Source organism: Gouania willdenowi, assembly GCF_900634775.1.
Source record: "Gouania willdenowi chromosome 24 unlocalized genomic scaffold, fGouWil2.1 scaffold_320_arrow_ctg1, whole genome shotgun sequence".
Taxonomy (NCBI): domain Eukaryota; kingdom Metazoa; phylum Chordata; class Actinopteri; order Blenniiformes; family Gobiesocidae; genus Gouania; species Gouania willdenowi.
This window is the reverse complement of record NW_021144848.1, coordinates 1,599,405-1,661,469: the sequence shown is the minus strand read 5'-3', so window position 1 is coordinate 1,661,469 and position 62,065 is coordinate 1,599,405. Positions and strand designations below refer to the sequence as shown.

Genomic DNA, 62,065 nt, shown 5'->3' with positions numbered 1-62,065 from the left:
AGTAAAATTAAACAAAAAACTAAGAAAAGTAAAATTATATATATATATATATTCCGGCCAGGGAAAAAAACAAATAATAATAATAATAATAATACAATATTAAGTCACAATTATGAGTTACTAAGAATACTGAAAATTAAATTAAAATGATTAGCTACTTAATCATAATTATGAGATACTATTTCATAATTATTAAATATCCTAGGACAGAGAAAACAAAAATGAAATTATGTTAAATGTTAAACACCAAGAGCTACTGGTTTCCCATGTCTGCTGGAAACTCAAAATGATGAGATATTATCTTACTCTCAAAACATACATGTTGATCCCAGACAGTGTTTACCTGTTTTACATTTCCATTTTTTCCCTTTAGAAATCCTTAATATTGATTTATTATTAACAATAAAACTTAACTTAGTTCATATCATTGGGGCGCCAATTGTAAAGTTGTGCATGGTTTAATAAACTTAAAACAGCAACTTTTAAAATATGCATGTCAATTTTTACGTTACTTTTGACCAGATTTACAAAAAAAAAATCTAACTTTTAATAACTTTTAATGATTAAATCAAATTGCTAAATCTAAATGTATATGTTACATTTACATCTATATGTTAAATCTAAATGTAAATGTTAAATCTTAACCTAAATGTTACATTTAAATCTAAATTTTAAATTTCAATCTAAATGTTATATTGAAACATTAAATGTTACATTCAATATTAAATGTTACATTTAAATATTAAATGTTACATTTAAATATTAAATGTTAAATTTAAAATCCAAATGTTAAATCTAAATGTTTAGCTAATATGGAAAAAAATAACCAGAAATACCAAAATAAAAACTCATTGATGCAAACATTTGATCAGAGTTAACATTTAGATTTAGTTTCAGTATTTTACATTTTGATTTTTTATTTAACATTGACATTATATTTTTTAAGAGAAAAGTAAATATAACAAATTTCACAGATATTGCTGTAAACCTGGTCAAAAGTAACATAAAAAAATTCACATACCTTTTTTAAATGTAATTTGTTGCTTAATGTTGCAAAAGGTTAATATTTATTCAACCATTTGCAACTTTACAATCGGCCCCCCACACACATCGTGTAATTTGTTTATATAATATAGTGGTCAAAACCCTTGATCTGAAGCTCAACTTAAATTTAGTGCTTATAGTAAATGTATGGCTAAAAGTTACAGTATATTCTTGCAAACTAAATTTCTATCAAAAAACTAAATTTCAAAGTTATATAAAGCAATGTAAATTTTAAATCTTGATGACCTGTTAAAGTAATCATAATGTCAGATTTTAGGCCAAACCCTGATGAATGTGATCATATTTTGCACAGAAAAGTGTATTTTCAAGTATTTTTATTGAATTATATGAGCATATTTAAGAAAAGAAGACAAAGCATACAACTGTGAATAACTGGCATCATGGCTTACAATTATAGAGTAAAAAGAAGTTAAAACATGTTCTAGTACCAGAGAAAACAATAATAAAATGATGTTTAATGTAAAACACTAAGAGCCACTGGTTTCCCATGTCTGCTGGAAACTAAAGAACAAAACAATCTAAAATGTTTATTTCACAGAGAATCAGAGCAGTGACTATCAGTGAGAACACAAGTTTAAGCAGTATTGGCACTGACAGTAGGTGAAGTGTTGCCTTCACATTCACACGTTCTTCTTCACTTCTTAACCGTTGCATAAGTCACTTCTTCTTCACCTTCCTCTGGTTCTCTGACCTAAAGGAGACAATGGAGGAGTTTTGAGGTGATTGTGTATATTTAAAGAGAGACTAAAGCCCTGCTTTCTGCTGACCTGCCACTAGGGGGGAAATTTAGTTGCGGAAACCCGGTGGCCGGGAAGTGTCAGGTGAATGCATTTAAAGAAATGAACACAAATGCAAACAGGTCACAACACCAATGCAAAATGGCCACAACGGAAGTATTTCCGACGGACCGGTATTACAGATGGACACGTTTCTGGCAGATGTTTTTAACCCACCAGAACAGTTAAGAAGAAGAAGAAGACATCGAAACGCGTATGAAAGTAAGTGAAAGTTGATTAGGATACTCTTATATTTTTCACATCAGGCTATGATATCATAATACCCGTCCGACTGTCCGACTGTAATACCGGTCCGTCGGAAACACTTCCGTTGTGACCTGTTTGCATTCGTGTTGTGACCTGTTTGCATTTGTGTCAGATTCTGTAAATGCATTCACCTGACACTTCCCAGCCACCGTACTTTTCCCACATGAAGATCATTAAGTCCAAGTACCGTTCCACCATGACTGATGAACATTTGGAAGTGTACTTGAGGCTGGCTGTCAGCAGCTACTGTCCGGACTATGCATCCCTCGCTGATTCAGTTCAGTGCAAGTCATCAAAGTAAACTTGGGTAATTACAAAAAATGTTCATGTTGTGTTGTGCAAAATTAGCTCATGCGGTTATGCAAGGTACATCAACATACATTGTACATGTAAAGAATCCTCAATATATGTGAAAATAAGCATATGTGAAATATATGTTTTGCATTTTTGTGGTGGGTAGATCTGGGGTAGATCATTGTGACTTGGTAATTTTATAAGTAGCTCGCATGCTAAAAAAGTGTGAGCACCCCTGCTCTAGAACGTATTACTTTACGGCAGTCACGTGACCACAGGCTCAGATATACTCATGGAGCAAAGGCTTTTGCAAGTATTTTAACGCCTGTTCGACTCCTGGTCATGACCGAGGCAAGCAAAAAGTTTAAAACTGCTAAGTCCCGGCCCCCTCAGCCGACCCGCCTTCCCACCGCCGCACGTTGGGCCTTCAGCTGCGGTGGCTGCTCCTCCAGTCGCGGCGCGAGCCCAGCCCCGCTTCGCACCCCAGTCCGACCAACCCAGCCCTTAGAGCCAATCCTTAACCCGAAGTTACAGGTCAACTACTGTCTGCATACACAATCAAAAGACAAGGGAGGCTGGCCCGACTGTTTGTTTGTTGATTTTTGATTATTTGACCAAAAGCTAAAAAAGACCAGATAATCAATTCCATGATTAAATTCAGGATCGGGATGTTGATAGAGGCTCAAACAAGACAAAACAAGACAACAGAGCAGCAAGCAGGGAAATGAGGGAGAGGGAAAAATAGCATCCTTCTCCTCTGAGAGCAAGCAGGAAAAACTAGAAGCGTTTGTAGCCACTAGGGGTGCTTGACGTGAAAGTTACATGTCTAGCACCCCATAGTGGCCAAAAGATACACAGTGTGCCTTTAAGTAACTATACTTTTTCTTCAGTATTGACGACTAGTCCTTTTGCCACCTCTGATTACACATCACCTAATGATGTTGTGTGTGTGTGTCCAGTTGTTTGGTTTCTTGTGCTTTAGCGACTCTGCTAAAGTGGGAGCAATGGTTTGGCGTACGGAGTCACTTACCTCTGAGCTGGGCAAGGCCTCTTGGTTTCGGTTTCTGTAGCTGACGGTGACATAAGTCACACTGCTCTCCTCCTCATCCTGAGGTCAAACAAAGGAACAAATCACTTCCTCAGCAGGATTTATTGCATCAGCAGTTTAAATGTCTTTAGCTCAAGCCTGTCAAACTCTTTGCATTACTTCTGTTTATTTATGTCTCAGGAACCTTTATCTCATGTTAAGTATAATAGTTCGGTTTACTACATTTAGATTTTAAATTTTATTGGATTTTTAAATATGAAAACTATACATTTTTGGAAACCTTATTTTATAAGCAATCAGAAAATCAATGTTTCCATTTGCCCCAAGTCTTGAATTTTACAAAATGGCTGCAGTGAAAAGCATTTTCATAAATATCTCAGCTTCTAAATAACCTGGAGCTTTTATTTTACCAGCTAATCTATCATTTTCAGAGCCAAGAAATGAATGCTCTTAGCATGTGCTGGACATAATGGAAGAAAGAGCCAATTTGCATGATGGCAACTATGTTGAGGTCCAAAGAAGACTGCAAAACTGTACAAAAAACACACTCCCTACGCATCAGACAGTCTACCATCGTAGTTGCCATGAAAACACAACTAACAAAGCCCACATCCAACGTGCCTGAGACCGTCACGCACACGCATTAGCTATTGGCCGCCACACTGCCAAGAAACGTGGACAGAAAATTTAGGAGGTCCCATACAAGTCCACTGGCTAAAGAAAGATGTTTCTTCTGTCAGAAAGATGATGATGAGCATCTCTATCAGGTGAGGACAGTCACCGCTGAAAAATCTCTTTAAAAACTGTTTGGGCGAAAAGTAGAATATCTTATATTTTTTGTTTCATGGGTGACCTCATATAATCAGGGGTTGTAAATTGTCTCATGGTCCCCCGATTCCGAATATGTGCTTGGTTTTTGGGTAGGGTCCGAATTGCGCCGGCTAAAGCTGAAACAGGTTTTATTCCTCTGAGTCCAAATATGTGCTCGGTTTTCAGATAGAGTCCAAAATGGCCCCGCTGGAGGCCCCGGAATGTTGGTGTTTTCCTCTGTCACCCTGGATTTCCACTGGATGCGTATCTGCACCGAAATTACTCCGCTGCGTAACTTCAATGCAATATGCAGTCCAGCAATCCCACCGCCTCCGGTTTTGCTGTGCATCTGTTGCAGTAAGTAGTCAGGATATCCCGCTAATTCACGTGTAATCGCGCGATATATGTATGTGATACAACCATGGATAAATGCAATATTCATATGTAAAATACGGTTTTAAAAGTGGTTGGATTGGGCCAAACATGGTATCAACGGAAAGGTCTGGTCCCCTCAAATACGAATATGTGCTTGTTTTTCCGGTAGAGTCCGAAATGGGTCCGCTGGAGGCCCCGGAATGTCAGTGTAATTCCAAGTAGGGGTAATTTCAGTCAATGGATGGAATTATGATCCGCTCTGCACAGAGTATTATATTTTTTTAAATTATCCAGATATTTTATTCTGTGTCGATGCACTACTTCCTGTTCCACACAGGCTTATTTTTGTTAAATTGCTGCAGCACAGCTCCAGCGTCCAGCAGAAATAGAAGTGCTGCGTAATTGCAGCAGAGGGAAGCATCATGCTGCAGCAGTTACGGTGCTGTTCTGGTGCAGATTAGAATATGGTGGAAATTGACACATGGACTTGAATGGAAACCAATCAGTTGCTTTGCAGTTACAGAGCAGTTACAGATGCGGTGGAAATTGGGGGTAAACATGATAAGCAGCTTCATGTGATGCTACATGCTTACTGAACAAGTCGTTCATGCATTTTTTAGCATTGTTTATTCATGTACCAGAGGACAGCCTCCATTCACCTCCTCAGCATCCATTTGTGCATCTTTCTCGCGGTAATCCAAACACATTTGTTGTGTTAGGTTCCTTTACAAATAAAGACCACTGTTTTGGGTGAACACAAAGCCTTTTTATTATGATGGCTGCCACGCACAAGCCCTTCTTCTCTGGTGTCCTTTCATTGCAGTACGTAGACACCCTCTATGCATGGTCTGTGGCAACAGCACAAAATCATCTGACCGTTCATTTACTGTGCAGTATCTGAGCCGAGACCAACCAGAGTCTGTGTTAAAAAGGTAGAAATTAAGCCCGACACTGGGTTCAGGCAAATATTTAAAGCTCTAAGTAGGAGTGCAGTACTGTGATTGTGGTCAGAATGAAATACGTCTCCACTGATCCAAGTGATGATGAAGTAAATCAACACTATGTTGGAGAAGTTCAGGTAAATTCCTCTGGAGCCCGTTTTTAAAAACTTCAGTTTCAAACACCAAAATGCTGTTGCCGTGTAAACGGACAAGATGCAAAAAAACGTTTGCATTTGCTGCCGTGTCTTGAGATATATCTTGTTGGGAGAGTATGGAGGCTATATTGAATAATTGTTTATGTTTCTTTAATGGTGTTTATGATGTTGATTTTGTTAGATGGGTAAACACTTGTTCATGTGGATCTTGTTGGGTTTTTTCTTTCTTATTATGAATTTTATATTTTGATAAGCACATTGAGATGACTTTGTTGTAAATTGCTTTATACAAATCAAATCGAATTGAATTGAATTGAATTAACACTTGCCAGCAGAAACATATGAAATTGTCATTGATGATCTCGATTTGCAACGTGCCTCCAACCCTAGTGGTCACGGCACGTCACTGGACATCACTGACCATTGTGTTATTGTCAGAATAGCAAAGATTCCTCAGCTCAAGCCTCAAATTGTTTTGAGACGAAATCTGAAGCAATTTGTGGAGCATTAGAGTAGAATTCAGCTAATTCCTGATATTTAAAGTGCATAGACATTCTCCTATGCCGAGTTGGGGTCAATTACGTTTTTCAGTTACAATTACCCATGTTCAAATACAATTAAATTACGACTACAGTGGCCAGAAATTTTGCTGATTACAATTAAATTACAATGATTTTTTATCCTTAGAAAGTCAATTACAATTATGTTCTCATTGACTAAACTTCAATTACAAATAATCAAATTTACTGAGCCTGAAATAAATAACCTAATACAAGTTAACCTTCCTCTTGTGTTTGCTTTCTGTTAGCATCTCTAATGATAAGTCTTCCTAAATCAGCTGTAAAATACACTCAAAACGAATATCTACAGTATATCATCTAATTTATTTCCTATCTATTGGTTACATTGTTATGCTTCATAATCAATGAAAATATAGGTTTTAATATTTTTGGTGTGGGTGCTTTTTTGTGCCAGTGTACCCCTAGATCTTTTTTTTTTTAATGGTAAAATGTGTGTAGAACTGTACATAGAACTGTAATATGGTTCTACAGTTTTGTGTCAAAATATAATTGTCGTTTTTTTTTTTTTATTCTCATGGCAAATACAATTACAAAGTCAATTATCTGAACTCAATTACAAATTAATTAAAAAAATACGACAGCAACATTTTTAAAAATTACAATTACAATTATAGTTACACCATAATTGTAATTAATTATCAATTATGCAATTACAATTATAGTTGACCCCAACCCTTCTCCTATGATTCCCTGATTGTGAAAAATCAGACGCCATAAATAAGCTTTATAAAGTCAAACCCTTTGTGTATTTGACACACTTTTCAAACACTGAAACTAAAACTACGCACGCTCGCACACGCGCGCGCGCGCGCACGCACACACACACACACACACACACACACACACACACACACACACACACACACACACACACACACACACACACACACACACACACACACACACACACACAAACACACACACACACACACACACACACACACACACACACACACACCTTCTGCTGCTGCTCCAGTTTTCCTCCTGGATTTGATGAAAACAGTCAGACCAACTATGACCAGGATGGTCAACAGTCCGACTGAGGCTCCGATGATGATGAAGATGATCTTGTTTGGAGTCGAATCAGACGTTAAATCAACTGGAGATGAAAACAATGAAGAACATATAAAGACAGTGTTTACATGTTAAAGGTGAGATTTGATTGGTCGTCCTACCTGTAGACACAAGTGTGTAGTCAGCAGAAATCTTCACTTCATTGTTTTTAACAAACTGGCAGGTGTATCTTCTGCTGTGGTTAATCTGATGTGTTATTATCAGATGAGAAACACAGTTCATCTGTCTACTATAATAGACTTTATCATCATCTTGCTTCAGTTCATCTCTCTCCTCATCCAGCCATCTCAGGCTGCCTTCTTCACAATTGCTGTATGTGTACCTCCACAGAGTGCACGTCAGTGTGACTCCTCCCACTGGATCAGTGCTTTGATTTGCTGAGACTGAGGAAAATGTGAAAGTATGCAAATAATTAAATGAACAGTGAGATTTGTGGTCAAGGTTGGGGTCAATTACATTTTTCAGTTAGACTTAATGTAAGTTTTCAATTACCCATGTTCAATTACAATTCATTTACAATTACAGTGACAAGCATTTTTCCCATTACAATGCAATTATGTTTTATCCTCAGAAATTCAATTACAATTACGTTCACAATGACTAAAGTTCAATTACAATTAATCACAATTCCTGAGCCTGAATTGAGTAACCTAATAAAAGTTAACCTTCCTCTTGTGTTAGCTTTCTGTTAGCATCTCTAATGATGACGGGTCCTAAATCAGCTGTAAAATACACTAAAAACAAATATCTATCATCCAATTTCTTTCTTTCCCAGTTTTGTGTTAAATTATAATTGATAATTGTTTTTTTATTATCTGAACTCATTTACAATTGAATTACAATTACGACAGCAACATTTTTTACAATTACAATTATGCCATGATTGTAATTAATTATCAATTATGCAATTACAATTCAATTGACCCCAACCTTGGTCAGTACTGATGGTCTTTAAAGCTGCAGTGTGTAAGTTTTTCTCTTTTTTTTGGCATCATTTTGTCAATAATCCATAATCACTCTTTGAGGATATTGTAATCTAAAGTGTTATGAGTGGACAGTGAATCTCTGCTCATTCTCCTGGCTGTAAATGACGTTAAGAAATACAGGAGCGTGATGCTGGATTTCAGCCAATCAGAGATCTTTCTACCAAACAGGGCGATTTATGAGCTGTTTTGGGCGTTAATATTTGTTTCTTGTGCTGCTCGTCAAAAGTCTAAGCGCGTTCACGATCTGAGAGTAGGGAAAATGCAAAGGCAGATGTTCCAGCAGAAGGTGGAGAAGCAACAGTAAAAAGTCACAAACATGCTCAGGAGGAACAGAGTCTGCAGAGGTTACTCTGACTCGGGATGTGAAACCGATCCGCTTTCAGAGGAGGCGCGGTTTCTTCAGCTCAGTGCTGCGTCAAATTCGTCATCGAAGTGGGAACGCGTCATCATATTGGAGCGAGGTGTTTGGGCTCGCACTGCAGTAAGAAAGGAGCAAATCACCCTCTAACTAACAATTGAGGGAATAATTGAAAAAAAAAACTTGTTTTGTGTGTGATGTGTATGAAGTCCTTTTATGTTTACAGCACAGAAAAATTGTTTACAGCACAAAAAAGTCGATTACAGCACAGAAAAGTCGATTTTGCTTAGCATGGGCTCATCTCCTCTCAAATCGCCTACAGTGCAGGGCTGGAATGAATTGTGACTAAGTCGGCCAATCACGTCTTGAACCAGCTTCACTCTTTGTTCGGGGTCCATCTCAGCAGCTCAAGAAGAAAAATGTAGGACTCTTTAATGTCTGGACACAATTCCTTCTGCTACGCCACCTGTGTGTACAGGGCCAGCCCAGCCCCCAACCTGGCAACCCCACTTGCATGTTACTGGTACTGCTGTTAGGGTTGCCACCTTTCAGAAAAGAAAATAAGGGACACCCACAGAACCATAAACAAAATCCTCAAAAATAGAAACATTTTGACATAGAAGAATTATTGCCCCATGTACCCCTTAGCTTATGTTATACATTATATATTCCTGTCTGCAGGCTCGTCTAAACTCTTTCCTGTGTCTCGTCCAACATAAACCTTGAATTTAGGCCTTTTTGTTCATTTATTTCTGATGTTTTGGTCATTTTAGAATTTGAACTTCACTTTTGGTGTATTTTAAAGAGTTGTGCAACAAATTATGATTGATGGATGAACAAAAGAAGTCTGTGCACATGTAAAAAAAAATCTATAATGTTGAAAAATAAACTGAAATGTTTGTGTACCTCCTGAAAGGTGTACACCTAGGGCGGCGGTCTGCAACCATTATTCTCAAAGGAGCCATTTTTACTCCTCTCACCTGGATTAAAATTCTTCCAAAGTAAAAAAAAAAAAAAAAAAAAACCTTCTCAATGAAGACAATATAGTGTATACAATTCTATAAGTAGTTACAATTATGTTGAACAATATTATTAATAATAATGAATATCTTTTTTGTTGACGTATTTGTAGTAGGTATGCACCAAATATTCGGTAACCGAATATATTCGGCCAAATATTGCAAAAAAAGCAACATTTAGTGAGTGAAAAGCTAGGCTGAATAGTAGCATGTGACGCAATGACTCAATCAAAAAACGCGCAGTGATTTTGAGTCGGAAAAGTGTGTGCGTGTTGCTGCAGAACCAGCAGCAGCAGTTCCTCCTTTCTGCACACAAACACAGCCAGACTCTCTCCTTTCCGCTTACCGCTCTCCGTCGTCCATCACCACGTAAAAGTTAGAAGCCGTCCAATTCCACAACTGAGTCCGTTGTTAGCGCTGTGAGCCAAAAATCCGTAATTTTTTGAAAAGCAAAGGCTGCTGGAATATTTAAAAAATGTCAGAATATTCAATAAACATTTACTTTCTTTAAAAAAAACATGTCTAAAAATTTATTCTAGGCAATTTATGCACTATTTAAAAAATTGTGTAAAACTTTCAACCGCATTCAATATTCGATATTTGGTGTTCGGCCAAGCGTTTATATTTTATTCGGCTTCGGCCGCAAATTTTCATTTCGGTGCATCCCTAATTTGTAGTGCTACAAAAAATAACATGAATTTAATAACACATGATCATGTCGGTCAACACATACTAAAGACCTGTTAGTGCCCTATCGTCTGGGCAGAACACTCCACTCTCAGTTTGCTGGTCTCCTGGAAGCAACTAAAATGTCTCGAAATAGAACAGGAGGCAGAGCATTCAGCTACCAGGCTCCTCACCTATGGAACCAGCTTCCAGTCTTAGTACGGGAGGCTGCTACTCTCTCCACCTTTAAAAGTAAACTCAAACCTACTTATTTGCTAAAGCGTATACCGTAAAATAGCGTTAACCTGAAAAAAAACTTGGTCTTGTTGTTTTGGTCACAATCACAGACCATTACACACAATGGTCAGCACCTCAGACCATTGCGAGAGACGATAATTTAAAGCGGACAAGGTCCCTCCTGTAGTAATTGCTGAGATCATTACGTATGCCCAGTACAAGACGAAACCTCGTCTGCAGTGGTAGCATTTCAGAGCATGGCGGAAGCCGCAAGACGTTTAATATTAATATTAACCTCACCACTAGGAACGAGTGTATCATAGTGTATCATGTTTTTCCTGCAGTCTGTGCCTTCTCCTCGCCCTCCGAGGGCTCTCTTTTCTGTTTCAGGTGTCTTGATGCAGGAGCTGGTGGTTCCTGATCGGTGGTTTACAGCTCAACTAGTCTGGAACACTCAGATGGTCTGTCCTTCTATCCTATTCTGTTTGCCCTTCTGTTCACTAAACTCAACCAGTCAAAGCGGATGGCTGCCACCTCTAAACCTGGTTCCGCTGGAGATTTTTTCCTGTAAAAAACGAGTTTTTTCTTCCCACTGTCACTAAATGCATGTTCATGTGGATCTTGTTGGGTTCTTTCTTTTTACTCAGGACTTTATATTTTGTTCAGCGCTTTGAGATGACTTTGTTATTTGCAAGTTGAATTTAATTGGATTAATTACTATTTTCTTGCAACATATCAAGCATGCATATTAGTCTGGCACTATGGCAGTTAATTAAATATTTCCCCACACAAATAAAATCTCTATTTTCTTCCAGAATAGTCTTTTTGTTGGTTTAGGTATCTTACCAGTGATTTAAGACTTAAGGTTAACCACAGGTGTAAGGAAAGTTTCTGGTTGATGAGAGTTATTGCACAATGCGATTTATTTTTAGGTTGACAAATTATTGTGTCATGATTTTATTTGAAGTCATTGTCATTGATCATTAATAACCTATCTAAGAAACACCAATTCATTATTATAATATTTTCTTATAGCTATAGGGAGCCATTGCAAAAGGGTCAAAGAGCCACATGGGACTCCAGAGCCACAGGTTGCAGACCCCTGTCCTAGGGGTACGTATACCCCAGTTTGGGAACCTATAGAATAAGATAAATTTCAGAAAATGACAAGAGTGAGACTTTAGTGACCTGATGCGTTCCGGCAAAAAAAAAAAAGTCCTTTTTTAACATGGCTTTGGCCTGTTTTAGCATTGATTTCTACCTTCAGACTGATGCCCTCACCTCCATGCCAGTGGCTCTTCCTTAACTGTGGCCTCCTAATGCTAGTTTTAATCAACCAGAAATTTTGACAAAATACATTCATTTGTCAATTGTTCATTTCAACCAACTGTCCATCATTTATCTGGGGACATGTCTCATGTTGTAGGTGTTTGTCACAGATGTTGATGATGACAGAGGCAGGGGGCTCCCACTTAAAACACTGTGGCCCAAGGCAGTGCTACCTTTACCTCAGCTCTCCTTGTCTGCAACAGAAAGGAGGTCAATAAAAAGATCATCATGTAAAAAACATTAAAACATAAAGTCATTTTTGAATGAATGAATGTTTTAGCAGCAGATTCAAGGTCCATAGAAATACACTATTATATACAAAAATAAAATAAGAACAGTTTAAATGAACATTAGATTAGACAAGGCACTTGTTTACTATGTATTTATGCTGATGTAACCTACAAGTGTAATTCAGCTACTAACACTGCTAATAGCTGAATAAGAGTTTTAATTAATTGAAGTTAATGTCTAGCACAGACACAATAACAATAAAGCAAACTAATTCACTTACTTAAAATCATTGCCCTAAATGGAAAAAAGTAATAAAATATCATTTAAGACAAGTTAATTCTCAAATATTTTTTTTAAATTGTATGTAAGCAATTTATCAAACTGGTTCCAAGTACAATTAACATCCAACAAAAGGGCTGACATGTTCTTATAGTCATTCTTACTTTGTTTAACTAAAGTGGTGTAGCATTAGCATTAGCATCACTTGCTATAACAAGGCAGCATATCAGTCTAGTGATTTCTATTTGTTATTGAGGTTACACTCATTAATAAAATCCTACACTAAGCAGTGTTTGAACGCCTCATTTCACACAGTTTAGACAATCATATCCTTTACAAGATAAATCGTTACTGCTTTGGTTACATTAGGCCTGGGTGATATGGACCAATATTCATATCTCTATATTTTTCCTCAAAATGGCAATAGGTGATATAAACCATTTATTTTTTTATTAATAGTTTTACGAGAAAAACAATAATGGGTCAAAGTCAGTGGAGCCACAAAGACCCTTTTATTAATCACTAGCAGCACAATAACTACATTTTGTGTCACTTTTGACTTTTTCCTTCATTAAGGCTGAAATGTGATTCAATTATGTAGTGTTGCTTTTTTCAGGGCAGCTCTGAGTTGTTGAAAGTAGTTTATAAAGTAAATCACATTAAGGACACTGTCTCTTTAAGAATGTGAAAACAGCCCCATTAGCTTCAGCAGCAGCAGATCTCTGCTGAGGAGCGACAGAGAGTTAGTTATAGAAGAGAAACACATGCAGTGTTTCCTCAAACATCTCTCAGTGCTTCAACAATCAGAACTGATAGAGGTTCACAGACAGACAGACATCTGCACTGAGCCTCTGACAGACAGTTCCTAACACAGCTGACTATGTCTGTCCGTGCACTGGGTGGGGTTAGTTTTTTAGATGAGTAAACTAACACTATGACACACACACACACACACACACACACACGCCCGCACGCGCACACACACACACACACGCACACAGCAATACACACAGACAGTGAACAAAATTGGGTAGTTACATACCGTCTCAGAAGACGTCTGTCTACTAGAAACACTTTCTTTCTGAAAGCATGTCGATGATGTGCGTGTTGCGTGAGGTGTCATTAGAGAGTCTCATCAAGACCCGCCTTACGTTGCTTCTGATTGGTTTATTATTGTGTGAAGCCTGCCGTGGTTGGTCAGATTTAGGCACAAGGAGACATGGATTGGTCTGGGATTGATTATCTTGGTCAGTCAATCAGAGTAACTCGATTACTCAAATATAAGCGTGAGAAATGTCAAGTGTGGCGTGTGGTGTGAGAATGCGTCAAATTGCGTGGCTGTCACACTCAAAGCATGAGGCTTGGCAGCTCAAGGGATCCTATAGTTCCCACCACGATGATGTTGTTGGCCTTGACATTTCCTGCATTTTACATTGTGTGTGATGATCTGACGGGCATGTCTAGTGTTCTGGTCATTTAAGCAAATACGGAACACTGGAATCACCTACTACTCTTAAACATGTTCGTAAATGATTCCTTACCCCTTTAGCACCAAAAAAATATCTGTAACATTACGTGAATATCTGTAAAAGTCACATTTTTCCATTAGCTCTGTCTGCTAGCATAGCATCTCTTCTTCACGGCTAGAATAGCTGCATCCCAGTCACCACTGGGTTACCAGCGCCCTCTGCTGGTCGAAACAAATATCTGCCGTAAATACAGTACACTGACTACAATGGAATATCTATTATGAAATAACTAATAGCTTTCACGTTTTTCATGTTGTAGGTTTGTCAATCACTAAAGCTTCTGAGTTTCCTGGTTTTACCCCTTGGCCATGTTTGCACGTTTTTATTTATATTAATTTATTTTAAGTTGTTTTAAGATTTACGAGGATTTATCTCAAGTGAAAACAATTGACAGGGCTCGAGACGTCCCGTCCCACAGAGTGCATCTGTCGCCCTCTCTGCGCTGCAGGTGAGGAGACGATGCACGCTCACACAACTTGGTTGCGGGTAATGCAACCGTGAATGCACCGAGTATAAACACCACTGTGCTCATTTGGAGTGCGCGCGGTCCGCAAACGGAGCCAGGCATAAACGAGCCCTTCAGTGAGTGCGCGCTCACATTGAGGGCAGCAGAAAAAAGGAAGAAAGTACCGAGCTCAGCAATAGAGCGAACACGCTCATCAGAATCATCATGATGGGACCAGAACAGATGGACTATGATTCCAGGCCAGATGTTCAGCTGTGGTTCTCCCAAGGCAGGGGTCTGCAACCTGTGGCTCTGGAGCCTCATGTGGCCCTTTGACTCTTTTGCAATGGCTCCCTAGCTTTAAAAAAAAAACTATTGAACTGTAGTGACTGTAGGATCTGATTATCTCTGTGATGTCAGTGGAGCTGTAATTATTATTATTTTTATTATTATTTATGTATTTTTCTACTTGTCTGCACATGCTGTCAAAGGTCAACTCTACAAGAAGTGCAATCATTATGAGACAGTAATGTATGTTTTGTTATTGCAATGAAATAAATTGATTTATCTTATTGCTTAATTGTGACCATCACCAGCCCTCCATAAGGAAGGGTAAGAAATATTTTATTATAGGGAGGATATAAAAAGGGAGAGTAGTGTTACACCTAGGTGGAAGGGGGGGGGGGGGGGGGGGGGGGAGCAGAGGAGAGACTCAAGGAAATAGAAAGGGTGGGGAAGAACAGATTATTTTACAGTGAGGGCAAGATACTGTTTTATTTCTTGATGTCATTTTATTTTATTTTATTTTAAACTGTTTTTAAGTTGTCATATACATGGTCAATATAAATCAAATCAAACATTATTCTATATAACTTTAACTGTATATAGTGTAATACACTGTATTGTCTTCATTGAGAAGGTATTTTTTGGCTCCAGGAGGACTTTAATCCAGGTGAGATGAGGTTCAATGGTTCCTTGTAGAGTAAAGGTTACAGACCCCTGACCAGGGGAAGAGGGTTAGGAGACCCCACTATCAGAGCTGGACCCTCTCAATTTAATTCCATGCGGTGAAACAATGCAGATGCTAAGATGGTTATGCTACTGTTAAGCATTTCTGCATTTTTGCAAAATAAAAAAACAGAATACATGTAACCTGCTGTCATTAAAAAAAAAAAAAAAAGACCTGTTATTTCAGCCACTGCTTGTTGCAGAAAAACTTAATAAAAACATGAAAACATTTAGCAAATATAGAGTGTTGACCTTTGACCGCATGTGGAGACAAGGTAAAAAATAAAAATAATTTGGCAGAAAGTAGAGAAAAAAACCCTACCTAAATGCCATGAAAATTCTATAAAAATTATCAAATATAATTTAACACAAAACTGGGGAACCATGTTACAGTTCTATGTACAGTTCTACACATATGTAGCTAACAATATGTTTCATATCAAGCTTTAGCACATTTTACCATTTTAAAAAAGAGGTATAGTAACACAGAAAAGTCTCAGACGCCCACACCAAAAATAATAAAACCTATGATATCATTGATTAGGAAGTAGAGGAAAAAGCCTACATTGGAGTGTGTTGAACTGGTGGAGTTTCTACATGTGATTCCTCAAAGCTTCAGTCATAGATCATATTTATCTGTTTGGGTCTGAATGTGACTTTCTCTGCATTGTTCATTGTCGTAGTAAATTTATGAACAGCTGCAATAATGTCATGTTACTCACGTGTTAAAATGTTCAGAAACACATTAGTGTCGTGTTTATTTGTGTTCCCATAGCGACAGATGTAACGTCCTACGTCCTCAGAGGAGACGTTTGTGATGGTCAAAGAACATCTATGGTCCAGACTCAGTTTAGCAGCTTGAGGTGAATCTTCATTAATCTGTCCATCACTAACAATGATATCAATAGTAAATCTGTCTCTGTAGTACAGCCAGTTAATGAGAGAACATGATGTTTCAGATGAATTCACACTGTTACAGGACATGATGACCTCATCTCCAGCTCTGTGATAGAGAAAGATGTAGTTACTGCTGCCTGCAGCAAAGAAACACAGAGCAGTCGTTATAAAGCTATAAAATAAAACAGGGTCAATTCTAATTGTGTAATTGATAATTATTTACTGTTATGGCATAATTATAATTGCAATTGTAATTTAAAATATCTGTTGCTGTCATAGTCATAATTAAATTGTAATTTAGTTTAGATAAATTACTGTAATTGTCATGAAATTTCTATTAAAATTATCAATTATAATTTAACACAAACCTGGGGAAACATGTTACAGTTCTACACATACAGTATGTAGTTAACAATATGCTTCATATCAAGCTTTCCCACATTTAAAAAAAATCTAGGGGTAAACTGACACATAAAAGTCTCAGATGTCCACACCAAAAATATTAAAACCTTTATTTTCATTGATTATAAAACCTAACAATGTAACCAGTAGATAGGAAATAAATGAGATGATAGATATTAGTTTTTATTGTATTTTACAGCTGATTTAGGACCAGTTATCATTAGAGATGCTAACAGAAAGCTAACACAAGAGGAAGGTTAACTTTTATTAGCTCATTTATTTCAGCCTCAGTAATTGTGATTAATTGTAATTGAAGTTTAGTAATTGAGAACGTAATTATAATTGAATTTCTGAGGATAAAAAAATAATTGTAATTTCATTGTAATTGGAAAAATTGCTGGTCACTGTAATCGTGATCATCGTAGCGCGCGCGGGCGCACGCACGCACGCACGCACGCACGCGCGCACACGCACACACACACACACACACACACACACACACACACACACACACACACACACACACACACACACACACACAGATCAAGAGAAACCATTTTTCCTTTAGGAGGAATTTTTAAAGACAGTGAAACTTTGTTAACATTTTCATGGTTGATTCAAACTAAATATTCATAAAACAACATCAACACAAGAAGAAGTTTACCTCCAGCCCCGATCACAAAGAGCAGAGTGAGCAGCAGGAGAAGCATTCTGCTGTGATGGATGTTTCAAATGTTTCCTCAGCCTCAGATCTGTGATGTTCCTCTTTGTGGTGATCTCACTGAGCACGCCCAGAACGTCAGCACCGGATTTCATCACATCTTTCTGTTTTTAAACTCCCACTGTTCAACGACCAACTGGTGTTCAGGCAGAACAACATAGAGACACAGAAAGTCAACCATAATTCATTAGTTCACTGATGTTTGTCTGTTTTTCCTTTGCTCGTCTTCAATTCAGATTGTGGCAATTTATTCTGTCATGTCAGTGAAATGAAAATAAACAGTGAAGTATTTGATAAAGTTGGTCAATATTACATCAAAACCAACACTTTGAGCTTTAGACACAAACTCACTTCTGTGTTGATTCTGATAATGTTTTTTTAGCCCTCTATTCTTCAACATATAATAAAGCTCTGTGATTATATTAAAGATTAGAGCAGCTACGCTTGTTCACGGAAAAAAAAACGCTGACAAAGTCAAAAAGCTCTGGAGGATAAACATGTAGTTGACAGGGTCAATTATATTGTTACAATTACGTTTTCAATTACCCATGTTCAATTACAACTCAATTACTATTACAGTGACCAGCATTTTCTTCCAATTACAATTAAATTACAATAATTTGTTATCTTCAGAAAATCAATTACAATTATTTTTTCAATTACCCATGTTCAATTACAACTCAATTACAATTTAGGTGACCAGCATTTTTTTCCAATTACAATTTTATTCCAATAATTTTTTATCCTCAGAAAGTCAATTACAATTATGTTTTCAATTTTCCATGTTCAATTACAACTCTATTACGATTACAGTGACCAGTATTTTTTTCCAATTACAATAAATTACAATTATTTGTTATCCTCAGACAGTCAATTACAATTACGTTTTGAATTGCCCACGTTCAATTATAATTACAGTGACCAGTATTTTTTTTTCCCAATTACAATAAATTACAATTATTTGTTATCCTCAGACAGTCAATTACAATTACGTTTTGAATAACCCATGTTCAATTACAACTCAATTACAATGACAGTGACCAGTATTTTCTTCCAATTACAATTAAATTACAATTATTTGCTATCCTCAGAAAGCCATTTACATTACGTTCTCAATTACTGAAGTTCAATTACAATTCATCACAATTACTGAGCCTGAAATAAATAAGCTAATAAAAGTTAGCCTTCCTCTTGTGTTAGCTTTTTGTTAGCATCTCTAATAATAACAGGTCTTAAATCAGCTGTAAAATACACTAAAAGCAAATATCCATCATCTAATTTATTTCATATCTATTGATTACCTTGTTAGGTTTTATAATCAATGAAAATATAGGTTTTAATATTTTTGATGTGGGCGTCTGAGACTTTTTTGTGTCAGTTTACCCCTAAATTTATTTATTTTTTTTTAAATGGTAAAATGTGAGAAGCTTGATATGTGACATATTTCAATAATTGTTAACTACATATGTGTAGAACTGTACATAGAACTGTAGCACGATTCCCCAGTTTTGTATTAAATTTGATTTGACAATTTTTTATAGAATATCCATGCCAATTACAATTACAAAGTCAATTATCTAAACTCAATTACAATTTAATCACAATTACGACAGCGAGATACTTTTTAAAATACAATTAAAATTATAGTTACGTCATAATTCTTACAATCCTGCTGCGAACTCCATAATTTCACGTTTATTGATACCTAAGACCTTTTTTTGCAGAGTCGGCTCCAGGCAGCACTAACGGGGGGGCATTAAGAAAACTGCGGGGGGAACAAAAACACTACGTTCCGAGTAGCATCTAACCTCCCCGGAAAAATTGAAATAACTTGTTAGGTTTTCGGTTTAAAAACCAAACAAGCAGCGTTTTTCTGTTTTAAAATTAAATCTGGTTCTGTTTGTGTGATATGTGGATATTTAAGGGAAACTAGGACGACAGCTTCATGTTTTAATCTCACCACACAGAACGACCGACTGACAGACTTTTATTCTGCTGCGTTTTGATAAAACTGATCTTGTATCGTGTTGTCCACCTCAAACCGATGGCAGAGGTGTCATTTGTGTGTCGATGACGTTTCATTAAAGAGTTATTGATGCTAGAAGTCTGAATCTGTGAATATCTGCCAACTTTACCAAACAGTGTTATGGTCCAAATAGTATCCAGATAATCTGGTGACTTTTGCTCCCGGTCCGGACATAAAAAGAAGCAACGCATAAGTCACATTACTGGTGAATTGAAACGTTATTAATACATAAATAAATCAAAACCAAAGAATGGATGTTATGTAAAACATGCACAAATGTGATGTAATAAATAGGTGTAATAAATCTACTGGTGCGTCTCATTTCTTATGATCAACTTCCGTGTGTGTTGACGGCTGTTGTTAGCAGTATTTATAACGTGCAAAATATTTTTTTTACTACCCTAAAAAAAGCTGTCTTTTTTTTGTTGCAAAAGTGTCAAATGGTAGAAGTTCTAACATCTATTGTTCCTCACACCAGCCTCACAGTTAATAGCCAGTCACCAGTTTATTTAGATACTATTTGGACCGTAACACCGCAAAACAAAACTACAGCATGAGCTGCTTTTTATGAGCTAAAACATCCACAGACTGAATGAAAACATGAGCAGGACCAGAAAACTGCTGAAATAAATCCTGAACAGTCCTATCGTGTGAGGAGACCTGGTCCAGGACCTGGGGAGGGAAACCAGGTGCAGCGGACTTCAGTTCTCGCTCAAATTTCTCCGTAAATATCACACAAACAAAACAAGTTTAAAAATAAATGAATAAACAGAAAAAAGCTGCTTATCTGGTTTTTGTTTTTTCTGTCTTTCTGTTTTGGTTTTAAATCAGAAAAACTAAATAACCACACTGTTTATTTGTTATTTTGATTTGGTTTTAATAACCAAAGAATGAAGGGTACATGGATTCCTAATGCTATATAAACAGCCACAAAAACAAAGTTAGCTAACATACCTTATTAAGTGGTCGCTACAGCATCAGCAGACTCTGCTCCTCCCGACCACTGACGTAGGTTTAAAATCCACTTTTTACGGCGTTGTTCTATGAGCTTTTTACACATTTCTCACCTTTGTGAACGACAATCTTCGGTACGCTATAAATTTTATTTTCCTTTTCTCGGTTAGAACGATTGAAGCAGCCGTAAACTACACAAAATATGGGCATTTTGATGATTTCAGACGACAGATTCTCAAGCTTCCTGCTCTCCATCTGAATTTAGCGCTCTAGGTTAGTCGCAATGCAGCAATGTGAGTGACGTCACGTGAATCAACAGAGCAGGCCATAGACATATACACATTACAACAGCTCTAGGGTATGTTCAATAGCACAAACGTTAAACAATAACACCACAGTATATTATATCTATGGAGCAGACTCCCGTCCGCTGTCAGTGAATGGACACTTTTAGTTGATCAGATATCTTGGATTAATAAAAAGCTCCCCTGTAGTGGCTGGGAAGAGTGTGTGTGTGTGTGTGGGGGGACACAGTAAGTCAGCTGGGGGGGCACTGCCCGCAAATGGTCCCCCATGACGCCGACACTGCTTTTTTGGAAACGTGCTGATGTATTTAAAAAAAAAATAGTGTCAATCCTAATTTATATGGGACGCAAATGCTAAAATCAAATGTACAGTCTGTGATTCACAGCTCTACATGTGCGTGACTAGCTGAGAATAAACAGGCAGCTACAGACACCTCCATAGCTAAGCCCCTTACTCAAAGCACAGAGCACGTATACACAGGGGTGGAAGTAATGAATTACAAATACTCACGTTACTGTAATTAAGTAGATTTTTTGGGTACTTGTACTTTATGAGTATTTTTTCAAGTGTGTAATTTTACTCATACTTCAGTACAATTTACACCATGTAAACTACTTTGCTACTTTTAAAATCAAAAGTCGCTACTGAGTACACCAACAATTTTAATTAATATTCAAATATTTTTTGAAATTTACATTTTTTGGCACCTCCCGGCCACCATACTTTCATCTGCAAATAATCTATGACAGATCTTTCCAGGCTGTTGTTCCCAGACTTTGGAACGATTATCCTCTCTCTCTGCGTTCTATTGACCCTGTCGACACCTTCAAAAGCCAACTAAAGACCTTTTTATTTGTTCAAGCTTTAAATTAGCTTCTCTTGGGCTGCTATGATTCTATATTGTGTGGGAAATAAATGTTACTTACTTACTTACTATAACGCAACATAAACTCAACTCCACTGCAGAAGCAGGTTTCTGGAGGTAGCATCTACACAGCGGAGTAGGACGGAAGATTTGGAGACTCAGACAACAAAGCCAAAATGGAGACAGAAGAAAACACTGAATAGGAGGAAGAACAGATGGAGGACGAGTGCCCGTGGCCATACCTGGAGGAATTTTTCTTGTACAGAGGAAAAAATGGAGAAGATATGTCTGCAAAGATATGTAACCAGGTCGTTAAAGTTTTGTAATTTCCCACCGGTATACACCACAAGAACGCATCATCCCCATCTTCCAGGCGCTTCTTAACCACGCCCTCCGATTAGCAGACTCACAAGCAGGTTTGTGCACACCACAGCGTCTGCGAGTTCGGGGCTCCTAGGCTGTACTGTACTGACGCTAAATGTGAGTAATTCTCTTTAAACTTTCAAACCCAACAATGTTCTTTTTTAATACAGTTGGCTGCTGCTGCTCAATAAGCTTTCAATTTGCTCGATTGTGTCCAAAACAGTCTGTTTCCACTAAACTCATGTTCCTTGATTGTGTCTAAAATAGCTCTCAGTTTGCTCTAAACATTGTTTAGGATCATGACATTTTTACTCTAAACCTAGCACCATGGCACTTTAAATGAATAAGGTGATGTTTAGCGTATTAGTTAGGTTTGGTTAACTTTTTCTAACGTTTGGTTTGTTTTTGGTTGATTTACTAACCTTGTTTGTTAGTTTTCTTTTTCTAAACTTCACATTGTTTGGCAAAGTTTTTTTGGTGGTTAAAGTTTTATACATTTTTTTGTGTCAAGTTTTAAAAACATCTCATTAATAAAAGTAGTATTTTTTATATTGTTGTTAAACAATATAAAAAGAGAGAGGACGCCATCTAACCGCCGAAGCAGGGACATCCCACCAGCCATGGACCAACAAGCAGGCGAACCCAAGCACCCCCAGCCAGGCACCGCTGCCCCACACCAATGCCAGCCTGCTTTAGAAGAGCCTGCTTTCAAAGAATTGGTTGTCACATTACAACTTCCAGCCAAATTCATCTCTAGACTGTCCGTGCCAGAATCTGTGAAACTGCTGATCAGATGAAGAAGACTTTGGTTGCAGCATTGAATAAAGTCACAATTGTTGCTACGACTGATTGTTGGTCAGCTCATCAGAAAATTTACCCTTGGGTCACATGTCACTGGATAGAGAAAGAGTCCCTGGAAGGAAGATCTACAGCACTAGTGTGCAAAAGATTGAGAGGGTCTCACACGTTTGACATGCTTGCCAGTGCTCTTGATGATGTCCAATGCCAATACAAGATTAGTTGTAAGAACCACAACTGATAGTGGATCCAACTTTGTCAAGTCCTTTCAAATGTTTGGTGCACAAAATGATGCAGAAGAAGAAGCTGACCCAGATGCTCTTGACCTGACTGATCATATTGACTACCATGATGCAAGAGCGATCCTTGATGAAGACTCTGGTTTGGAATATCAACTCCCCCCTCATCAGCGATGTGCATGTCACCTGCTAAACCTTGTGGCAACAACCAATGCTGCCCTGGAAGAGAGCATGAATGACAACTACAAGAGGCTTTCTCGTGCAAACTTTGCAAAATACCAAGCCATTTTCAACAAAACTGGCCGGTCTCATTTGGCAAATGATGTGGTAGAGGACAAGTGTGAGCTACAGATCATTCGTCCTGACAGGTTAGGGCTGTTGTGTATAAGAACAGGAGGTCAGAGCAGAGTCAACTTCCTTCCAACTTCCTCCCTCTCTCTGTCTGCCAGAGGTGTTAACTTGTCACGCCTAAACACTGACGCCTATACTGGGGCTGATAAGACCTTCTGCCACCTTCAACAGCTAGAAGGTGTTAAATTGATATAGACTTCTGTGGTTAACAGATGAGGCTTTCTGCAGAATTTCAGAAATAAATAACTAACCACAGACGGCGAGAGGGAAGGAGAAAGCATCTCACGTCCCACGCCCCATCAAGTGTATAAAAGCCATGTAGTGTTGACCATTTGTGAGGGAAAGCGTGGCATTAAACCACAATAAAGGAATTAACCATAAAAATCTATTAAAAATTGAAACTACAAACAGAACACAAAACAATGAAAAAACTATTAGACTATTAAATATCAGATTGCTTTCATCTAAATCTCTAGGTTTACAGTATTATGCCTCACAGAGACCTGGCTCAAAAATGAAGATTGTGTTGCTCTTATAGAAGCCAGTCTTCCCAGCTGTGATAACCACCATATTCCCCATGAGGGCAGGTCGGGAAGGGGAAGTTGCAGCACTTTTTCACTCTAGCTTATCAGCAGCTAACTACAACAACAGCCAACTACAACAGCAGCCAACTACAACAGCAGATAACTATCACAGCAGCTAACTACAACAACAGCCAACTACAACAGCAGCTAACTACAACAGCAGCTAACTACAACAACAGCCAACTACAACGGCAGCTAACTACAACAGCAGCTAACTACAACAACAGCCAACTACAACAGCAGCTAACTACAACAGCAGCTAACTACAACAACAGCCAACTACAACAGCAGCTAACTACAACAGCAGCTAACTACAACAACAGCTAACTATCCCAGCAGCTAACTACAACAACAGCTAACTACAACAGCAGCCAACTACAACAGCAGCTAACTACAACAACAGCTAACTACAACAGCAGCTAACTACAACAACAGCTAACTATCCCAGCAGCTAACTACAACAGCAGCTAACTACAACAGCAGCTAACTACAACAACAGCTAACTATCCCAGCAGCTAACTACAACAACAGCTAACTACAACAGCAGCTAACTACAACAACAGCTAACTATCCCAGCAGCTAACTACAACAGCAGCTAACTACAACAGCTAACTATCCCAGCAGCTAACTATTACATTGACCTCACACTGACCAAACAAACACAGACCAAACAAAAACTAAGCCTGAGGTAAAGGTTGTTTCTGTGAAAATCATGGAGGGCAGCAGCAGCAGCACATGGCACTGCCTGCAGGGCCGCCATCCCTCAGATGTCTGTTCTTTTTAAATAATAGTGACTTTCTCTTTTTTCAAACCTTTATTGAATGTTCTTTTGCAATGTTTTTTTATTGGCTTTATACAAAATCTGAAGAATATTATAATCAACAATATCATTAAAATTTAGTGACTTACATTTGATAAATAGTGGGTTTGATGGATCTCTCTGTCTAATGTTATATATAGTTTTCAGAGCCATGAACAGTGGCTGTATGTAAGTTTAACAGATCAAACCCCAAATTTCCACAGAGTAAGTTAAATATGGTGTAATCATTGTGTTATATAAAGTGAGTAGAGAAAATGTATTTAGACTTTATGTAATATTGCAATGGATTTTGCTATTTTTCCCTTTATATAATTTATTTGTGACTTCCATTTGACGTCCTCATCAATGATGACTCCTAAGAATTTATTTTCTTTAACCCTTTGAATGCCCATCCCATTTATTTTTATTGATACATCATCAGTGTTTCTTTTGTCATTGAATATTATATGTTTTGTTTGTTAACATTGAGAACTAAATTATTTTGATCCAACCAATGTTTTATTTTTTTGAGTTCTTCATTCATTACTTCCATTGTCTCCTGTATATCTTTACTTGAGTAAAATAAGGTTGTGTCATCTGCAAATAAAATACTCTGTAATTTTTCTGATGCTTTTGTAAAGTCATTAATGTATAATATGAACGGTAATGGCCCAAGTATGAATCCTTGGGGTACTCCCTGATTTACGTTGCACTGGTCTGAGTTTAAGTATCATTTAATTGTACATATTGCTTTCTATTCTTTGAATAACTTTTGATCCAATTTTGAGCAATACCTTTAATACAAACGTCAGGGTAGGCAAGGTAGGCAGTGCCTACCCAAGGGTGAATTGATATTTTGATTATTTAATTATAATTTTTTTTTTCTTTTTAATTATAAATTATTTATTTTTCCATTTCCAATAGCCTACAGTACCTATAAGTTTGAAAGTGTCCGCATTTTGTGTGTTTCATAGCCCAAATTACTAAACAGCACTGTTTCCTGGAACAGCTGCACAGTCTTTTTTTTTTTTTTTTTTTTTGGCTCCGCTGTAAGGCAGAGGGAGGCCACGCCCCCTCCCAAAGGCACATCGCTCTTCTGCCTCCGTTCTCATTGCATGAGTTTACGTGTTTGCGCATGCGCAGTCAGGTCCCCAATGTGACATCAATTTACGCGTAAAGGCAGCGTAGAGAGCTGCCTTTACGCGTAACTGCGCTATGCTAAATGCTATACGTAAGTTCACAACATGTTAGTGAATAGATGACACGTGACTGCTGCTGCTACGTTCTTTAACTAGTGGGCGAGTGACAGCGCTAGAGATGATAGAGAAACTTTGTTTTGAGGAAAAACGACAGCTTTTCAAAGATGGAGACCAACACCTGAGTTACCAGACCTTCAGCAAAGGTAAGGTCAGAACATGTTTCATGCTTTTCATAGTGAATGGTACAAAAGGAAGGATTGGCTTTGTGGATGCTCCTCACTGAGGCTGTTCTAAGTTGTCATTTTCTCTGTGTTTCTGTGTTTCCAACACAAACAACAGATGTGCTGCCGTGTCATGAGATATATCTTGTAATTGTAATTGTTTATGTTTCTTTAATGGTGCTTATGATGTTGATTTTGTTAGATGGCTAAACACTTGTTCATGTGGATCTTATTGGGTTTTTTCTTTCTTATTATGAATTTTATATTTTGAAAAGTACATTGAGATGACTTTGTTGGAAATTGCTTTATACAAATAAAATTGATTTGAATTGAATTAACACTTGACAGCAGAAACGTATGAAACTGTCATTGGTGGTCTCGATTTGCAACGTGCCTACCCAACCCTAGTGGTCACGGGACGTCACTGCCTCACACACTATCTTCTTCACTGCTTCTTTGACTGTTGAAGACATCACTTCTTCTTCCTCGTCCTCCTCTTTTTTTTCTGACCTACAGGAAACAATACGGGAGTTTTGATTGATTGTATGTCTTTAAAAGAGGATAGCAGCATATGTTAACAAGGAAGCATTTGTCTCCACCCTCATGGTGTTTCAAACCCTTGTAATTTAATCAGAGTTTTAACCCTTAATATTAACATCTCCGCGTGAGTTTTTTTTGTGTGCATATGTTGTCTACATAAAATGGTCATAAAAATGAAGGAAGTGTTGTCCATAACACTTTAGGCTTCCAATAATTGGCAGTTTATCACAATTTATTACATGTTCCAACAGTGTAATATCATTTTAAAATGAAGAATAACACAAACACATTTTTTTTTTTTAGAAGGAAGAAAACAATTAAAACTTCCATGAATAGCAGATTTTTCAATAAACAATTTACAATGTATACAACAATTTACAATAAATTTAAAAAAAATCCTGGTTACAATTGTGCAAAAACAGGGCATTTATGGCAAATAATTACAGCCGTTTTTTGGCCCTAATGGCATTGGTGGAACTGAAGGAAGCAGTTTCTGTGTGGCTGCAGACATAGGACCACATCACAAACACAAACACTTCCAAGGAGTGCACTTGCAGCAAACTTTGCAGCGCTGTCGACCCAGGCTGGCTCTTTGGGATTTTGATTAGGTGACGCTGCTGGTGGAGACAGGGAAGTGTTGAGATGTTGCAGGAAAGAGCTGAGGTTCACTCTGAGAGCCCTCCACTAAGATGACCCCAAGGAGATGTTCAGTCAGCTCCTCCTGGAACTGCTGCTACTCCTGGGCTTCATCTGCAGGCTGGCACAGGACAGTGGAAAAAGAAGAAGAGTTCTTTATCATTTCATTTCATATCCCCATCAAAAAAAAAAAAAGTTGTCGAGAAACAGAAACACACTAACATCACAGATGCACACACACATAATCATGGTAATGTAACACACACATGCATATCACAAACACACACTTACTCACATCTCAATTGGACGGTCACAACGGTTATGGCTATGGGAAGTGTTACAGGGGAAGTGTTGGAAGCAAAGTGCCATTTCGGGAGGTTCTTCAAGAACGCAAGGGGCCTTAAGATACTATATTGTGGATACACTAAGTGAGACTCAGGAGGACTTTAGTCAGGAGGCAACCCGCAGTACCAGAGACCTCTCAGCTCCAGTTTCATCCCAAAACCACAGGAGGGACTCTCCTGCACCTAACCAATAAGAGAGACAGAGAGACAGAGAGAGACAGAGAAAAAGAGAGAGGGAGAGAGAGAGAGAGAGAGTGAAATGGCCCCTAGCTAACAATAGCACGGCATGGGAGCCAACTTGATGTTGCCTTGAACAAAGTTCTTGAGATTACTCTAACAGGATCAGCTGAGAGGAAAATTGACTGTTTGACAACCATCATCTTCACCATGGCCAGAGAGCGCTTTGCCACAGATGAGAGGATAAGCATTAGCAGAAAGCGTAGCAACCAGCTGGACAGGAGGGCAAATGAGATCTTGTGCTTCAGAGGGTAGATCAAGACTCAATAAGCAGTACAAAAGAGCAAGTGCCAAGGAGAAAAAGATCTGACCAGTGGACTCCGAATGCCACTCTGCAGACTGAGAAGGGCAGAAAGGTCTTTGAAACTGAGGAAGGAGTAGGAGACCAAAAAGAACCCAGTTGATTAAGGACCCATACAGGTTTACCAAAAATCTGTTGAGTAAAGCAAGATCTGGGAGACTGACCAGCCTCAAGCAGGTTGTGCAGGAGTTCCTAAAAGAGGGCCATTGTGATACTTCCCGGAATCAAGCCTGGAGCACACACCCTATGATCGGTGGGACTGAAACTCCTAAGGAGGAGCTTGACACCAGCAAACCAACATGGAGGGGAGTAAAGGACATAGTGCAAAAAGCCCGATCAGCATCTGCCCCAGTACCAAGCGCTATACCTTACAACTTGTACAAAAATGCCTAATCGTAATGGGCCGTACCATCTCCCCCATCCTGTTTGTCAACAGAGTGAATCTGATCATAACAGAGGCAGAAAATGAGTCCAGAGGGCCATTAATGGAGTCCGGCACCCGACAACCTCAAATAAAAGGCCTTATGGATGACCTCACTACCGCACTTGACGATGTGGCAACCTGGGCTCGAATACGGTTCAAGCCGAAGAAATCGAGGTGCATGTAATCAGAAATTTAAGGGCTGGCTCTTCCAGCATGGGCTACTACCAAGACTGATGTAGCTACTAACAATTTACAAAGTGTCATGACAGCAGTGGAAGGAGTTGAAAAGCAAGTGAATAAACATCTTTGCAAGTGGCTTGGAATCCCACAAAACTTCACGTCAGTAGGGCTATTCATCAGGTCTGGCTGGCTACAACTACCTCTATCATTAGTGGTTGAAGAATTCAAGGTGGATAAGTGCAGGGATGCGATGATGTACCAAGATGCCAACAATAAGAAGGTCAGGAATGCAAGTGTCACAACTAGATCAGCTGACACACCAGAATCACCAGCAGTAAGCGCGTTGAAGCTAAAGAACATTATTGGGAACCCAGCCTTAGGAAGGCAAGGACTCAGATTCACCCATTTCTAGCAGTGGGGTTAAGCAGACCCGAGTCAAGGAGGAGAGAAGGAGGTTGAGGGCTAGGGAGAGAAACCATGGCACACATATTGGCAGGGTTCAAGAAGGCTTTTAGCCATGGTAGATACAGATGGCGCCAAGATAAGGTCCTCTGTGCACTGGCTCACACACTGGTGCGGGAGAGACTGAAAAAGCAGTAGACCAACAAGAGACCTACATCATCTATGCAGTTTGTCAGGGAAGGGTAGGAACCACAAGCCCCCAAGAAAATCATGAAGGGCTTTCTCCGACCAGCACAATCATGGGAGATGAGAGTGCACCTGGGCAGGAGACTTATTTATCCCCCAGTTTGTGCAATCACCACTGAGGCTTGACTTGTTTTTGTGCTCAGAGGAGTCAAAAAAGATTATCCTAATAGAACTGACGGTCCTGTGAGAAGAGGGGTGCAAGTTGCCATATGAGAGGAAGGCTTCTAAGTACCAGGACCTTGTCGAGCAGTGCAGGGACAAGGGTTGGTAGGCCTGGCTATTCCTAGTTGAGGTCGGGTGCAGGGGTTTCATGGCACAGTGTGTGTGGAAGACACTCAGAGATCTGGGAGTAGGAGGAAGGGAGAAAAAGACAGCTGTCCTCAGGTTGGGTGAGGCAGCAGAAAGAGCATCTTGTGGACTCTGGAGTAGGAGTTGAGGAATTGTGTTGGGGGCCAGGAGAGGATGGACAGTGACTGCCGCCAAGCAGAGGGTGTTGTGGTTTAGGGTCAGAATGCCCAGTGAGAGTTGGACACCACCTGATGACATCTTCTCCTGACCGAAAGCAAGTCTTGCAGAAATGGCTGTAACAGCATCGATGATGTATTCAACAGTAACGGACACTCACATCACAGACACACACACACAAATAATTATGTAATATTACACACATAAACACACAACGCAGAAGACAACAGAGTTTCATTCATTCAGACTTTCAACCAGGAATTTGAACCGTTATAAATTTACCTTTCTTCATCAGAAACTGCTCTTCCAGTGGCTCCTTCGAGAAGTTTTTAACTTTAAGAAGCAGTTTACTACTTGGTTGAATATTTATTCTTGTTAATGTTGATGTAATTTAGAACAGAAACTTGAACAGTTTGTTGCTTAATGCAGATCTGACATCACGTTATTTTTCCTCTGTTAATTAATGTTCTGGGGTTGTGTTGGAATGGACTATTATTCATGGTTTCTTTTTGTGTTTATTACTATAATTATATATCTTTATACTCAATAATCCTGTTAATAAAATATATTATCAGTCAGTTTTGTATCTCCATGTGTGCACGCGCACCACCCCTTCTCCGTCTCCACTCGACACCACCCGCAAGCCGAAGTGACTTCTTTGCAGGGCTTCTACGAAGGATGGAACGTGATTACCAAAATGTTTGTAGGATGTCAATAAAGCCCAACATCTTAGCTTATAGAAACAGTTGGAATTTTTCAAATAAAGATAGGTACGGTCATTTTATGTGTCGCAAGTGACACAGTCGGTGTTAAAGGGTTAAGGTTAAGGACGTTTTCACAGCAGCATCACACACGCAGGTCATCAGATACTAATTGTAAGCAACAATACAGGCAGATGCTGTTAATAGAGTTTAAGAACCCCTGTATATTCTGTCTATAAGACCTTTGTAAGACCACACAGTGCTGCAGAGCACAATATTATGTATCAAATAAAAGATATATGGCTGTTACATCATTTACAGATGTAGTATCTGGATTTCCTCGGCTGGGGCAAAGGATCCGTTCTGTTTATGATGTAGTATTAATGATCCACATCCATGCACACATCCATAGATTCTGGAAAGTTATTTTAGAAAAGCAAGGAGACAAAATCTGGTTTGAAACGCCACCAAATAGTTCCAATATTGTATTAAAAATGACATAAGTACCAGTGACAGAAAGCTGCTACTGAAAAGCATATTGTCTGTGTCTGTGTTAGTTTATTATTGTTGAGCCAACCAGGAAAATAATTTGAACACAGGACAATTTTCTTGTATTTTATTTCTGAACCCTTGTAATCCTATGTAGGTTTTGTTAGTTTTATTTTTTTTAAAAAAGAGGTCAAGCAAAGTTAAGTTAAGGAACTTAAATCTGTTTTTTGTGGGAGGTTTAACGGGTGGCAACACGATCAACCAGGTTATGGATTACTTAGGGTAGTTTGGTGCTGTTGGAAGAATATCAAAAGTAACTAGTGAGGAAGATTAGCTACAAATATTTGTAATAATTTGATATTATTCACTGGCTAATTATAAGCCCTTTATAATGTTATTGTCTTTAACAATTATCAGCCACCATTTATGAAAAGTATGAAAACAAACTTATTCTGATTATCATAAACTTGTCCCATCAATCCTTTGGGATATTGTTTGTGTATCTGTGTTTATTGTTAATATGTGTAACAGTTCAACAGCTTAAATATTACGTAGGTTACAGATTCTTGGATGCTGGGACGTATATGAGTCACTTACTGTGGTGCTGGGCAGGGCCTTGATGATTCATGATCCCACATCATCATAGATCACTCTGCTGTCCTGCTCATCCTGAGTGAAAACAAAGTACTTCAGAAGTAGAAACTATAGTGATAACCAGTTACAATCCACAGTCACAACTCTTTAGTTCATGTGAAAAAGTAACAAATGATACAAAGCATCTCTGAAATTACTTTCTCAGACAGTCCACTCAAACTACAGACAACTAATGATACACTTTTTAACTTTAGCACAAAACTCATGACCTTGGTTTTGGTAAAGCCTCTAAAGTTAAATCTAGGAAGACCCTGAATTATAAAGAGATGATTCATTACATTCTTGGTGTTTTTCAAGTGTGTGTGAGGTGGCATAAAGCTGCAGATAGGACAGAGTGGGAAACAGTTATAGGACACAAGCTCAGACTTGATCACCCTGTAGCTGGTCACCTTTGATGAGGGTGTCTAGTGTTAAAACCCCCTGATTCAAAGGAACTGTATTGGTTTTTGTACAGTGATTTGTAATTGTCTGTCTTGAGGACTGCAGATGGAAATGATGAAATGCTGATTAATGCTCCTGTACATGGTCCCTGTCAAATAAATTAAATAAAATAAATAAAAATGATGCATCCCAAATTTACATCCTTCCCAAATCTGAGACACAGCTCCCCCGCCACTCTCAAACGGTAAACCCCATGTTGACTACCATCTTAAAAAAGGACTGTTTCACCCACCTACCAGAGTGATAGAGAAAGCAGGTGTACATTCCTATGTGCTGGAGGATGGTAGTACATGGAATGCATCTCATCTCTCTCTGGTCCCAGACAGCTCAAAGAACATCATTAAAACCATGACTGCTGCCCCAGCCCCTGAGCCAGAACTTGCACCACCACTGTTTGATAACGTTCCTAGACCCACGAGGTTCAGAAATAAGCCTGCTTGGCTTAACAATTACAAACATTATTTGTTCTCATGGCCTTTGGGGGAAATATTGAAATAGAAAATGATGTAAAAAAAAAGGGAAAAACATTCCAGACAATGTGAAATGACTTTGTCATGATGTGAATTACAAGTGGAAGAGATACTGTAATTGTAGTTGTAAGGTTATGTTGCTACTTTATAATTATTTTGTACTACTGAGTAATGTTGTTAATATTAACAAGTGATTGCAGTGAAAAAACAATAATGAAGATTGAAGTTAACACTAATTTACAGTCAGTCTTATTTGATTTCAGGTATTGATTATTTCCTAGTTATCAGTAACATTCTTAAACAAAGGGGAAATATGTTGTGTCTTCAGTTGCTACACCACAGGGGTCGCTGTGGTTGAATGATGCTGTGTTGCTGACTGTATAGCAGAGAAGAAGAAGAAAGTAAAAAGTTCATGTTTTCATACACGAGTCTGCTGTCTCTTTTAATATTCCTAACCACGTACATAACACCTGTGTTTAATAATTCAGATTCTTTTCTTTAGGTCTAAACCTAGAGCAGTCACATATCAACCACTCTGTGTATTGGGAAACAATCACTGGTTACTTTTGCTGCTGTTGGACCACATTTGAGAACCTAAATAGTTCCTGAGAGCTGACGTGTGTTTAGTAAGAAGCTGGTTGGTTATAAATATACTCACAGGAACACAATCTTGATCTTGAGCATCTGTAACAAAAAAAAAAGACATTTCTGTCATTGGAATTGAATCAAAAACTGGTTATTGATGTTATAACTAAAGTCGTACAGTGTTGATATGATTCTCAGCAGCAAACAAACAGAAAAGAAGAGTTTATCCTTTCATAGTTTGTCCTCTCTGAGTCACAGACCTTTATGTTCTGTTGTCATAGGTTTTTAACTAAATCTTTGTAGAGATACACACCTTCTGCTGCTCCAGTCCTCCTCCTGTATTTAATCTGAACAGTAGTAACAATAACAACCAGGATGATCAGCAGGCAAATCTTTGCAATGTTGAGGATGAAGATGATCTTGTTTGGAGTCGAATCAGACGTTAAATCAACTGGAGCTGAAAACAATGAAGAACATATAAAGACAGTGTTTACATGTTAAAGGTGAGATTTGATTGGTCGTCCTACCTGTAGACACAAGTGTGTAGTCAGCAGATATTTTCACTTCATCGTCTGTAACAAACTGGCAGGTGTATTGTCTGCTGTGGTTACTCTGATGTGTTATTGTCAGAGAGGAAAGACAGCTTTTTTCATCTTTTCGCTCCAGCTCAGCACTTTCCTCGTCCAGCAGGAGCAGGCTGCCACGTTCACAGACAGAATCAAGGTGGTTCCTCCGCAGAGTGCACGTCAGTGTGACTCCTCCCACTGGATCAGTGCTTTGATTTGCTGACACTGAGGAAAATGTGAAAGTATGCAAATAATTAAATGAACAGTGATATTTGTGGTCAGTACCAGGGTTGGGGTAAATTATATTTTCAGTTACAATTACTGTAAGTTTTCAATTACCCATGTTCAATTACAATTCATTTACAATTATAGTGACAAGCATTTTTCCAAAACAATGCAAATACAATTACGTTTTTTCAATTACCCATGTTCAATTACAACTCAAATGCGATTAAAGTGACCAGCATTTTTTCCAATTACAATTAAATTACAATTATTTGTAATCCTCAGAACGTCAATTACAATTACATTCTCAATGACTAAATTCAATTACAATTAATCACAATTCCTGAGCCTGAAATAAAAAAAGTTACCCTTCCTCTTATTAGCTTTCTGTTAGCATCTCTAATGATAACTGGTCATAAATCAGCTGTAAAATACCTATTATTGATAATATTATTACATAATATCAATTATGCAAATACTATTATAATTGACCCCAACCCTGGTCAGTACTGATGGTCTTTAAAGCTGCAGTATGTAAGTTTTTTTTTTTGGCCTCATTTGGTCAAATATCCATAATCATCTTTGAGGATATTGTAAACTAAAGTGTTCTGAGTGGACAGTGAATCTTTGTAAATGAGCTGTAGAAATACAGCAGCGTGACGCTGGACTGCTGTGTTACTATTGGCTGTTTGAGCTGTTCGTAAAAAATCTATGGGCGTTCACAATCTGAGAGTAGTGACAGTGCAATGGCAGATGTTCCAGCAGAAGGTGGAGATAGCTTGTAAATCTAAGAGAAACACACAAGACCAGTAAGTTTCTGTTCAGAAAGCGAGGGAGCGTCTCACGATTCTGCATACTGCAGCTTTAACATCTACTGCTCTGCCCAGGCTGAGGGAGGGATGGCAGGTTGACAGAGGGGACACATTTTGAAGACAATTGAGACACCATCTCCCCTCATCCCCTCTCAAATGGCCTACAGGGCGGGGCTGGAATGCCTTGTGATTAAATCGGCCAATCACGTCTTACACCAGCTTCACTCTTTGTTCTGGGCCCATCTCAGCAGCTCAAGAAGAAAAATGTAGGACTCTCAAATGTCTGGACATAATTTCTTCTGCTACGCCACCTGCGTGAAGGCTTAGTTTCAGGAACAAACAGAAACAGGACTGCTAAATCTTTACTTGTGACTAAAACTTAAAAAATAACTACTGTTGTCATCTGTCCTAGAGCTGTTCAACTAAAGAAATAGTGAGAAAATAGAGGAAAAACCATCCCTAATTACCATGAAAGTTCTATAAAAATATCAATTATAATTTAACATTTGTTACAGTTCTATGTACAGTTCTACACATATGTAGTTAACAATATGTTTCATATCAAGCTTTAGCACATTTTACCATTTTAAAAAAGAGGTATAGTAACACAGAAAAGTCTCAGACGCCCACACCAAAAATAATAGAACCTATGATATCATTGATTAGGAAGTAGAGGAAAAAGCCTACATTGGAGTGTGTTGAACTGGTGGAGTTTCTACATGTGATTCCTCAAAGCTTCAGTCATAGATCATATTTATCTGTTTGGGTCTGAATGTGACTTTCTCTGCATTGTTCATTGTCGTAGTAAATTTAGGAACAGCTGCAATAATGTCATGTTACTCACGTGTTAAAATGTTCAGAAACACATATGTGTAGTGTTCATATGTTTTCCCATAGTAACATCTGTAAAGTCCTGCATCCTCAGAGGAGATGTTTGTGATGGTCAAAGAACATCTACGGCCCAGACTCAGTTTATCAGCTTGAGGTGAATCTTCATTAATCTGTCCACCACTAACAATGATATCAATAGTAAATCTGTCTCTGTAGTACAGCCAGTTAATGAGAGAACATGATGTTTCAGATGAATTCACATTGTTACAGGACATGATGACCTCATCTCCAGCTCTGTGATAGATCAAGATGTCATCACTGCTGCCTGCAGCAAAGAAACACAGAGCAGTCGTTATAAAGCTATAAAATAAAACAGGGTTGGGGTCAATTGTAATTGCGTAATTGATAATTAATTACAATTATGGCATAATTATAATTTAAAAACTCTGTCGTAATCGTGATTAAACTGTAATTGAGTTTAGATAACTGACTTTGTAATTGCCACATTTTCAATTACAACTCAATTACAATTGCAGTGACCTGCATTTTTTTTCATCATTTTTAAAATCATATTTCCTCTTACACACAATACCTTCAGATTAATCTTTGTAAGTTTTTAAAATAAATTATTTCATTTTATTTCCACAAATGTAAAAACTGAAAGTTTTTCATAAACTAAAAGAAGAAGAAGAGGAAGCTCCAAATAAAAAACCTTCTTAACATAAATTTATAATTTTCATTCTGTGGCCCTAAATTAGGTCCATACTCCTTCATTGTGTTCTCCTAATCATTTTATACTGTTTGTTCATAGAAATAAACTAATATTGATCAAAATGATCACAACTTGAGTAGATTCAATTTTCAAACTTAAAACTGATGTATTTCAGCTTTTTGGGTCCATTATTATCTGACTGAAATATGACTAATGTTAAAATTATCTATTTTTTTTTTTTTTTTCTGCTGTCAAAATGAGCTGTTTTTTATGGTATTTTGTCTATATTCTCTAACCATCCATGTTTTTAACACAGAGGTCTGGTTTCCTTTTCATTAATTAATTAAAACAAATGAAATCCAAAGCATCTACTCTGTTAAATGATAAAACAACATCAACAGAAGAAGAAGTTTACCTCCAAGCACGAGCACAAAGAGCAGAGTGAGCTGCAGGAGAAGCATTCTGCTGTAGATCAATGTTTCTAATGTTTCCTCACACTCTGATCTGTGAGTGCACTGAGCAAAAATATCATCTTATATCAGTGATGTCATAAAAAGAGGAAGAGGAGTTTAAATGGGTGGGGTTTATGCATATAAAAAACAAAAAAAAAAAACACATTATACAGTGATTCTAAACTTTAAATAATGTGCTACACACACAAGGCCAAACAGAATGAAACAGTTCAACTTTATCACCAAAAAAGGAAATTACAAAGTCGACTATAGTGAACACAGAACATCACAGCAGAGACACTGACAATAATGAACAGTCACATTATTCCAACAGTTTACACTCATTTCACTACATTTATTATTCTTGAAAAATAGTTTTCATCTTCAACATCTAATTAAAAAAAAAATGTTTTTAACACGTTTTTACATATTTTTATTCATTTTTTTTTTTTTTTTTTTTAGAATGTTTTAATTTTACTTTGATGCAATAAAAAAAAAAAAAAATCTAAACAAATGTGGTTAAAAAAAGAAACAATATAAATCTATGAAATAATATAAATAAAAGTCAGAATGAAGAGAGGAAGAGGAGAGAGAGGAGAAAACACAGACTGCAGAGAGAGAAACATGTTACAGCATCAACATTTACATAGAATCACTTTAATGCTTTATTTAATGTGAGAGAGAGAAGAAGAGGACCTAAACCAGGGGTTGGTGACCTTTAGGATCAGCCATTGAGTGAAGATGTTACTTTTGTGTGTGATCTGCCTGAAAACAGATGTTGTGGAATAAATGTATTTCCAGATGCAGCAAAACAACAAGGCAGACGACTTAGTTTTCTTTGGCAGCCATTTTAATCCAACGCTTCATAATACAGACACAGTACGTTGATCATAGGTTCCTTTGGCTAAACATAGCTTAGTTGCACAATCATTTCCTTTAATATGAACATGCACGTACAATAGTCTTCAGTTGGTGCGAAACCATTTTTCACATTTAAACCACACCCTGCTTGACTTTCCATTAACACTGAACGACTGTTTTCTCAAACATTGTTCAGTTTAAAAGAAGATTTGTGCAGAAAGTAACAGTTCTCAATGTGTTTTTTATTTATTTATATTCACTTAAACACAGAGGTGTAAAAAGTACTGATATATCCTACTCAAGTAGAACTACTGTTACTTAAATTGTAAAAGTACAAGCAGGAAGTCATTTTGAACAAGGGGTGCTGTTTGTTTTTTTTTGGACAAAAACCTATGAGCCTATAGGCCCATTTAAAATACATTTTAAAAATAAATAGAGAGATAAAGATTCACTACTTTATTATCAGTTACACTTCAGTGAGCACAGCCAGGGTCTGTAATGCACAGACATCATCAGTTCTCAGATGAATATACGCGCTATTAGCTAAACTTCACAATAACACTATAAAGATGCAAGATTTGGTCAGCTGACATGAACTTAAGTCACTGCACCATCTACGTTTATGTCACCTGACTCTATAAAGGGTTTTCACGGACATGGGCAGTAACCCGGATGCGCGGCCATGTTGGCGGGAATCAGAGGTAAACAATATATGTTGGAGGCACTCGGAAGTAAACACTGCGATAGATAAACCATAGAAAATGCGTTCAAGATGCAAAGGCGTACAGAGAAGGACTTGGTCCGCAGGAAAGGGACGTATTTGGAAAAGTTAGGCTTTATTGGTAGTGCAGATCCATTCCAGTTGGCTTCCTCATCTTGGATCAATGACGACCCGGAGAGTCTTCTGTTTATTATATATCCTGATATTATCAACTACTTGGTTTTCTCGCCAAGCCCATACACAGCGGAACACCTCAAATCTAATAAAAGTTTGGAGTAGGGCTGCAACTAACGACTATTTTAAAAGTCGACTAGTCATCGATTATTAAAACGATTAATCGACTAATCAGATGACAAATTGCACAATTATTTGCTCTATGTTGCTACAATCTTTCAAATTTGGCCTGGGTCCAATTACGACAAATAAAACAATAAATATAAATACATAAATAAAACAATTCCCAACTTAAAGTGTAAACAGGTTCCTTACAAACATAAATTAAATTGAATACATCATCACTAGAATGTGATTCATTAATAGCATTTACACAAAGAGTTAATGAGCTGATATTTTATGAAACATGTTTGTGCATACAGGTCACTCCATTAGTGTTATTGTATGTAATTTATTTATTTCCTCATTTATAATGAAATTATTTTCTAAATAAAAATAAGGCACATGAAAAGGTAATAGTGTTTTTACTGTTTAATATAAACTACTGCTGCTGAATCTAGTTTATTTTATATCTGATAATGAGTTACATAAATATCTCTGATTTACTATAATTAAACCAGATCAATTGATGATTTAATCATTAATATATTGAGAAAATTACTAATGGGATATTCTGGTGTAATAATCACAATCTTTACATTACTGTCTAATGGGACCAGTTTTGTTTGTGAAAACGTGAAATATAATGAAAAATATTGTGTTTCACAAGTTGGGACAGATGAATAGTGACGATAGTTTTATGCCAAAATTTATTTCACACGACATGTGACATGTTAGCATTTATCTTTCCATAAAAGTGTTAAATCTGACCATTAATAAATCTGTGGCCCTTTGTGGTTTAATGACCATAAGACGTGGACTTTTTACTGGTCTCTTCCTCTCATGAAGTGGTTAGCATTAGCTCTTAGCCCAGTCTTATGTGTCGGTGGGTTAGCTTAGCTTAGTTAGCTTTAGTCCTCTTTCCAGTTGATAAGTGTTGCTGCAGGTTCCTTTGGTTGGATCTGATGGAGGAACTTAGACTGGTTGACTTTGTTGGATGGGTGTCTGATCTTAACTTAACTAGCGGTGCGTGATGTGTCGCTGCTCGTCACAGCGTCAGGTAGACTGTGACGAGCAGAGCTACATGTGTGAGAAGCGTCGACAGCGCTGAGCTCACGGTAAGAGTGACATATTCTTACCAATGGGAGTGTTTTTGATGATATATGTCCCTCTAACGTGCATACAGCTCTGAGCACAGATATATAGACGGTTGGATGAGCATGAAAAACAATGTAAAGCTCCATCCGCAGCTTGAAGAAGACGGTGATGACGTAACCGACAATTGTCAACAAACACCTTTGTCAGTGACTAATTCTGTTATCAATTTTTGTCGACACCGTCGACTAATCGTTGCACCCTTAGTTTGGAGGTCTATAACCAGATGGTGGGTGGGTGGGTGGGTGAGGGAGATATCATGCAGTATCAAGTCATCAACAACAGATGTGTTGTGAAGGCCAAAGTAAGTAAAGCAATAATGGTAAAAGGTCAGACGTTTCAAGAACTGTGTTACTACTGTGGCCGGCTATTAAATGTGATTATATAAAGTCAATAATGCTACATGCAGTAGCTTGATATGAATTATATTCTTAACATCACACTAGAAAATTATGGCAAGCCCTTTTAACATTTAATAAGTCTGGCGGACATGTAGCAATTTAGTTTTCACTAGTGGAAATTACATTTGAACATGTTGAAATGTTAATTCAAGATATCTGTAAAGCCATTTTCACACGTAACAAATATATTCCAACATGTCAAAATGTCATTTCGACATGTAGAAACTGAATTACAGATATTTGCAATTACATTTTTACATGTAACAATTGAATTTCAGATATCTTATTAAATGTTAAAAGGGCTTGCCATAAGAAAATTAGTTAAGAGTCGCTGCCATCAACAATTCACTTAATTGACAAGAAATGGGCTGAACACAAGTTTGGATGTTGTCCAGATGTTTGCCTCATAGTTTCAGGTTTAGCTTCGCTAGCCACAAGCGCCTCCTTTCCTCTGATAACTTGACATTGTTCTCCCTGATTTGTTATAACTTTTGGCAGTCTATAAAACTCCAAATGTTTTAATAATTCATCATTTCCTCTCTAAATTTGGGATTTGCTTGTGTGCGTGCACTTTGTTTATCTGCTGAATATTGCCAATATGGCGACTTCTGGGTTGATGACGCTGTTGATGACGCGCCATGCCAGCCCTCCATTAGCTCCAAAACCTTTTTATGCACACCACAAGAAAATACTCTGACTATTTAAGCACATTGTTGAACAGCTCTCCACATCCATTACACAAAAAACACACACACAAAATAACACTTTTTGTCTCCATCTCCAACCTTTTAACGCAAACCATAAGGAAATAATGTCCGACTATTTAAATGCTGTTTAACAACTTTTTACATCCATTACGCACAGAACACGCGATCAAAATAACACACTCCATCTCCATCCCCACCACCTTGCAAAAATACTATAGTGTGACATTAAACTGCATGAATAGATATGAAAGTGTGCAGCGGCACCATGCTCTTACTTTAAGCTTCAGGCTGGGTGCCTGGTTACAGGTGTCCAAATGTTGAGCTGAGCTCTGAGGTCATGGAGATAAAGTCTCTCATGAGGGGACAAATATCCAGGAAGTTCAGAATCTCTGTGTGAGCATGCATTAGCAAAAGGTGTGTGAGTCTATTCTCGGTCATAGTGCTGCGTACCCATAGCTTCAAAAGACGCAAGGCGGAGAAAGTGTGCTCGGATGAGGCCACGAAGATGGGTAGGCCAAGACACAACTTGAACAGTTTTTCTACCTCTGAAAACATGGCTCTTGTTTGTGGCTGGAGCTTTGTCAAATACGATAATCCAAAATGCGTTTCTGTGCCATATTTCCTCCTCCTCGTTTCTGTCATTAGACTGTAAATATACTAGTCTGCTGATGCCTTGGCTGTATGCTGCATGGAGCGAGCGGGAAACCTCTTTACTCCGTGACCACTAGCCTGCTGATTAGGCCGAAAAATAATTAAAGTCCAAAATACACTTAATAGCCTATGTGTGTCAAAATAATTTCCCAAAATATTCATAAAGAATTTATAAATTGCGCAAAATATTTGTGATATTTTTTTTTACACATTATTATTATTATTATTATTATTATTATTAATTTTCATTTAATTCTCTATTTTTTTTCATTTTTTTCCCTCTCAATTTTATTTTGTATATGTATATATGTATATACACATTCATATATATTGTTCCTTTCCCCCACATATTTGACAGTTATTAACTTGTTATTGTCTTTTTCTGTAATGTATGTCTTTTGAAGTCATGTGTGTTTTTGGAGCCTTTTTGTATATTTTTGTGCATTTCTCTTGTCATTTTGTGTGCTTTTTTGAAAATATTGTTTAGTTTTTAGTTTTATTTTACTTATTTTGTATATTTTATTATAAATACCTTATGTGTGGTGAGGGCATGTGTGTGTGTGTGTGTGTGTGTGTGTGTTCCCGTGAAATGTTTGAGATGCTTATGACCAAACTCCATAGCCACTGTAGCGTCAATCAGAAAAGTATCAAAACGTAAAGCTCCAAACTACATGAGTGAGTGAAGTTTTTTTTTTTTTTTTTTTTTTTTTAAACAAAAATCATTGTTTATCTTCGAACCGAGAGGTCAGAGCTTTGCTTTCGTGCGCGGCACCACAGAAAATCCGAAGTTTTCCAGATGAAGTATTGAACGGGTTGAGTTCAATACCGTATCTGGTGGAACGTTAGTGTTAGTGAGCAATTACACGGACAGTTACTGTATCTGGTTTAAACAATGGGAAACGTCGGCAAAAGACTCACCAGTGGCTGACGGTTTGAGACGCTAATGATTGCATGGCTCAGGAGAAAGTGAAGTCTGGTACAGAGATGGAGACGGAAGAGGAAGTGAAGTCTGGTACAGAGATGGAGACGGAAGAGGAAGTGAAGTCTGGTACAGACATGGAGACGGAAGAGGAAGTGAAGTCCGTGACCCGCGATTTGTTTGGAATGACGGGAATCATTTTAAATAACCATGAAATATTAACTGAAATAACTTTTAGCAGTACAAAAACGTTTTTAATATTGACCTTTTATTTTTTGAGCCTAAACAAAACTGCAACACAGTGATGCCATGAACCCAGAACCGGAAGTAGCACGTTTTGCAACACCAAATGACTCCAAAATAACAGATGCACACATTTGGGGTTTTTGGAACCCATTGACTAAGTTTAAGGTTGAACTCATACTGCGTCAGGAAGAAATTTGCTCCACACATACACACACACACGCACACACACACACACGCACACACACACACACACACACACACACTCACACACGCATTATTTTAAATTTATTTCAGTTCTCGACAACCCAGAAATGAAACGTTTGTGCACCATCTGTTGAGAGACGACTGTTGGCATCTGGCATCCATCTTGATCACAGTTCATCTGTTTTGCCATCAACTGCTACTCATCTGTCGGCATCTACGTTAATCAATCGGCAGCGAATGTTGTAAGTTTGTTAATGTCACTTTATGTCTGTATATAATAACATATCATTCACTATTTTGTTAGTATTGTTTGTTAAACTACGTGTTTGTTGAAGATGAATCAGCTCCATGTAACCAGCATTTTTATTGTGTGTCACAGTTTTCTAGAGTGGAAACGTGGTACGTACTATTCTGGTAAGTAAACATGTGTGTTCATCCGTGAACACAGCATTAGAAATGCTCACATTTTCACCACGTAAGCAAAACAAAAGCGCACGAGGCTTTTACTCCGTAGCAGAGCACCACACGCTGGTGGAGTCAAGCCCTTTATAGCGCACAGGGAGAATCTCCGTGTTAACATGCACATTGTTTTAATGGTGACAGTTAAGAAAGCTAAGGTAAGCTAAAGTTCATCACATGGTGCCCAAGGTTATACACGTAGACGCTGCATCGACTGCTGCAGCCATAGACGGAGAGAGGAATGACGTGCGTACATATTATCATTTTTTATTATTGTTTTATCTTATGGTTACTGGATTTTCATTATATTATTTTGTTATTGCTATTATTACTATTACTAATATTATTATAACATTACTATTATTACTATGACTACTTTCACTATTAATATTATCTCTATCTAATTGTACTACTACTGTATTATTGTTATTGTGATTCTTGTATTATTCTTTTTTTATTATTGTTTTATCTTATAGTTACTGATATTCTCATTGTATTATTATTATTATTATTACTATTACCTTATTAATTAATGTTGTTATTGTTAATATTGTATTATAGTTACTGGATTCTCATTATATTATTTTGTTATTGCTATTATTGTTATTGTATAATTTTACTACTATTGTATTAAAGTTATTGGTATTCTTATATTTACCATTGTATTCTCTTTCATTATTATTTTTTTTATTATAGTTACTGGTGTTCTCATTGTATTATTAGTATTGCGACGTCATCATAATATTACCTTATCATTATTTAATATTTATTATTTTGATATTGTTTTTATCGTATTATTATATTATTTTGTTATTGCAATTATTACTATTAATATCATTATATCATTACTTTTATTACTATTAGTACTTTCACTATTAATATTATATCCCTATCAACATATTTATTATTATCATGGCTTTACACAAACTTATCCAGTGGTGGCGCTGGCGTGACCAACTTTCTCAGTTGGTCAGGGGTTGTACAGCATAGACATACATGATGATGAATAGTTGACTTAACTGGCGTACCATAGTTTTGTATGAAGTAAAGATTGACAGTGACTTAAGATCAGTGTTGTGCTAGTTACTGACAAAAAGTAACTAGTTACCGTTATTAGTTACGTCATTAACAAAGTAACAGTTACTATTTATTACTTACACCAAAAAGTAATGCGTTACTGGAAAAAGTAACTTTTGAGTTACTTAGAATTAAAGAATGTATTATTTATTTTGGGTCATTTGTGTCCATACAGCTTCATATTAGTGCTGTAATAATATAATAATCCACCGTTGATCAACTGCTATAAAACAACCATAAATGATGTGCATATAAAGCACAAAACAGCTGCTCCAAAATTAAAACAGTAATTTTTCAGCCTTAACACAGTAATGTAAAGTAAGCTGTGTGTGTTCCAGGTGCACATTCTGCTGTTGAAAATGCTTATAAAAATAAATGTGGAAAAACTAATTCACAGCATTTCTCTCAGCTACACAATGCTAAACATATCAGGCTAATGAGCTGCTGTTAGCAGTGACTCAGCAGTAGCGACAGGCTTCATTTAAGTTAATATTTCATGGTTATTTAAAAAGATTCCCTTTATTCCAAACTTCCTTTAAGTCGCGGGTCACAGAGTCTTCCTCTAAAAAACCATAAAAAACAAAAAAACAGTCCACTTTCTTTTCAGTCTCCATCTCTGTGCCATTATTAGATAAATATAAATTATCTGTTGTGGGGAGATAAATAATTAATAATTATATTCTAATTAAAACAAATAATCAAAATATAAATTCACCCTTAGGTAGGCACTGCCTACCTTGCCTACCCTGACTGCACGTCACTGTGTATATGTTTGTAGCCTATTTTTCATCAACCGATGCCTAATTCACCCAGTCGAGCCTCCACCGGGGTCATCTCAAAGCAAAAGTGGTCCTCTGCCGCCCTCTAGTGTGCGGTGGGTTTGACCCTGGTTGCAGTGGTCCTGAAGGGTGTGCATGTGTTCCTGGTTTTAGTGTGCTGTGAAGTGGTGCTGTACTTGTTTGCAGTGTAGTTTATTGATAAGGGTCATGTGTGTTAAATGGGGCTGGGGCGGCGCCACCTGGGCCAACAGTAACCTTGTGTGGAGTTCCTCTGAACTGTTGGTGTTAGCAACTCTTAGTGAATTAATTCAATAAAAATAATTCTTATCCCTCTGTCCTGTGGTGTATTTCTGGCCTCTGACATCAGATCAGACTGGGTAAAAAAGGTGGTGTCAGCGAATACAATAGAACCCTATGCTACCGCATCCTGACTACTCACGCTAGTGAATTTATTTATAGTATTGTTCAGTTTTACTTGTGAAAGGTAATCTTATGGGATCTGGTTTGAATACTGCGCCGGTTATTGCAAATAAAAGCTGTATAAAACACCGGCATAGTTGTTCTCTAGTGCTAGCACAGAGTGAGGAGACCTCTCCAATATGGGGATGAAATTAAATGTAAAACACCAAGAGCTACTGGTTTCCCATGTCTGCTGGAAACTCAAAATTATGAGATACTAAGTCATAATTATGACTTAGTATGAAAACATACATGTTGATCCCAGACAGTGTTTACTTGTTTTCCAAAAACATTTTAAAAGAATAATTATATATTTTTTTCCTTTACAAAACCTTAATGTTGATTAATACTAAACAATAAAACTTGATTAATTATTTTAGTTCATATCTATGGGGCACCGATTGTAAAGTTGCGCATGGTTTAATAAAACTAAAACAGCAACTTTTCACAACAAAACGTATGTCAATTTTTTTATGTTACTTTTGACCAGATTTTCAGAAAAACTTGTAAACATATGACGTCAATGTTAAATCTACATTTAAAACTATGTGTTAAATCTAAATCTAAATGTTACATTTACAATTTAACATATATATATATGTTAAATCTAAATGTAAAATTTAATTCTAAATGTTACATATAAAACTACATTTTAAATCTAAATGTAAATGTTAAATCTAAACCTAAATGTTAAATCTAAATGTTACAGTTAAATCTAAATCTAGATTTAACATTGACGTTATATTTTTACGAGAAAAGTAAATACAACAAATTTCACAAATATTGCTGTAAATCTGGCCAAAAGTAACATTAAAAAATACCTTTTTTAAATGTAATTTGTTGCTCAATGTTGCGAAAAATTAATGTTTATTAAACCATGTGCAACTTTACAATCGGCACCCCACACATATCACAGTTTGTGTCATTTGTTTATATAATATAGTGGTCAAAACCCTTGATCTGAAGCTCAACTATAATTTATTGCTTATGGTAAATGTATTGCTAAAAGATATATTCTTGCAAACAAAATTTCTACAAAAAAAACTTAATTTCAAAGATATAAATATATATTTATATAACAATGTCAATTTTAAATCTGTTCTCTAATTTTCCCCATAGAAAATGTAGCACAGAGCAACTTTAATTAGGGCCTCATCGTAATCAAATTTAATCTATTTAATTATTATTTAATTTATCTTTGGTGAGAAAAATACAAAGAAAACAGTTGCAACTGGTGCCATGTTAAAAACTCTGGATGGTTCAATCAACATTACATGTTTTTGGAAAGACTTTGGCTAAATTTGAACCAAATGTAATACTTTTATTACAAAATGGAGACTATTATTGTATTTCTGGTTAAGCTAACTCATTCAAATAAACAGGGATGTATTGTATTCATTGTTTCTAGAGGGTTTTACTTGATGACCTGTTAAAGTTATCATAATGTCAGAGTTTAGGCCAAACCCTGATGAATGTGATCATATTTTGCACAGAAAAGTGTATTTTAAAGTATTTTTATTGAATTATATGAGCAAATTTAAGAAAAGAAGACAAAGCATACAACTGTGAATAACTGGCATCATGGCTTACAATTATAGAGTAAAAAGAAGTTAAAACATGTTCTAGTACCAGAGAAAACAAAAATAAAATGATGTTTAATGTAAAACACTAAGAGCCACTGGTTTCCCATGTCTGCTGGAAACTAAAGAACAAAACAATCTAAAATGTTTATTTCACAGAGAATCAGAGCAGTGACTATCAGTGAGAACACAAGTTTAAGCAGTATTGGCACTGACAGTAGGTGAAGTGTTGCCTTCACATTCACACGTTCTTCTTCACTTCTTAACCGTTGCATAAGTCACTTCTTCTTCACCTTCCTCTGGTTCTCTGACCTAAAGGAGACAATGGAGGAGTTTTGAGGTGATTGTGTAAATTTAAAGAGAAACTAAAGCCCTGCTTTCTGCTGACCTGCCACTAGGGGGGGGGGAAATTTTTAAAAATGCCTTGATTATGGGCGTTTCTCCTGGAACAGTAAGACACGCCCACTCAGTTTAACTATTATTATTTTATTTTTTTTACTAATTAACTCTTCGTTCGATCGTCTCATAATGTTGTCACAGCGGTTGCTGAGGTGAGTGAGTGGAGGAGGCGGTGTTTGGCGCATACTGGCGGCTCTACGGAAGAAACTTTTAATGTTACGTGAATTATGTCGATAATACGATATTGTCGTATGCTCTGTCTCTTAAATAAATACATCGCTATTTATTAAAAACTCCATATATCGCCCAGCCTTAACACATAGCTTGATTAATCCGCTGATTAGACGAGAATCCGTTCTTTATAGAAGCACAGAGTCAAAAACATCACCGCAGGAGATCTTTTATAGGAGGGGCGGGGCCAACAGTGACAGTTGGTGGTGACGCACGATGGTCACGATAATCCGTCTCAGCCAAGAGCAAAATTCAATTGTAATAGCAGCATTCAACCCTTAGAGGGCAGTAACTCTGACATTTCACAACTAAATAAACACAATTAAAATAGTTTTACTAAAATGTTAAAAGTTGGACTTGGATCAATCAACAGTACGACGTAATACTCAAATATATATGTATTCAGCAGAAAAAAGTGGGTTTGTGGGTTCATTAGTTATTTTTAAAGGAGGATCATATGGACAAGTTAATAAAACCAAAGATGAAGTTTTTGGACACAAACTACTGGGAGCATGTCATATATTTATAAGTAGAAGCACTGTTACTTGATTAAACTTACACTTAAGTACAAGTAAGTCATACATAAAATACTCAAGTATAAGTAAAAAGTTGCTGAATTAAATAGTACTGAATGTAAAAGTTACTAATTACTTTCACCCTCCATATTTATTTTTGATAAGAAATCTCATGTATAAACTTAAAAAGGAATTGATGAAATCTTGCATAATTGGAACTTCATTTATTTTTCACAAAGGTGTCTGTAAAAAATAAAAGGTTTGTTAAAATGCAAATTAAAAAAAATTAACTAAAATAACACCAATGAATTCATTTCAAAATTTAAAATTCACAATGTCCGCTAATCATTTTAAAACAAAAAATAATAATTTACTCAGAAATGTAACAAATTACGTCGCTTCTTTTAAAACGTACTTTTAAGTGCAAGTAAAATTACTGATACAGTAACGTATCAGTCACTTTCATTTTTTTATTTTATTTTTTTAAATAGTAATTAAACAGTCAAAGCGCTGATAATATTCGCAAACTAAACTTGGTTGTATTATTAATAATTAGTTAAAAAATAGTTTTACTCCCGCCCCCACAAATGGATTGACAGGTTGTGAGAGGCGTGACCCAGGCAGCTCGGACCAGTTGTTTCCTGTTTACTGCTGCAGTACGAGGCCTCATGTCTAAACAACCAAACTAATTATCTGGTGCTAATTTAGCCGAGACCTTTTTACTTTAAATAAAACTGTATTGTATATGTAAACTTGTGTTTTATTAATATTGTGTGTCAATATACTTCATAAATAATAAATAACTTTCTTCAACTTTTATCTGCTTTGTGCTACATATTAATTTTGTACAGCTTTTATATATTTATATATATTGTTTTGCAACTTACCACTATCTATTTCTCTTTTATTTGTATCTTGTTTTTGTGCAATGCCTTACTCTAATAATATTAATAGTTTACTAAGATATTTAAGTTGGCTTTTATTTACTTGTTTGTGTTCTTTTATGTGAAACCCTTTTCTCAAAATGAAATACAATGTCAAAAAAGTAATTTTGCTCATGTTTTCTCCTCATGTAAAGCATCTTTGTGGCTATGGTGACGACCACTATGTACAGTAAGTGTTAGAAACCAGAGAGGCTCGGGTCGGCACTGTTAACATGTTAATAACTCCATGGCTTGGTTATTCCTTGGGTGGGCAGTATTGATGAAGTGACAAGTAACAAATACTTAATTACTGTACTTAAGTAGTTTTTTCTGGTATCTGTACTTTACTTGAGTATTTTATTTTTTTTGGCGACTTTTTACTTTTACTCCTTACTTTTTTAAACAAATATCTGTACTTTCTTCTCCTTACATTTTAAAAATGAGCTTGTTACTTTTAAGACCTTCGATGTAAAAAGATGATTGTTTGTGTTCGGCAGGTCCCTTAGTTTTATGGTTAACAATTCCAATTTTTTAAAAATGTTAAACAAAGCTGATCTGGGTTTTATTTTATTTTTATTATTTGTTTTTTTCTTGACACGTTTTATTTACAAATTGTATTTCTTATGAGTGCGAAATTCTCCAGATAAAAGATATGGAATTTGCTTCTTTAAAAATCCTCTTATTATTGAAGAGACATTTGTTTTACTTTTTTACATTTAGCATGTATTTTTTTTACCTTTACTCAAGTAATGGATCAACTTCAACACTTTTACCAGTTATTTTCTGTTCAATTATCTAAACTTTTTCTTCAGTATTGACGACTAGTCCTTTTGCCACCTCTGATTACACGTCACCTAATGATGTTGTGTGTGTGTGTCCGTCCAGTTGTTTGGTTTCTTGTGCTTTAGCGACTCTGCTAAAGTGGGAGCAATGGTTTGGCGTACGGAGTCACTTACCTCTGAGCTGGGCAAGGCCTCTTGGTTTCGGTTTCTGTAGCTGACGGTGACATACGTCACACTGCTCTCCTCCTCATCCTGAGGTCAAACAAAGGAACAAATCACTTCCTCAGCAGGATTTATTGCATCAGCAGTTTAAATGTCTTTAGCTCAAGCCTGTCAAACTCTTTTCATTACTTCTGTTTATTTATGTCTCAGGAACCTTTATCTCATGTTAAGTATAATAGTTCGGTTTACTACATTTAGATTTTAAATTTTATTGGATTTTTAAATATGAAAACTATACATTTTTGGAAACCTTATTTTATAAGCAATCAGAAAATCAATGTTTCCATTTGCCCCAAGTCTTGAATTTTACAAAATGGCTGCAGTGAAAAGCATTTTCATCAATATCTCAGCTTCTAAATAACCTGGAGCTTTTATTTTACCAGCTAATCTATCATTTTCAGAGCCAAGAAATGAATGCTCTTAGCATGTGCTGGACATAATGGAAGAAAGAGCCAATTTGCATGATGGCAACTATGTTGAGGTCCAAAGAAGACTGCAAAACTGTACAAAAAACACAGTCCGTAGGCATCACACAGTCTACCATCGTAGTTGCCATGAAAACACAACTAACAAAGCCCACATCCAACGTGCCTGAGACCGTCACGCACACGCATTAGCTACTGGCCGCCACACTGCCAAGAAACGTGGACAGAAAAGACGAAGCACTAAAAAGGACGAATCAGGTCCATCAACATTTAGGAGGTCCCATACAAGTCCACTGGCTAAAGAAAGATGTTTCTTCTGTCAGAAAGATGATGATGAGCATCTCTATCAGGTGAGGACAGTCACCGCTGAAAAATCTCTTTAAAAACTGTTTGGGCGAAAAGTAGAATATCTTATATTTTTTGTTTCATGGGTGACCTCATATAATCAGGGGTTGCGTTGCTTTTCTGGTATAATAGTCTCTACGTTCATTCAATTCTGCCTTAGGTTTGATGGTTTTAAAAAGGTTAATGGACACTAACTTCATAGAACATTGATGTCTGATCCCTTGTAAAACCTTCAATAAAACAAAGAACTTCAGTGTAACAATTGTGTGGTTGGATCAAGCTTATTTATGTTCATATCATTGGATTTCTTGGCCCTGAAAATAGTGGTTCAGCTGTGAAAAGAAAAGCTCTCGGTTATTTAGAAGCCAAGATATTGACGAAAACCCTTTTTATGGCGCCCATTATGTAAAATCCAAGATGGAGGCCAAATAGGTATCAAGGCAAATGGAATTATTGTTTTTATGATTGCTTTTAAAATAGATTTTCCAAAATTGTATAGTTTTGATACTATCCACAAAAGGAGTACCTGACTATAAGGCACGTTATTTGTCTCCAAAAAGTTCCACGTTCACATGGCTACATTTTCAAAATGATCTTTGCTCACATGAGACATAAAAAAATTACAAAAATAATGTAGTCAATAGATGGCGGTGTGATTTTGCAATTTACCAAAATAAGCACATGCACAGAGAAACTTTGGTAACACTTTACTTCAAGTTTTTTACATAAGGCTGACATTATACATATCATTATCTGACATTAGCATGAATAAGGTGTCATGAATTCTGTCATTAAGTCATTAAGTGTCCTTTGTTACCCTCACCCTAACCTTAACCCGGCACTTAATGACACCTTATTCATGCTAATGACAGAGTAATGTCAGCCTTATGTATAAAACTTCAAGTGTTACCGAAACTTCTTACAAACACAAGTAGGAGTAGAGCTTTAATGTGACCTACAAAGTTACACCCGGCCTGAGGCCGACAGAATACGGCCAAGACCTGAATAAAGGTGGTCCCTCTTTAAACCCAAACCCGTTACAAGCTGACACAATTCTAATCTGATATCAGATACCTTGGATAGAATCATCTGAGGCAAGTTTCTTTAATAACTCAGCTTTATTTACCGACCACTTGTTTTGCAGACAACTATAACCATGGATTTCCACTGGATGCATATCTGCTCCGAAATTGCTCCACTGCGTAACTTTAGCGCAATCTGTAGTCCAGCAATCCCACCGTCTCCGACTTTGCTGCGCATCTGTTACAATAATGACTCAGGAGATCCCGCTAATTTACGTATAATCGTGCAATATATGTATGATTCAACCATGGATAAATGTAGTATTTATATGTGAAATACCATTTTAAAAGTGCTCGGATCAGGCCAACCATGGTATCAACGGAATGGTCTGGTCCCCGCCGAGTCCGAAAATGTGCTTGGTTTTCAGGTAGAGTATGAATTGTGCCGCTAGAGCCGAAACGCTCAATTTTAAGCCGAAAAAAAAGTGTTAATTTTGTGGTATCAGCGGACAGGTTTTATTCATTTAAGTCCAAATATGAGCTCGCTTATCATATAGAGTCTGAAATGGGCCCACTGGGGGCCACGGAATGTTGGCGTTTTCCTCTGTTAGGGATAATTTCAGTCATGGATATTTTTAAAATAATCCAGATATTTTATTCTGTGTCCATGCACTACTTCCTGTTCTACACAGGCTTATTTTTGTTAAATTGCTGCAGCACAGCTCCAGCAGAAATAGAAGTGCTGCGTAATTGCAACATTACAAGCAGCTTCATGTGATGCTACATGCTTACTGAACAAGTCGTTCATGCATTTTTTAACATCATTTATTTATGTACAGACGGAACCAAAGAAAGGAAGACAATAAGTCCCAACCATTAGTGAGGCTTGCTGTATCGGTTGGTGAACCTCTGAGTTTGTCTCTGGCTCATCCTGAGTGCAGTAAAGAGACAAAGGAACAGACAGATTAATGCAGGCTTTCCACACAAATCTGAAGAGAAACTAATGACAAAGCTTTCAACAAATCAAGCAGCTGGTTAAAGAGTGAAAAAAACAGCTGATTCATCTAAAAGGGAAACACACTAAGTTTATCTGCATGATGATGTAAAAATAGCTGCAACAGTTTCTGAGAAGTGGTGAGTGTTTAAATATACTCACAGGAACACGAGCTCGCTTTGGGGCGTCTGTAACAAACCAATAATACAGATTATTATCTCAACCACTCAGCGATGCAAAAAGTTTTTATTGTCACAACCATCAGCGACAGGAAGTGGAAAGTTACTTTTCTGGCTCAGCTCAAATCTTTAAAACATGAAAAGAAGCAGTTCAATAATAGAACATATAATCATAATACAGATGAATATTAACAGGGTTTAACTAAATGATTTTCCATTTTAGAGTTTATATTTGACATCATCATCTGTCTCTTCTATGATTGCTAAACATTCATCCACCTGCATGAGGATTACATTTATCTCCTAATTTAATCCTCACTCAAAACGGTCCTCATTGGGAGATAGATTAACTCACAGAGGATTTTGTCCAATTGATGAACATCTTTTTTTTAAAAGTCTAGTTTGAAACTGAAGTAGACTCATTCAGAAATAGAGAAACCTCTATTAAATGGTATCAAGAGCTTAAACAGAAATGTCTAATTGTTTTGTTGCTTCTGATCTCTAGAAATGTTCAACCCAATCCTGGCACTGAAAAGTTGTAAAGCCTTGTTGATTTTAAATCAAGGGCAGATCTTGGTTTCATTCATTTAAATGTACACAGTCTATTTGCCAACATGGACATGGTTCACATATGGGAACTTTCACCTGATCCTGATGCAATTCTAATACCAGAGTCATGGTGAAACAAATCTATTTTGGATAAGGATGTTGGTATTGATGGTTACAGTGTCTAAAGCAGTGGTTCTCAAACTTCTTTGGCTCAAGTTCCACCTTTCTCTTACTTCCTTTGTCCGACTACGTCATTGTGCTTAAAAAACTATTTAAAAACAACTATAGAACATAATGATGAAATTAATGAGTGATAACACATTTTAAAGAATCTCATTTTGTAAATAAGTGGAAATAATCAGTATTAAATACAGTTAGAATTAGTTTTTGATCATGTTTGAACTCAGTTATTTTTACTTTTTTTTTTTTTTAACTGCATTTAAGCTTAAATACATTTATATTTCACAAAGCAAACACAGAAATACAGTTGTTTACGATTGTGTCATTTTCATTTTTAAAAACAGAATAATAATGAAAAAAAATTCAAAAATGTATTTTAATTCTAAAGAAATTTTCAGCGACCTCATTTATGACATTAGGCGACCCCACATGGAATCTCAACCCCAAGGTTGAAAAACCCTGATTTAATGGCTCCTGAATAGATTTATTTCTATATGTTTTTATTATTTCCAGTCATCTCACGCCTGGGGTGGAACTAAGACTGACACTTTATTTGTTCATTTTCCACTCTCTCTCTCTCTCTCTCTCTCTCTCTCTCTCTCTCTCTCTCTCTCTCAAGTACTCCTCTAGTTCCATCACGTACCCCTAGGGGTACAGGTACCCACATTTGAGAAACACTGGTAAAAAAGAGCGATCGTCTCAGGAAGGGAGGAAATATGGTAATTTACATAAAAAGTAAGTTTCATGTAAATCTGCTCTTGTCCAAATCAGTGAGTAAGAAATTTGAATTTTTAGCTTTTGACCTTGAAAAATCCAAAACACTTCATTTGACTGTTAATGGGTGTTATTGACCCCCTATTGATACCAGTGATGCTTTACCATCAATGATGAATCAATGAAGTCAAATAAAGTTCTCTCTATGGGAGACTTAAATCTAAATCTGTTCCAAACAGTCTGAGATGACCTCAAACCTTTTTGTAATTCATTGAATCTGTTTCAGGTGGTGAATGGTTCTACAAGACCAAACCTTAAATGTCTGATAAATCTACCTTTATTAACCTGATAATAACAAATGTTCCTCATGAATGACATCACTGACCATCGTGTTATTGTCTGAATCCCAAAAATTCCTCAGATCAAGCCTCGAATTGTTATGAGACAAAATCTGAAGCAGTTTGTGGATCATTAAACAGAATTCAGATAATTCCTGATATTTAAAGTGCATATACATTCTCCTATGCAGGGTTGGGGTCAATTACATTTTTCAGTTACAATTACATTTTCAATTACCCATGTTCAATTACAATTAAATTAAGACTACAATGGCCAGAAATTTTGCTGATTAAATACAATTATTTTTTATCCTCAGAAAGGCAATTACAATTACGTTCTCAATGATTAAATTTCAATTACAATCAATAATAACCTAATAAAAGTTAACCTTCCTCTTGTGTTAGCTTTCTGTTAGCATCTCTAATGATAACTGGTCCTAAATCAGCTGTAAAATACATTAAAAACAAATATCTATCATCTCATTTATTTCATATCTATTGGTTACACTGTTAGGTTTTATAATCAATGGAAATATAAGTTTTAATATTTTTGGTGTGGGTGTCTGAGCCTTTTTGTGCAAGTGTACCCCGAGATCTTTTTCTTTTTAATGGTAAAATGTGTAGAACTGTACATAGAACTGTAACATGGTTCTACAGTTTTTACAGTACATTTTTATAAGATTTTCATGGCAAATACAATTACAAAGTCATTTATTCAAACTAAACTACAATTATGAGAGCAACACATTTCTTAAATTACAATTATAATTATAATTACAGCATATTGTAATTAATTAGCAATTATGCGATTACAATTGTGATTGACCCCAAACCTTCTCTTATGATTCTCTAATTGTGAAAAATCAGACGCCATAAATAAGCTTTATAAAGTTAAACCCTTTGTGTGTTTGACACACTTTTCAAACACTGAAACTAAAACCACACACACACACACACACACACACACACACACACACACACACACACACACACACACACACACACACACACACACACACACACACACACACACACACACACACACACACACACACACACACACACACACCTTCTTCTTCTGCTGCTCCAGTTTTCCTCCTGGATTTGATGAAAACAGTCAGACCAACTATGACCAGGATGGTCAACAGTCCGACTGAGGCTACGATGATGATGATGATGAAGATCATCTTGTCTGGAGTCGAATCAGACGGTAAATCAACTGGAGCTGAAAACAATGAAGAACATATAAAGACAGTGTTTACATGTGAAAGGTGAGATTTGATTGGTCGTCCTACCTGTAGACACAAGTGTGTAGTCAGCAGAAATCTTCTCTTCTTTGTTTATAACAAACTGGCAGGTGTATCTTCTGCTGTGGTTACTCTGATGTGTTATTATCAGGTAAGAAACACAGTTCGTCTGTCTACTATAATAGACTTTATCATCACCATCTTGCTTCAGTTCATCTCTCTCCTCATCCAGCCATCTCAGGCTGTCTTCTTCACAATAGCTGTATGTGTACCTCCACAGAGTGCACGTCAGTGTGACTCCTCCCACTGGAACAGTGCTTTGATTTGCTGAGACTGAGGAAAATGTGAAAGTATGCAAATAATTAAATGAACAGTGAGATTTGTGGTGAGGGTTGGGGTCAATTACATTTTTCAATTGTAATTGCGTAATTGATAATTAATTACAATTATGGCATAATTATAATTGTAACTCAGGTAACTCGGTTGCTGTCGTAAGCGTAATTAAACTGTAATTGAGTTTAGATAATTGACTATGTAATTGTAACTGCCACGTTTTCAAATACCCATGTTCAATTACAACTCAATTACGATTACAGTGACCAGCATTTTTTTCAATTACAATTAAATTATGATTATTTTTTATCCCCAGAAAGTCAATTACAATTGCGTTCTCAATTACTAAAGTTCAATTACAATGAATCACAATTCCTGAGCCTGATAAAAGTTAACCTTCCTCTTGTGTTAGCTTTCTGTTAGCATCTCTAATGATAACTGGTCCTAAATCAGCTGTAAATACATTAAAAAACAAATATCTATCATCTCATTATTTCTATTGGTTACATTGTTAAGTTTTATAATCAATGGAAATATAGGTTTTAATATTTTGGTGTGGATATCTGAGCCTTTTTTATGTGTCAGTTTACCCCTAGATTTGTATTTTTTTAAATGATAAATGTGGGAAAGCTTGATTTGAAACATATTTTAATAATTGTTAACTACATTTGTGTAGAACTGTACATAGAACTATAACATGGTTCCCCAGTTTAGCATTGAATTATACTGTAATTGGCAATTTTTTATAGAATTTTTATGGCAATTACAATTACAAAGTCAATTATATAAACTCAATTACAATTTTATTACAATTACGACAGCAACATTACAATTACAATTATAAATATAATATAATAATTGTAACTGATTATCAATTACGCAGTTACAATTATAATTGACTCCAACCCTGGTCAGTACTGATGGTCTTTAAAGCTGCAGTATGTTTTTTTTTTTGGCTACATTTGTCAATTATCTATAGTCATCTTTGAAGATATTGTAATCTAAAGTGTTCTGAGTGGACAGTGAATCTCTGCTCCTTATCCTGGCTGTAAATTAAGTTAAAAAATACAGGAGCGTGACGCTGAATTTCAGCCAATCAGAGATCTTTCTACCAACAGGGCGATCCATGAGCTGTTTTGGTGTTACTATTGGTTGCTTGAGCTGCTCGTCAAAAGTCTAAGCGGTTCACGATCGAGAGTTGGGAAAATGCAAAGGCAGATGTTGCAGCAGAATGTGGGAGAAGCAACAGTAAAAGTCACAAATGTGCTCAGGAGGAAACAGAGTCTGCAGAGGTTACTCTGACTCGGGGATGTGCGAGCGATCCGCTTTCAGAGGAGGCGCGGCTTCTCCAGCTAGTCATTTTGATAACAATTGGGACACCATTTCCCCTCATCCCCCCTCAAATCACCTACAGGGCAGGTCTGGAATACCTTGTGTTTAAGTCAGCCAATCATGTCTTACACCAGCTTCACTCTTTGTTCTGGGTCCATCTCAGCAGCTAAAGAAGAAAAATGTAGGACTCTTTAATGTCTGACATAATTCCTTCTGCTACACCAACCTGCGTGTGCAGGGCTTAGCCCATCCTATACGCAGACTAAGCGCCTGCTTAGGGCCCCCTGGCCACTAGAGGGCCACCAACCTGGCAACCCTACTTGCATGTTACTGGTACTGCTGTCAAAGCTCTCAAGTCTCACGCATTGGGCGTGAGACACACACATTTCAACCTGTTCACACGCCACACCATGTATATCTCACGCAGAGAAATTACTCGGATAATAGTGATGTGTCGGTCGCTAACGAAGCGGCTCTAAGAGCCGGCTCTTAATCAATGTGTGTGTGTTATCGCTCCCTGAGCTGAGCAAAGGGAGGAGGGGCGGAGTTACATACACTGTTTTTGCCACGCAGCACTCAGCTGCAGTCAGAGCAGAGGAGACGCCTTCATGGAGCACAAGGTTAGAAACTAAACCAAAATGAAGAAAACTAAACAAAAAAACTACTGTGTTTCTCTGCATTGTTCATTGTCGTAGTAAATTTAGGAACAGCTGCAATAATGTCATGTTACTCACGTGTTAAAATGTTCAGATACACACTAGTGTCGTGTTCATGTGTGTTCCCATAGCGACAGATGTAACGTCCTGCGTCCTCAGAGGAGATGTTTGTGATGGTCAAAGAACATCCACGGCCTAGACTCAGTTTAGCAGCTTGAGGTGAATCTTCTTTAATCTGTCCATCACTAACAATGGATTTAGTAACAGATGTGTCTCTGTTGTACAACCAGTTAATGAGAGAACATGATGTTTCAGATGGATTCACACTGTTACAGGACATGATGACCTCATCTCCAGCTCTGTGATAGATATAGATGTCATCACTGCTGCCTGCTGCAAAGAAACACAGAGCAGTCGTTATAAAGCTATAAAATAAAACAGGGTCAATTATAATTGTAATTGCGTAATTGATAATTAATTACAATTACGGCATAATTATAGTTGTAATTTTAAAAATCTGTTGCTGTCGTAATCGTAATTAAACTGTAATTGAGTTTAGATGATTGACTTTGTAATTGTAATTGCACTGAAAATTCTACAAAAATTATCAATTATAATTGAACAATATTGGGGAACCATGTTACAGTTCTATGTACAGTTCTACACATATGTAGTAACAATTATTAAAATATGTTTCATATCAAGCTTTACCTCATTTTACCATTTTAAAAAAATATACATCCAGGGGTAAACTGACAGAAAAAGTCTCAGACACCCACACCAAAATATTAAAACCTATATTCATTGATTATAAAACCTAAAAAGGTAATCAATAGATAGGAAATAAATGAGATGATAGATATTAGTTTTTTAGTGTATTTTACAGCTGATTTAGGACCAGTTATCATTAGAGATGCTAACAGAAAGCTAACAAACAGGAAGGTTAACTTTTATTAGCTTATTTATTTCAGGCTCAGTAATTGTGATTAATTGTAATAGGAATTTAGTCATTGAGAACGTAATTGTAATTGAATTCTGAAGATAGAACATAATTGTAATTTATTTGTAATCAGCAAAATTCTGGCCAATGTAGTTGTAATTTAATTGTAACTGAACAGGGTAACTGAAAATGTAATTGTCATTGCAAAATTTAATTGACAGCATAGGAGAATGTCTATAGCACTTTAAATATCAGGAATTAGTTGAATTTTGCTCTAATGCTTCACAAAATTGCTTCAGATTTTGTCTCGTAGTTGGAAAAATTGCTGGTCACTGTAATCGTGATCATCGTCACGCACACACACACACACACACACAACACACACACACACACACCACACACACACACACACACACACACACACACACACCACACACACACACACACACACACACACACACACACACACACACACACACACACAGATCAAGAGAAACCATTTTTTCCTTTAGGAGGAATTTTTAAAGACAGTGAAACTTTGTTAACATTTTCATGGTTGATTCAAACTAAATATTCATAAAACACATCAACACAAGAAGAAGTTTACCTCCAGCCCCGATCACAAAGAGCAGAGTGAGCAGCAGGAGAAGCATTCTGCTGTGATGGATGTTTCAAATGTTTCCTCAGCCTCAGATCTGTGATGTTCCTCTTTGTGGTGATCTCACTGAGCACGCCCAGAACGTCAGCACCGGATTTCATCACATCTTTCTGTTTTTAAACTCCCACTGTTCAACGACCAACTGGTGTTCAGGCAGAACAACATAGAGACACAGAAAGTCAACCATAATAGTGGAAGCATATATAATGTAAAGAGCATTGGTCCCAAAACTGAACCTTGTGGAACTTCATGATTAACTCTGGTTTGTGCTGAGGATAGATTATTAACATGAACAAAGTGGGTTCTGTCTGATAGGTAGGATTTAAACCAACCCAGTGCATTACCCATGTTCAATTACGACTCAATTACAATTAAAGTGACCAGGATTTTTTCCAATTACATCGAAATTATTTTTTTATCCTCAGAAAGTCAATTACGATTATGTTTTCAATTACGAATGTTCAATTACAACTCAGTTACAATTAAAGTGACCAGCATTTTTCCCGATTACAATTTAATTTCTTATCTTCAGAAAGTCAATTACGATTGTTTTCAATTACCATGTTCAATTACAATTAAAGTGACCAGCATTTTTTTCTGATTACAATTTAAGTACAATTCTTTCTTATCCTCAGAAAGTCAATTATGATTATGTTTTCAATTACCCATGTTCAATTACAACACAATTACAATTAAAGTGACCAGCATTTTTTCTGATTACAATTTAAGTACAATTCTTTCTTATCCTCAGAAAGTCAATTACGATTATGTTTTCAATTACCCATGTTCAATTACAACACAATTACAATTAAAGTGACCAGCATTTTTTCTGAATACAATTTAAGTACAATTATTTCTTATCCTCAGAAAGTCAATTACGATTGTTTTCAATTACCCATGTTCAATTACAACTCAATTACAATTAAAGTGACCAGCATTTTTTCCATTTACAATTTAATCAAAATTACTTTTTTATCCTCAGAAAGTCAATTACAATTATGTTTTCAATTACACATGTTCAATTACAACTCAGTTACGATTACAGTGATCTGCATTTTTGCCCATGTGCTCTGAAAAAGGAACGAAGAAAATGTGTCAGCTGTAGCAGCTGTAAACCTGTAATACCTTCAAACAATTTTTATTTTAACCAATCTCCATGTTTCCCTGCTCGTTCTCGATCCCTCGCATGCACGATCTCACACTGAAAGCGCTTCACCGCTGACAGAGTTAAAATAGAGTTTTTGGTCATGTTTTTAACGTATCCTGTATAATGGTAAAGTTTATTGTTTACTTACAGCTGAATGAGACATGAGATGACAAAGTTTCTACACAATAATAGCGATGAGCTGAGGTCCTCTTCTGCAGCAGCTGTGCGCATGCATGTGAGTGAGATGGAGCACAGAGGGAAGGGGCGAGCGAGGTAAAGGTGGAGCCATCTGGGAGGCTACATTCAAAATCATGCTAGCTTTTGAAAATTGCCTACCCTACCTTTAAATTACAATTTTTTTTTTCATCTCCAGTAAGTCAATTACAATTACGTAAAGTTCAATTAACATTAATCACAATTACTGAGCTTGAAATAAATAACCTAATAAAAGTGAACCTTCCTCTTGTGTTAGCTTTCTGTTAGCATCTCTAATGATAACGGGTCTTAAATCGTCTGTAAAATACACTAAAA

The 62,065-nt window shown here is 36.8% G+C and overlaps 2 protein-coding genes and 1 long non-coding RNA gene across 3 annotated transcripts; all 3 read right to left on the bottom strand.

Annotated features, from left to right (window-relative positions):
* Positions 1-1,699: 1,699 nt before the first annotated feature.
* Positions 1,700-36,946, bottom strand: LOC114458314 (uncharacterized). The gene is made up of 6 exons (XM_028440719.1): positions 36,875-36,946; positions 35,761-36,072; positions 7,488-7,769; positions 7,326-7,411; positions 3,433-3,510; positions 1,700-1,756 (listed from the first exon to the last, which is right to left on the bottom strand). Exons 1-6 carry the CDS (start codon positions 36,918-36,920, stop codon positions 1,700-1,702), a joined length of 861 nt encoding a protein of 286 aa, XP_028296520.1. The 5' UTR covers positions 36,921-36,946.
* On the bottom strand, positions 31,765-33,868 carry LOC114458267 (uncharacterized). The gene is made up of 4 exons (XR_003673004.1): positions 33,841-33,868; positions 33,627-33,770; positions 33,387-33,412; positions 31,765-31,832 (listed from the first exon to the last, which is right to left on the bottom strand). It is a non-coding gene; the product is annotated as an uncharacterized LOC114458267 (long non-coding RNA).
* A 10,664-nt stretch (positions 36,947-47,610) lies between the features above and the next one.
* Positions 47,611-60,511, bottom strand: LOC114458313 (uncharacterized). Its single transcript, XM_028440718.1, has 8 exons — positions 60,337-60,511; positions 58,868-59,182; positions 56,517-56,801; positions 56,291-56,413; positions 53,424-53,449; positions 53,142-53,198; positions 50,428-50,505; positions 47,611-47,715 (listed from the first exon to the last, which is right to left on the bottom strand). Exons 1-8 carry the CDS (start codon positions 60,380-60,382, stop codon positions 47,659-47,661), a joined length of 987 nt encoding a protein of 328 aa, XP_028296519.1. The 5' UTR covers positions 60,383-60,511; the 3' UTR covers positions 47,611-47,658.
* Between the last annotated feature and the right edge of the window lie 1,554 nt (positions 60,512-62,065).

What these genes read in the sequence shown, in the direction of transcription:
- LOC114458314 (XM_028440719.1), bottom strand. Translation starts at nt 36,920, where the DNA reads ATGCTTCTCCTGCAGCTCACTCTGCTCTTTGTGCTCGTGCTTGGAG. An exon ending in CTACACACTTGTGTCTACAG is followed by an intron (nt 7,412 to 7,487) that starts GTAGGACGACCA and finishes TTTCATCTCCAG; the next exon opens with TTGATTTAACGTCTGATTCG. An exon ending in TGTTGACCATCCTGGTCATA is followed by an intron (nt 3,511 to 7,325) that starts GTTGGTCTGACT and finishes GTTTGACCTCAG; the next exon opens with GATGAGGAGGAGAGCAGTGT.
- LOC114458313 (XM_028440718.1), bottom strand. Translation starts at nt 60,382, where the DNA reads ATGCTTCTCCTGCTGCTCACTCTGCTCTTTGTGATCGGGGCTGGAG. An exon ending in GTATCTGAACATTTTAACAC is followed by an intron (nt 56,802 to 58,867) that starts GTGAGTAACATG and finishes CATTTTCCTCAG; the next exon opens with TCTCAGCAAATCAAAGCACT. An exon ending in AGGCCTTGCCCAGCTCAGAG is followed by an intron (nt 47,716 to 50,427) that starts GTAAGTGACTCC and finishes TGTCTCCTTTAG; the next exon opens with GTCAGAGAACCAGAGGAAGG.